Source organism: Pongo abelii, chromosome 19 (assembly GCF_028885655.2).
Source record: "Pongo abelii isolate AG06213 chromosome 19, NHGRI_mPonAbe1-v2.0_pri, whole genome shotgun sequence".
Lineage (NCBI taxonomy): Eukaryota > Metazoa > Chordata > Mammalia > Primates > Hominidae > Pongo > Pongo abelii.
In genome coordinates this window covers 50,522,039-50,582,986 of record NC_072004.2, presented here as the reverse complement: position 1 = coordinate 50,582,986, position 60,948 = coordinate 50,522,039, and the positions used below count along the sequence as shown (strand labels likewise).

The 60,948-nt window shown below is 46.2% G+C and overlaps 1 protein-coding gene and 2 long non-coding RNA genes across 6 annotated transcripts; all 3 read right to left on the bottom strand.

The window, feature by feature from the left end:
• Positions 1–370: 370 nt before the first annotated feature.
• Positions 371–12,125, bottom strand: LOC129051357 (TBC1 domain family member 3G-like). 3 transcript variants are annotated; one of them, XM_054536732.2, is made up of 15 exons: positions 11,232–12,125; positions 9,729–9,801; positions 9,485–9,567; positions 8,160–8,199; positions 7,600–7,677; positions 7,040–7,147; positions 6,600–6,709; positions 5,291–5,339; positions 4,645–4,765; positions 3,837–3,931; positions 3,374–3,439; positions 2,811–2,910; positions 2,289–2,441; positions 866–1,307; positions 450–822 (listed from the first exon to the last, which is right to left on the bottom strand). In XM_054536732.2, exons 2-15 carry the CDS (start codon positions 9,798–9,800, stop codon positions 690–692), a joined length of 1,650 nt encoding a protein of 549 aa, XP_054392707.2. In that variant the 5' UTR covers position 9,801; positions 11,232–12,125; the 3' UTR covers positions 450–689. The 3 variants fall into 3 exon arrangements, with proteins under 3 accessions (XP_054392705.2, XP_054392706.2, XP_054392707.2); XM_054536730.2 differs by having other exon boundaries at positions 371–1,307; XM_054536731.2 differs by lacking the exon at positions 11,232–12,125 and having other exon boundaries at positions 371–1,307; positions 9,729–9,892.
• A 2,611-nt stretch (positions 12,126–14,736) lies between these two features.
• Positions 14,737–21,115, bottom strand: LOC134760557 (uncharacterized). The gene is made up of 3 exons (XR_010138253.1): positions 20,299–21,115; positions 16,480–16,949; positions 14,737–16,220 (listed from the first exon to the last, which is right to left on the bottom strand). It is a non-coding gene; the product is annotated as an uncharacterized LOC134760557 (long non-coding RNA).
• A 166-nt stretch (positions 21,116–21,281) lies between these two features.
• Positions 21,282–33,358, bottom strand: LOC134760556 (uncharacterized). 2 transcript variants are annotated; one of them, XR_010138252.1, is made up of 5 exons: positions 28,429–33,358; positions 28,005–28,317; positions 27,287–27,482; positions 26,273–26,413; positions 21,282–22,342 (listed from the first exon to the last, which is right to left on the bottom strand). It is a non-coding gene; the product is annotated as an uncharacterized LOC134760556 (long non-coding RNA). The 2 variants fall into 2 exon arrangements; XR_010138251.1 differs by having other exon boundaries at positions 21,283–22,342; positions 28,005–32,780.
• Between the last annotated feature and the right edge of the window lie 27,590 nt (positions 33,359–60,948).

The following is a 60,948-nucleotide window of genomic DNA, read 5'->3' as shown; positions in this document are numbered from 1 at the left end:
GCTGGAGTGCAGTGGTGCAATCATGGCTCACTGCTTCCTGGAACTCACGGGCTCCAGCAATCCTCCTGCCTCAGCCTCCTGACTAGGTGGGACTATAGGCACACACCACCATGCCTGGCTAATTTCTTTGACTTTTCTCTAGAGACAGGGTCCGCCTATGCTTCCCAGGCTGGTCTCAGACTTGTAGACTCAAGTGAACCTGAACCTCCCACCTCGACCTCTCAAATTGCCGGGATTACAGGTGTGAGCCACCACACCCGGCCTAAATTTCTTATGTGCCATGGGACTGCAAAACGTCATTATTAGGGGCAGCCGGATGGAAGGTGTAAGAGGACACTGTAGTGCCTTTTGAATATTTCTGTCTAAAATCTAAAATCATTCAACAGGAAACATTTATTTTAAAACGTGAAGGTGGTTATCCTTCCATGAGTTTAAAGTACAAAGGCAGGCTCACGGTGTCATCAGAATTCAGAACGCTGGTCGTGGGGCTGGGGGTACTGGGAGGGGCTGGGCATGGTTGGCTTTGTGATCTTGGGGCTGGTGTGTTCCATCTCTGAATGTCTCTCGAGCTGCACACTTTCTTAATAAATTTTCATAAGTTTAACAAAAAATAAAACGAGGATGGGAAGGTTGCTTGGGTTGTTAAGCCTTGGGAAATTATCCAGCCATGAGCCCTGGCCCAGATGCTTCTAGAAACCTGGAGGGAACTGAGAACTTTCCAAGTGGAGGCAGCAGAGGCAAGGCCCTGAGGTGGGAGTGCACTGCTGCTCGTCCCTAGCTCTGAAGGGGGTGCCCTGGTTGGATTCAGTGCTGGGTGCACTGCAGGGCCGGGAAGTCCATGCCCACGTTGTGACTCAGTGCAGTGAAAGCCAATCTCACCCCGTCCGCAGGGTGTGAGCTGTGGTCACTGTGAGCTGTGGCCAGCTGGTCCTCCTGGGATATGGCACGGACCCAGCAGCTCTGTTCGAAATCATAATGGGGGAACCAAGGGCCCCCTACATCCAGGTCCGTTGGGAGGCGGGGCATGGAGTTCCACTGCAGGAATCTCCAGGAACCCTGAGGTCCTCCCTGAGCAAGGGCCGGGCTGGGTACACCCCGAGTGCCCACAGGGTAGTTGTCTTCGCGGACAGCCTCAGCAGGACAGGGTGTGGAAGAACGAGGTGCCCATGGCGGGGAAGCTGACCAAATGGGCCGCTGGAACCAGGCTGGTGGGCCTAGAGGGGCCTGCCTGTCCCCCTTGCAGAGGGTCTTCCCGCCACGTGAAGCCGGCACAGGCCTGGATGCCGAGGACCCTTGCTTGGGTTTGGCTGAAAGGAAAACAGACGCGGTCAGCGTCTCCAGTGAGCCCATGCAAGCCTTTCTGGGCTGGGCCCTACCTGCCTGCATCTCTGTAGTCCTCAGGGTCTCTGTGTGGCCCTCGTGGCCTGACACTGAGGACACGCCTGTAGTCTGCTGATCCCAGAGGGAGGGGTGTGTGCTGCCTGGCGTGGGGAAGCTGTCGTGGCATGGGGGGTGGCTCCTGAGACTGCCCCCAGGATTCAGACTGGCTGGGGGCTTCCTGCCACACACCTTCGACCCAGGGCTGTTGGGCCTGGGATATGGCCCCCAGTCAGAACTCAGGTGGGAGGGGCCTTGGATGTCACCCAGCCCCTTGCCACCTCACATGGGGACCCGTCTCTGCAGTGGGTTTTTGGGCCCGGATGTGGGACACCCTCTGCCCTCCTGGGCTGCCCAGTCCATGCCAGGACTGACCGTTCCCACATCTGGCTGAACTCTTGGCTCTGGCTCTGGGCCCGGGGTCCCACCTGTGCCCTCTCTCTGAATGCTGTGGGGGTCAGGGACACCGATTCCCTTGTCTCCCTGGCTCAAGGCTTGTTGTCCTGGCAACCTTGGAGGAGCCTGCACGAGTGAGGGGCCTCTGCTGCTCTCTGAGGCTGTGGGTGCTTGCAGGGAGGGACGGGGTCTCCCCCAAATGGGTCTGGGCTCATCTAGTTACTTTGAGGGCCCTGTGAGGGGGAGAGCGAGACACCGTGGAAAGTGGGAGGGGGCTTGTTGGAGGGTCTTGCCCACATCCCCCTCCTGCGTGCACAGCACGTCCAGTATACAGGCACTGAGCGCCTGACCTGAGGACCGGTGGGCCTCCTGTACCTTCTTAGAGTGCAGGAGGAAGAGGAGGAAGAAAAGGTGAAGAGGAAGGCCCAGGTAGTAGGGTTGCGGGTCCCGGGCACTCCCCTACTATTGACTACCCCAGAGGGTGACATGGGAGGGGACATGGCACTGGGGCCCACCTGGGGGTGGCAGGTCCTCCTGCTTTCTCGTTAGTTTCTTCATAGAGGCCCTAAGATGCTTGAGCACAGTGTCATCATCCCTGGCCCAGGTGTAAATGAACAGGTTCCGAAAACGTGCCCACAGGCCACACCTGGATGTCTTCATGAGGCGCTCTAGGGACAGGGTGGATATCAGGCCAGGAGAGTTACCTGGGAATGGTCACAGCTCATACCCCGTGGCCACTTCAGTCTCCCACTGGGCGGTGCCGGATCCTTTTGTGGCCACCCCAGGCATCCAGATATACACAGGAGACTGTGGCTGGGGGCGACCTGGGCAGGGAAGTGCGCACCACACTCTGGACTTTCATCTGGGTCATGTGGGGGATGGACTCGGTGTCACAGTGTCCTGCCCAGCCCCCCTGGCCAGACCTCCCTCTGGGCCAGAACTGAGGATCATGAGGACAGGGTGAGGAAGCTGCCCTCGGGCCAGTCGGGGTCTGACCCCAGGGCTCCCCAGGCCCCACTGGGCACACGTAGACTTACTCTGCTGAACCTTAAAGGCAATGCTTGTCATCGGCATCAACACCTGTTCTCCTTCCAGCAAATAGACGTCCCACAGGCGCAGGGTGAGCCCGAGAGAGATCTGTGGGGACAGCAGGTGTGAAAGAACCTGGTCCTTCCAGGCTGGGGCTGGTGGCTCGAGCTGCGCACACTGGGGCTTCAGTCTCCAGAGTCAGTGACCTTCCCCATGAGGGTCGCCTGAGCCCTCCAGGACGCTCGGTCAGACAAGGTCTTGCAGCTCCTCATGGGGGGCACTCATTTGAGTGGGGATGTGGCTCCTGGAGAGAGGGGCTTGCCCAGGGCCTGAGGCTTCCCTGAGCCCTCTCAAGTCGGGTCCTGGCCCAGTCTGCCCATGAGGCTGGGCCTGAGCCCCAGCCATTTCACTGGGTTGACCCCTCTTGGGCAGAGGGTTTTCCTTGTGTGTCCTTTGGGGACCCGCCTGAGCCTCCTGTGGGCTGGGAGTGAGCCATACCCCCGGGCTGGGGAAGCAGGGCACTGCAGGGTAAGGAGGGTCCCTGAGCCAGGGTCTCCCTATGCCTCCTTACCCCGTCAATCAATATCCGGATAAGGCAGCCTAACGAGGAACACTGCCCACATAGATCTTCCTTGTCCTGATGGAAGCAACACAGGTGCTCAGGCCACTGGGCTGCCCTAAGAAACTCCCTCTTCCAGGGCCTCTGAAGACCCTTCCCCTAGTGCAGAAAACTGGGCAGTGTCCAGAGCTCCCCACAACACTGTCACCTTCCCACGCTCCCGGTGGACACACTGCCCTTTGCCCTGCTCTGCAGGAGCTGGGCCCCCATTCCTGTGCCTCTGTCTCCTCCAGGAGGAGGAGGAGGAGGAGGAAAGGAAACCAACTCCCAGCCCATGGAGAACCCGACGTCCCAGGTCAGGCCCTGGCTGGGACTCAGCCAGTCACCAGCCCCACGAGGGGCTCCAGCTCCCCTGCTCCTACAGCCCCACAGGAGGCAGGGCCTCTGGGAAGAGCCGAGGGGACCACAAACTCACCTGATGCCACATGGTCTTGGGTTGTGACGTGGGTACCACATGCTCCTGTAGGTCTTGGAGCCCCTGGACTATCCCGCCATTTGGGCTGTGAAATCCTTAGAATCCCCCAGCCCATCATGAAATCAGAGCGTTCCCCCAAGATGTGGAGCCATCAGCTGCAAGAGCTGGGCAGCTGGAGAGGCCCCCAAACCCCAAGGCCTCCCACCCTCCCATCTGGTGACCCCACCATGCGGCCTTTACCCTGGGGAGGTGGGGTGGGAACATTCCCTGGAGCCTGGCTGGAGGTTCTCCTGGAGGCCTCCTGGGCCAGGGTGCAAAAAGGGCAAGCCTGACTTTGAGGCCACGACAGGGCGGCCAGAACTGGGTGGGTGCTGGGCTTCCTGGTCATCTCCTGGAAGTGGGGTCAGGCCAGGGAACAGGGGATGGGGAGATGCTGCCACCTGGGCTTGGTCGGCCCATTCGTGGGCACCAACAGCAGCAGGAGCCCGGGCAGCTGGAAGGCAGGAGGACTCTCAGGGAGGGGAGAGTCAGCTGCACAGAATCAGAGCCGGAGGGTGTGGCTCCAGGACACAGAGGGTGGCCACGGGGAGGATGAGATGCCCTCTGCTGATGGGGATGAAAGGCATCTGATTTGGGCTTTGGGGGTCAGCCGTGGACTCCTGTGGGACCCTCAGCAGAGACATCCTAAAGTCTCCCAACAAGCTGGTGACAAAAGGAGGGTGCCTTGGCTGAAAGCTGTGATCACCTGGCCAGGGTAGCCATCCCCATGTCTGGCTGCAGGAGGTCCCCGGGGCAGCTGTTCACTTACCCTGCAGAGAGTGCCTCTCACTGGCCAGCAGCTGCACCAGTGCCCAGAATGCATCCTCCTCAGGCAGGTAAAGGAGGAACAAGGCAGCGATGTGGCTGAGGTCCCTGCAGTAGCCCACCTCCTGCAAGAGCCAGAGTTACCATGGAAGGACATCACCTGGGAGGGCTGAGGTCACCTGGGAGGACTCATGTCATTGGAGAGGGCAGAGGTGACTGGAGAGGCTTCCTCTGAAGAAGAGGCTTCCTCAGGATGCAAATTCATTTCATGACAAGAGCCAAGTCCATCAGGCACTTCAGCACCTTGTCCAAAATGTCTGCCGATAGCACCATCCTGTGTGCGATGCTGCCAAGCTCCTGGGCTACGGGGCAGCCCCAGGAGGAGGGCGTCATTTCTTGTTCTGAGAAGTGGTGGTCAGGCCCAAGTGACAGCAGGAGTCAAGGCCCTGACTCCTTTGTGTCTCAGCTTGACCCCTTGAGACCACTCCCTTGCTTGGAGGTTTATGCCAGTGGTGAGCTGGAATCCTACCTCCTATATCCTGGTGGGTCACAAATACTAACTTTAAAAGAAGCAACGACACCCCCACCAGACACCCACTCCTGTGAATATGGAAATACGGCCCAGGAACCTCACTGCCGGGAATACTCACCGGGTTATACTGCGAATATGCCAGGAGGATGTAGAATAGTTCCCGCTGCCTAGGAAACAGGGAAAAGGGGCTATGGTTTGGTTTGTGCAGATGCTGTTAGTTTCACTTTGTCTACACAGCCTAACAGCAAATCCTATTTCAGGTTCAGATGATTCACCAGATAAGCAGTGAGCTCTTCAGGGCCTGAGACTGTTGAAGAAATGTTTCAGTAAAATCCCCATCTGTGACATGCAAATAGCCCAGTTGTACAGTGACTTGCCTGATCCTTTTCACTCTGAATGATTTTTTTTTTTTTTTCAGTTTGCACACACGCCAGTTCAGTCTGTGGGTGTACAGTTCCTCCACGGTTCCAAACCAATGTGCAGAGTCTCCCGGCCACCACCGCAGCCCCTCCTGGAGCGACTCCTTCATCCTCCAAGTCTCCAGGGTGGCCCCTATGCACCCACCCTCTCCCCGATCCGTCAGCCCCTGGCCACCCAGACTGCTTCTCAGTCCCTATGGTTTGGCCTTTTCCAGAATGGCCTAGGAATGGGAATCCTACTGTGGTAGCTTATTGGGTCTGGCTTCTTTCCCTTAGCAAAATGCATCTAGGATCCACCCACATTCGTGCGGGCATCACTGGCTCCTTCCCTTTTCTCACTGGGTCTTCCGTTTGAAGGGAGGACCAGCCTTGCTCTCCCCATTCCCGTGTTCAAGGCCGTCCCCGAAGGCTCCCTGTGTGAGTGACGAGCAATCAAGCAGTGAACCTGGCATGCAGGTTTCATGTGGATGTCAGTTTTCAAATCAGTGGGTTCAATATCTGTGACACTTTGGGGATGCGTGGTTCAAGTAAACTGAGCTTTGTGAGCCACTGCCCAACTGGCTGCCAATGTGGCTGTGCCATGTCATGTTCCCAGCAGACCTGGATGAGAGTTTCCAGGACCCCTAATTCTCCTAGCATTTGGTTGCTGTCATTGTTGCCTGGGGGGGTGGAGGGCTCATGGGCCCTCTATCCTGCCACCCTCCTGTGGGTCCTACCATGGGTCCCCATGGGTCAGGGAGAGCACCTTTCACCATTGTTTATGATTTTCTTTACTGTCTTCCATCTCCTCAGGATCCTCCTGGGTTCTGGCCCCACATGTTCCAGTCTGACCCAGGGCTTGGAACCAGGGAGGTGCTCGGTTCATGGTGCCGGCTGCTCCCTGGGCCAGGAGAGCTCTTGGCAGCTCTGTCATCCCTCCTGGGTGACCCTGGCTTCTGCTCCAGGGAAGCCCCCATCCCTCTTGTTCACTCCATCTCCCCTGGGGCCCTGTGGCTCCCGTAGGCTTACTTGGCTCCATATCGATCCCTGAAGAAGATATGCTTCCTTAAGGTCCCGCTTACGTCCAGGTCGATCTGGTGGATGTGTTCAGATGACCTCTTGCCCTTCTCTTTCATGATCTGTAGGGCAGGGCCAAGAGGAGGAAGCAGCCTCAGAACAGATGGAAGACTCCCTGCCCCCAGTGGCAGTCAGCCCACAGTCAGCACTTCGGGAAGAAAGGACAGAAGGAAGGTTTCCTTCTGCAGAAAGCTGCATTTTGGCTTGTTACTGAAGCCAGGGAGGGTCACCACAGCTGAGTTTGTCTGTGGTGACTGTGTAACCATATGTGCCCAGGGTGTTCATCTGACCTTTGCCCCCAGCCCCCCAGGGTGGTCTTGACGTTCCCTCCAGCTGGAGACCTGGGCCCCTGACACGGCCTGTCATGTTTGTTGTGCTCTGGCTGAGCGTACCTTGTATTTTCTCGGGTTTTTCAACTTGATTTCCTGAATGTTCAGGAGGACTGACCACACCGGGCCCCGGATGTTCATGGGAATTCCCTTGTACACTCGATCTATGAGCTGTGGGCAGAAAACAATCTGGTGTCCCAGGCCACAGGGTGACCCCAGTGGGGACCAGAGCCCGGGGATTCTGGAAATTGTCGGTTTTGGCCCCATGATTCCTCAGTAGAGGTGAAATCAAGTTGGGACAGGGTCTCCCTTCCCAGGACTGAAAGAGTGGATGGACACTCAGAGTCGAAACTCTGATCTGAACCTTTTCCTTCCTTCGGGTCACCAGAGCATCCCTAGCCTTGAGCTCTGGGTGGTCCCAGCCCTAGATTCAGATTCCCTCCCAGCAAGGTGACGCTTGCACGAACAGGCAGGAAATCTGGCGACCAGGCCTGCAGTCCTCCGGGTGAGGACAGTGTGCCACCCGCCCTCTGAGAGGCTGACGGTGCCAGGCCACAGCCATGGGTGCCTGTCCCCTGTCTCTGCAAAGAGTGCTTCCAGGGGCCTCTCCCCCCACACATTACTTTTGTACTGTGCTTATATGTCTCCCATTCTCCCAGCATTTTCCTCCACTTGCTCGTCCGTCTCATCTCCCGCCGATTCTGTCAAATGAGGCATGTTGGAGTTAGCGGAGCTGCCAGGCTTCCCAGAGCCATCCGCGGATGCTGGATCTTGGGCTCTGGAGCCCTGGTGGGACCCAGCTGGAAGGAGCTAGGGAAGGGCAGACCTCAAGGGCTGAGAGCCTTTGAGCAAATGAGCACCAGTGGGCTGACTTGGGACCTCGGGATGTACCATCCTCAGGGCACAGACACACCAGTCTTAGGTCCCAGCCTCTAGGTGGGGTCCTGACACAAGCATGCAGCCACCCCCAAGCCAGGACTGTGGTTCTCCTTTTGAAAATTTTATCAAACTGCCAAAGTTAACAGCAACCTGGGGTCAGGTCCAGCAGGGACTGCTGCCCCTCCCAGTGACAGCGTGTTGCCCTCACCCACCACCGCCCAGGCCGGCTGCTTCCTCTGCCTCACCGACCACACGCCCAGTCCCTACATCCCTGGACCAGCCCCTCCATGCATCAGGCTCTTACCTTCACCTCCTGTGCAGCCAGAGGAGGCAGCTCCGTCTCACTGTAAGGCAACCCAGGCAGAGCTGAGGACCTGCACGGGGCCTGGAGCCGCCCCAGCCCGGGAGCAGACCCCTAGAAAGCACTGGCTCTGTCCCTATCCAGCTCAGGGCTCAGCCCAGGAGAAGGCACAGGGAAGGGAGGACAAGGGCCTTCCTGTGGGTCTGACTCCCAGGAGGGGCAGGACCTGGGAGAAGAAGGAGTGCAGGGACAGCCTGGCCGGGGTTACTGGGGCCCCTGGCATGGGAGGCGGTCAGGCTGCCCAGTGGGGCTGCCCGCCCTGGACTCCAGGTGGTGCTTTCTGCTGGAGCTGAGAAAGGTTAGCCCTGAGATGGGATGGGGGTCGCCCACAGTGGGCAACCGGGCCCTGACAGGAGTCCCTCAGGGAGTGACCACATCACCCCACCAGGGTCAAGGGACCCTGCCCTGAGACCTGCCCGGTGTACTCTGGGTGTACCAGGGGCCCATCCCACTTGACAGCCCCAAGGCCCTTGCAGGTTCTGACCTCCCAGCATCCACCTGCCTCTCCCTGCACCCGAGCCACACACCTGTGTTTCAGAAGTGGCACGGCTCATCAGCTCCCTCCCACCCTACCTCCGCAGGGATCCTCTGTCTCTCCATCTTATGATCCCTGAGGGATGAGCTCCTGGCTGGGCTCCTCTTACCTGGCCCCAGATCCCTTCCCAGCACCAGACCCAGGGTCTTTAGCCACAAGCCCTGCTGCCTCCCTGGCCTCACCGTGAGATGCCCAGAATGGGGCCCTGCCCATCTTCTCCCCCATTCTCCTAGGGCTACAGCCTCCATTGTCACCATGCCTTTTCCCCTCACGGGACAGTGAGGGCTGTAGCTCTAGGGGAATGGGGGAGAACAGGGGCAGGTGGGCCCTCAGAGACCTGCTGGACAACAGCCTCGAGGCTGGGCCAGGCATCCCCTCACCCTGTGGCCACAACCCTCGGATCTCACTGGGGTTGTCTCCAAGTAGACAGGGCAGACCCTCAGGCTGCCCCACTCCTCTTGTGCTCACTTGCCGACAGAACTGCTGAGAGCCCAGGTGCCTGACCTAGCCCAGTCTCCATTCCCACCGGCTCCCTAGATGGGCCCCGCACCTCTGGCCTAACAACAACCTCGGGCTGGACCTGCAGGAGAGCCAGCGAGGAGTTCTGTCCCTGGAAAGGAGGTTGACCCGACCTGGCGAGACATGTCCTGCGTCAGAAAGGCCTTTCTAAAAGCAAACCCATCCCTGAGCTGAGACAGGTGCTTTAGGGGTGAGGGGAGTGCAGAGGACTCACTGCAGAATTCCAAAGTGATCAATGTTGCCGTAGGTTCCAACAGGCACAGGCCCCTTGTCCTCTGGCAGCCGAGCTCCGTGTCCCTGTAGCCCAGAGGGAGCTTGCTGAGGGGTCCAAGGTAAAGGGTGCAAGGGCCTCGGGGCATTGGCCACCCGTCCCTGCCCTGTGCTCCTAGGGAGCCCAGGACCCTTTGACCAGGGCGCACTGGAAGAGGCCTCCCTCCAAGAAGCAGACCGACTTGTACCTTTTCATATTTCATAATGATGTCCTCTCGCTCTTGTGCCCACCAACTGTCCGCGTCCTCTACCGTGTCCATCCTGTGAGACAAAATTGTCTAAAGGTTACACTGTACCTGACAGCTTCGGAGAACACCTGAACCACTCCTGCCGGGCTCCCAGATGCTGGCTGGCTGCGTAAATCCCATTCTACTGCCACCCCCAGGTAAAAAGGGGCCAGACCCAGTGGCCCACAGCTGCTCGAGTCTCTGGAGTCCCAAGTCCCAAGCAGGGGTGGGCATCTTCCCAAGGACTTGAGTACAGTGGGGCCTGGACAGAGAATCCTGTTGTCCCCAAATGCCATGAAATGGGGGCACACCTGCCCCAGCAACTTGAATGGTTTCCACCTGCCAAGGGTGAAGGGCCCATGATGGGCTGTTCCAGGGATGTGGAGGCAGACTGGGGTCAGTGACCAGAGGTCTCTGTACACTCGGCCTCCTGGGATGCTCAGGGCCACAGAGATGCCCCGTTTCCTACAGGGAACAAGATCTCTCCTGACTACTCGGTTCTACTCCGCTCATCACTTTGGCTACCATGGCCCTTCAGTCTGAACAGTGAATCCACTTTAGGAATAATGCCTGTTGAGCAGGAGGGTGTTCGGTTTGGGGATGAAAAAGATCTATTGTACTCATGGAAACCACGTCTCTCGCAGAGAGACTGTGGAGTCCACCATTCTGAGCTGTCCCTAGAGGAGGAGGCTTCATTTTCCTGGGTCACTGAGGAAGAACAGTGGGTCCTTGGTCCTGGAGAACACCTGGATGGACCGTCCCTCCTGGGAATACTCGGGGCAAAAGGAGGGCGGGGCCTTGAGAGGACCACACGGAGCAAGAAATACCTGGGGAGAACCCTAGTGCCTGGACCCCTTTGAACAGAAGGGAAGATAGTCTCCCCTCAGCCAGCCCTCCAGGGCTCCTTCATTTTCCACAGCTGCCCAAGGGCAGCAGGCTCCCCCAGACAAGGGACCATGTGTGTTCAGTGGGGCCCACAGCGACCATCAGGACCCAGCTTAGGGCACAGAGGTGTTCTGAGGACCGTCCTATTCACCCCACCCACAGTGGATCTATACCAGTGGCTCTGCCAGGACCAGGCTCTGCCCCATCGGGATCGGAAACCTGGGCAGATTTGGGATCTAGGGCAGGGAGGTCACAGGGTTCAGGCCTGAATTCCAGCACAGCACACGGCAGGGCTGAGAGCAAAACTCAGGGTCACGTCTGGATTCCCAGGCCGGTTACTGCCTCTCTGACCCCAGACGTCTCATCTGTCGAATGGGTACATTTGGGAACAGCACCCACTCTACGAAGCCACCATGAGGACGAAAGAGCCAATCGTCTACACGGGCAGTGTAGTACGGGCGCCTGGTGAGTGCTCAGGGATGACCCTCCTCGGTAGCTGCCCCACAGACGCTAACACCGCCCACACCGTAACCACTGTCCCCAAGTCAACCTGGAGGGAAGAGAGCAGGTCACACTCACCTGATTCTGATGAATCAGCTGGCCTGGGTTATGCCTCTCAGGGAGAAAACCTTTGAGTCCACAGAGCTGCTCACAGATACCACCGCCTGTGTGTAACTGCTGTAGAACACTGAGGCAGGCCAGAGAGCGGATAGGTGCTAAGCACCAGTGACATTCTGAGGTCATGGCACGCATCACAATGGGGCCTTGCCCGGGTCAGCAGGGCCCATAGTCAGGGTCCTCCATGGCCTGAGGCGTCAACATGCCTGCCTGCGATGTGTTTGTGCACGTGCGTGTACACGTGTATGTGGGTAAACACGTCTGTACACGTGTGTGTTGCTTCTCTGGCGAGGCCTGGCTGCCCCACTCATGTGTGCACCCAGTTCCTCATCACTGTCTCCCCCGAGGCCCAGGGCCAGCATCAGAGCATCCATGGGTGCTCCCTAACTTCAGCCCTCCCTGCCCAGGGTGGTCCTGGGATACACATAGGGGTGGAGGGAAGTGACTGCTGCTGTTGGATCTCAGAATACAAAAGCTAATACTATTACCTAATGGTCTTTTTAGTGTCTCTAATGGTATCACTTCTTCATTTCTGATATTTTAACTGGGTATTTCTCTCCATGACCCTTGGATACTCTAGCTAGAGGATCCTGTGGGGAAAGTGCAGGGCACACACTAGGGGCTCACTCTTCTAGACATGTTATCTAAAACCTGGTTCAGCTGTCCTTCCATGCAGGGCCTAGGGGATTCCAAATTCCAGGGTCCAGAAAGAGCTTGGGATAAAATGAAACTTCAAGGGGGCAACTTTGACCTGGGCTGAGTCTGCCTGTGCCATCCAACTGGAGTCTCAAGTCCTGAGGCAGGACGTCCAGATGCCCCAGTGCAGGGTCCTCCTGATCAACACCTGCTCCCCTGTACTCATCAGCAACGTCACCCACCCTACTCTCAAAGCACACTTGGCTCTCGTATCCAGGAGCTCTGCATCTGTAGATTCAGCAACAGCAGATCCAGAAAGCGTATCAGGCAGGTTTGGGGAGAGGAAAGGAGCACGGCCTCTCCAGCAGCCACACAGGCCTGCAGTAGGATGGGGCTGGGGCTGGGGCTGGGGCTGCAGCTGGCCCTGTTTATCACTTGGGCCTCATGAGGGGAAAAGAAAGAACAGGCAGCAGAGGAGGAGCATGGGGGCAGCTGGTTGCCTAAGGAGAAGGCGCCTCAGGGAAGGGTTATTAGTTTGTTTTCACACTGCTATAAAGAAATACTTGAGACTGGGTAATTTATAAAGGAAAGAGGTTTAATTGACTCCCAGTTCAGGGAACCTACAGTCATGGCAGAAGGCGAAGGGGAAGCAGGCACCTTCTCCACAAGGCGGCAGGAGGGAGTGAGTGGAGAACCAGGAAGTGCCACACTTTCAAACCATTAGCTCTCCTGAGAACTCCCTTACTATCAGGGGAGCAGCAGGGGGGAAACTGTCCCCAGATCCAATCCCCTCCCACCAGGTTCCTCCCTTGACACAGGAGGATTACAATTCCAGATGAGATTTGGGTGGGGACACAGAGCCCAACCTGTGAGGGTCTCAGTCTATCTTGCAGCTCCCCTGGGGCTGAGGCTGAGTACAAATCTGCTGGCCCTGCTCTACAGCACTCAGGGACTCCGCCTGTGTGCCCCAATCTGCTCTTCCTGGGGGTGGTGGTTGCTTCCTCAAGAGGAGGGTGGATCTGCTCTCCTACCCACCCCTCTCCAAGGCCTTGTGGAGCCCTGGCCACGTCCTCCCAGGGTAAGAGCAGGAAACCGGGCTCCTTGCCCTTCTTGCTGCTTGGGTGACAATCCTGGGGTCATCCATAGGCCCCATCACTTTTCCCGCTTCTAAATGGAGAGTATTTTGGCACATCTTCCTGGCGGAGTCCGGGGCCTCATCCCTGTTATTTATTCTAGCTTGGTAAAGCCAGGTTAAGACATCTGGGCAAGGAGATAGTAGAGTGGCCCCCAGGAAGGGTGGGTGGAGGGCGCTGGCCTTTGGGCTTGCCTGGAGCTGGGTGGGAGGGGGCAAGGTTACCAGGAAGCAGGGCTGTCAGGGCCAAAATCAGGAGGTGGTAATAATGCTGGTGCGGGGACAGGGCTGTGTGGTTGGCTTGGGGTGGGGCATGAGAGCCAAGGTTTGTCAGCACGCAGAGGGGTGGCTGACCCATGGACTAGGGGCTGTGGAACCCAGTGGTTGCCCTTAGTTCCTGGATCCTGGGAGACTTCTGGAGCCTGGGTGTGGGACAGCCTAGGGGTGGAGGTGGGGCAGACAGGGGTAGGGGTGGGAGAGGAGGCCTTGCATGGCAGGGTGCAGGGTAGGAAACCAGCCAGGGGCCAGTTTGCATTGGCGGCTCCCATCCCCATCCCCACCCCCAAGCCCACCCCTACCCCCACCCTGCTGCAGAGTCGGGCCTGGGCTGCTGTCCTCTGCTTTGGCCTCAGCAGATCACACGATGGAAGCTGGCAGCCCCGTGGGCACCACTCGAGCCAGCTGTGACCTGCGGTTTCTATTTCCTGGAGTGTGGGGTGCCCACCCAGGAGAGCACAGGCACACCCCACACCCCTCATTTTGAGGATGCTGGGAGGTGGGGACCAAGGTCCTGCAGCCCTCTGCTTGCGCTGTGAAAGGTAGCCTAGGGGTCCTGTGTCCGCCCATCCACGTGGGGCCACAGGATCCTGAACAGTGGCAGGCAGAGAGATGAGGAGGGAGAGAGAAGTGGAAAAGAAGGAGAGAGAAAGAGAGATGGGGAGAAGGAGTTAGAGAGAGAGAGGAAGAGAGATAAGGAGAGAGACAGAGGAGGCTGAGAGGAAAAGGAGCAAGAGATAGGGAGAGAGACACAAAAGGCAAAGAGAGAGACAGGGAGAGACGAGCATGAGTAGGAGGTCGGGTCACTCTTGATCCCAGTCCCCAGTGAAAACCATAGGTTGCCATCACCTAACTACGCATGCAATAAAGTCTTCTGCCTGCTGCTTACAGCCCAAGAACCCCCTCTCCGACAGAATAAAACCTTTGACCATTGCCCTTTCTCACTGGAGTTTACTTGTGTCTTCTGATGAAGTGTGATGTCTCATCTATTGCCTTCCTGGGCTCAAGGATCCATGAAAAGCCGACGCCTCTTTTGGGGAGGCTCTGCAGTGCCTTCATCTCACTAGGCTCCCCAGGAAGCTTGCGAACTTGGCTTGAGCCCTAAGCAGCCAAGTATGTGCTGGGCCTCTGCTTCTCTCTTTCAGTAAGAGGGAGAACCAAGAAAGAGACTCAAGCATGGTCTGCAGAGAAGGCACTTGTGCAAACACCAGGAGAATGAGGGGCCTCAGTTGTCTTCATTTCTCCTAAAAACACGCATTTCCTTCCAGGCCACCCTAGTGAGGGCATGAAGCACAGCGTGTGTGTGTCTGTGTGTGTGTGCATCTATATGCATGTGTATGTATGTATGTGTGTGTGTGTGTGCAGGAATATACATTTGAATGTATTTATGTATGTGCATCTGTGTGCATGTGTGTGTGCAAGTATATGCATGTGTGTGTGTGTGTGTGTGTGTGTGTGTGTGTGTGTGTGTTGCAGGGCTTTACAGTGGACAGGATGTGGGAGGGCAGCTGCAGCTCCAATCTGCAAGTCTTTCTGATAGAATGGTTAAGATTCCCTGGACCACAGAAAGAGTGTTTTCATTTGCACCTATTTTTATTAGCATTTAAACCTGTATTCTTCATAGCATGTAAAGTTTATGTTGTTTAACTATTAGAAACATTTACACCAGCGGTCCCCAAACTTTTTGGCACCAGAGAGCAGTTTTCTTGAAGACAGCTCTTCCACGGACCTGGGAGAAGGGGAAGGGATGATTCAGAGATGATTCAAGCCCATTACATTTATTGTGTGCTTTATTTCTATGATTATTTCACTGTAATATATAATGAAATAATTACACAACTCACCATAATATAGAATTAGTGGGAGCCCTGAGCTTGTTTTCCTGCAACTACATGGTCCCATCAGGAGGTGATGGGAGATAGTCACAGATCATCAGGCATTGGGTTCTCATAAGGAGCACGCAATCTAGATCCTTGGCATGCTCAGTTCACAGTTGGATTCTATGAGAATGTAACGGCACCACTCATGTGACAGGTGGCAGAGCTCATGTAGTAATGTGAGGGATGGGGAGCGGCTGTTTCTACAGATGAAGCTTTGCTTGCTGGCTGGCTGCTCACCTCCTGCTGTGCAGCCTGGTTCCTAACAGGTGAGGACCCCTGATTTACCCAGTAAGATAAACACATTTTTATGTCAATTGAAATTTTTCACCCTGCACCACCCAAAATTACCTTGCATACCTCACCCACCCAAGGGTCCCGTAGCGCACTTTGGGAGCTGTAGACAGTAAGCCTGGAGCTCCACTGAGCATTCCATCTCTCCACCATCTGTGGGCTAACAGGCTGTGTTAGTTTCCTAGGGCTGTTTTACAGTACCACAGACTGGGCACCTTTAACAACAGAATGTTACTGTCTCACAGTACTGGAGGCCATGGGTCCAAGATCAAGGTGGCATCAGGGTGAGTCCCTTCTGAGGCTGTGCAGGAAGGCTCTGTTCCAGGCCTGTCTCTTGAAGTGTGGGTGGCTGTCTTCTCCCTGTGACTCTTGGTTAAGGGTGATTCTGGCGAGGGCTGAGAAGAGGAGAGCTGGACAGAATGTTGGTAGCATATGGAGGGTGTCGGGCATGGTGTCTCATGCCTGGAATCTTAGCACTTTGGGAGGCCAAGACGGGAGGATTGTTTGAGGATGAGAGTTCAAGACCATCCTGGCCAACAGTGGGAGACCCAGTCTCTTTAAAAAATAAAAATACAGAAGGGAAAACTCATTCAGATGAAGCCTCAGATGGCAATGAAGAACACGTTATCGGACATTGGAGGAAAGGTGACGCTTGTCATAATGTGACAGAGAACTTGGCTGAATTGTGCTCATGTCCTAGTGTTTTCTGGAAGGCAGAACTTGCCAGCGATGAACCTGAAATTTGGCAGAAGAAATATCTAAGCAAAGTATTGAAGGAGCAGCTTCATTCTCTTGAATGTTTCTAGGAAAATGAAAGAAAAGAGGAATGACTTAGAGACAGAACTTATAATCAAAAGGGAAGCAGAACTCAAAAATGTGGGAAATTTTTAGCCTTCTCAGCCTGCCCATATTGAAGAGATAAGAAAGTGTGTTTGGGAGAGAACACGAGGGTGTGGGTCAGGAGGCCTGCATGGATCAGGGCTGTGCTCCTCACCAGGACGATGGAAGAACGACCCTGAAGGCATTGTGTAGATCGCTCAGGCTGCACTCTCATCACAGGCCCATGGGTCCAGGGCACTGACAGCAGTACGGTTTCCAAGGAAGGCCCTGGGGCACCCTGAGGACCTTGGGGCTTGCTGCCAAGCACTCCCTGAAGTCACTGGTCCCCACATTCTGGTGTGGCACTGCCTGACTGTGCCAAGTGTTGCTTAATGGGCTCCTGTCCAGGGGGGATGTGATGTCACCGCTCCAGAGGACACAGGCAGAAAACCCTTTGGCAGCATCCATGTGGTGCTAATTCTGCAGGTGTACAGATTTTGCTTTTCCCTTATAGAAATGGTGGAGTCAATGAAGAAATTAGCAGGGATGGATGTGGAGCTGACAGCTGAAGAAAGAAACCTCCCATCTGTTACATATAAGCACGTGATTGGAGCTACAAGAGCCTCCTGGAGAATAATCAGCAGCCTTGAACAGAAAGAAGGAAACAAGGGAGGATAAGACAAGGGAAAAATATTCGGAAATACCGGCAAATGGTGAGACTGTTGTACCATAGTCCCCCCTTATCCACAGTTTGAGTTACCAGTGTGGTACAGTACAATAAGACATTTTGAGAGAAAAAGAGACTATGTTCTTGTAACTTCTATTAGAGTATAATTGTTCTGGTATTAATCTTTTACTGTGCCTAGTTTATAAATTAAACTTTACCATGAGTTTGTATGTATAGAACAAAATATAGTATATATAAGGTTTGGTATTATCCATGGTTTCAGTGTATCCACTGGGGCATCTCAGAATGGATCCCTCTCAGATAAAAGGGAACTACTGTATTTTCAAGAAAAATGATGAATGCTTTGGGTTAAATTTGTCCCATTCTCCTTTTTATTGAAAGACTCAGGTTTTTTTATCCAATGTCATAGTTTTTAATCTTTGGATTTATACAACAGAAATTATCTGGGAGAAGGAGTTTGTTGTTAACTGAATATGTCCTAATTTTTGCCTTTTATCTTTATGGTTTTAGAAAATGTCTCTGAAAAGGGAGGCTTGTTTCTTTTGAGTGTCTGGCTTAGTTCTCAGGGTATGTCTGTCAGTAATTTGGCCATAGTCATTGGCATTTGAGGTCACAGACTAGTGCTCACTTGACTGTATATGTAGTACACATTTTATATCTTGGTAGATTTTTTGTCTTTTGCTCACGTGGATTAGGCTACAGAATATTCCAGGGCAGAGGTGAATAACTTTTTCTCCTGGAAGCTGCAGCAGTGGGCAAAAAAAGTGAGACCCTGTCCCTAAAAATAAAGTTGTAAGCTGGGGTTGATGTTATCATTACCATGAAATATGTTGGGTCAAAGAATTTTGATGACCAATAGACAAGTTTTGTGTCCCAGAGGAATGAGGAAGTAACTGATACATTGGGAGAAGATGTGAAAAGTTCGAGTCTGGATGTCTTAGATGAGGTACAGGCATAAAAAAGGAAAGAAGAAAAGAGAGAGAGAGAAAGAGAAAGAAAAGAAAGAAGAAAGAGAAAGAAAGAAAGAAAGAAAGAAGGAAAGAAAGAAAGAAAGAAAAAGAAAGAAAGAAGGAAGGAAAGAAAGAAAGGGAGAGAGAAAGAGTGTAGATGTCTTGTTGAGTCCCTAAGTATAAACAAGAAGAGAAAAGAAACTAAAAGAGGAAGCCATGGCCAAGAGTGGAGCATTACAGTGTATGACTTCTAGTATGGAGCAGCACAGTTAGGGGTATGGACATGTGCAAGTCTTCGAGTAGAAAGCAAAGAACTCTGTTGAGTGGAACGTGGCCACACCATACCTTGGTGTGATCTCAGGTATTGGATAGGTTGGCTGTAGATAGTCAGTGAATGTGGGATAAGGACCTAGAGATCTATTGATGACAGAAACTGAGAAATGGAATGTAGAATATCGGCTTGTGAGGAGGAAAGATTTGGAGTAACAGGAGAGCAGTCATTGAGTATGTGAGGAGCTAGGAGAACATGGAAACCTTTCATCTCCTACAGCAGTCTCTATTTGAAAAGTCATCAGGAAGATAGTTGATTCAGAAAATTGTTTTGCTTAGCTAAGATAAGGATGCTATTATGGAAGAAAGAGCGAGAGAATGTTTTACAGTGGAAAGGAGGTTCCAGGGGCATGAGAGAAACCTAGAAAGGTTCAACAGTAGTGCCATGAGTTCATAGAAAATAGGAAGCAAGTGGCTGGGCACAGTGGCTCACACCTGTAATCCCAGCACTTTGGGAGGCCGAGGTGGGTGGATCACAAGGTCAGGAGATTGAGGCCATCTTGGCTAACACGGCAAAACCCCGTCTCTACTAAACATACAAAAAAAAAAAAATTAGCCTGGCATGGTGGTAGTGCCTGTAGTCCCAGCAACTTGGGAGGCTGAGGCAGAGAATGGTGTGAACCCGGGAGGTGGATGTTGCAGTGAGCTGAGATTGTGCCATTGCACTCCAGCCTGAGGGACAAAGCAAAACTCTGTCTCAAAAAAAGAAAAAAAAAAAAAAGGAAGCAAGTTGGGTATGTGCGTTTAGAGGTGCTGTACATTTTCAGCATTATAAATGAATAGAGATGAGTAGCAATAGTTTTTTTGGTCCATAGATTTTTGGTATCTTAACTAGTTTTGGATCTCTTCCACTAAAGGGATTGCCGGTTGTACATTGTTAGGAGTGTAAGTACTGAAGGCAAACTGCCTGGGTTTGAATTTTGTTCTGTCCCTTGCACCCTGCCTGGCTTCAAATCCTAGCTCTGCTTATTAAGTTCTTTTAAGAGGATGATCTTTGAGCAAATGTCTTAGCTTGTTTTCCCAAGTAAATGGACACAATAGTTGCTATCTTGTGAAATAGTCATGTAATTGACCAGCATTTACCAAGTTGCATCAGTGTTTAGTTTTAGTCATTGGTGATTCTGCAATTGGACTGTGATGGGGTGTTGGGGTAGGGGGTGGTGTGTTTGTGTAGCACTTAATTGCGTGCAAAAAGGAAAAGATACTTTTGCTAACCGAGAGGCAGCTTTTCTCTGCCTCTGTGTCAAAAGTGAAGAAGTGAGTTTGGAGAGGGATACGAATTCTCTGTATTACTAAGTTCTCTTCCACAAAACCAGAGGTAGATAGAAATGTGTAATAATTTACAGAATTTCTAGACTGAAACAATATGATTTTTTAAAATTTATTTTTATTTTTTTCAGGTTGAGACTGAGCTAAAGTTAATCTGTGGCAACATGCTGGATGCACTGGACAAACACCTCATTCCAGCAGCTAACACTGGCAAGTCAAAGGTTTTCTGTTATGAAATGTAGGGTCTATACTAGAAAGGAAAAGGTAAGATTAAAAGTTGGCCATTTTAGAATCATGACTTTCTTCTATGTAGGTTTCCAACTTTTATTTAAAAATAATTGTTTAATGTTAGAAGGATAGTCAATGTTGGAATAAAAAGATGGTCAGGCTATTATAAAAATGCATTAGCTTTTGCTTTACTTATTTATATTCTTTTGCTTTCATGGGACCTATCTCATTCCCCTCCCCCAAATGGCCACACATTTCACAGTTGTGGCTGAATGTTTCATGGAGAAATTTTATTTTATGATTAATACACTTGTGCCATTTCTTGGAACCACTTGCTTGTTTAATTCTAGTCTATCAAATGATAATTTTGTTGATATTTAGAGGCTCCTCAGTTAATTTCTGTGGGATTTTTGGTTATATTTAATAAGGAAAATAATAGGAAATGTCTAAGAAAAAAAGAAAGCCAATTATTCCTGAGAGTGTTTAAAATTATTGAAGTACACTTGTTAGTTGTTAGTATAGAACCTACATTTCATAATAGAAAACCTTGGACTTGCCAGTGTTAGCTGCTGGAATGAGGTGTTTGTCCAGTACATCCAGAACGTCGCCAGAGATTAACTTCAGCTCAGTCTCAACATGAAAAAATAAAAATAAATTTAAAAAAATGGATGGTTTCAGTCTAGACATTCTGTAAATTATTACACATTCTATGTACCTCTGATTTTGAGGAAGAGAGCTTAGTATTGAACAGAATTCGTTTCCCTGTCCAAACTCCCTTCTTCCATTTTGATGCAAAAGCAAAGAAAAGCTGCCTCTCAGTTATCAAAAGTATCTTTTCCTTTCTGTATGAAATTAAGTGCTACACACACACACCACCCCCCACCCTAAAACCTCCTCACAGTCTGACTACAGAATCACCAATGACTGAAACTCAACACTGACGCAACTTAGTAAATGCTGGTCAATTACATGACTATTTCACAAGGTAGCAACTACTGTGTCCATTTACTTGGGAAAATAGAAGCTAAGACATTTGCTCAAAGATCATCCCCTTAAAAGAACTTAATAAGCAAAGCTAGGATTTGAAGCCAGGCAGGGTGCAAGGGACAGAACAAAATTCAAACCCAGGCAGTTTGCCTTCAGTACTTAACATTCCTAACAACGTTCAACAGGCAATCCCTTTAGTGGAAGAAATCCAAAACTAAGATACCAAAAATCTGTCCACCAAACTAACTATTGCTAGTCATCTCTATTCATTTATAATGCTGAAAACGTACAACATCTCTAAAAGCACATACCCAGTTTGCTTCCTTTTTTGTTGTTGCTTTTTTGAGATGGAGTCTCACTCTGTCGCTCAGGCTGGAGTGCAGTGGCAGGACCTCGGCTCACTATGAGCTCCGCCTCCCGGGTGCACACCATTCTCCTGCCTCAGCCTCCCAAGCAGCTGGGGCCATAGGCGCCTGCCACCATGCCTGGCTAATTTTTTTGTATTTTTAGTAGAGGCAGGGTTTCACTGTGTCAGCCAGGATGGTCTCAATCTCCTGACGTTGTGATCTACCCATCTCAGCCTCCCAAAGTGCTGGGATTACAGGCGTGAGCCACTGTGCCAGCTACATTTTATGTATTTGGCACACATTGGTTAGCCATTGAACTTGTGATGGATAGTGGGAATGACCAGGGCCCCTCCAGGCAAGGCTTGGAGCAGAGGGCCCTCCTTTATGGGCTAGACTCACCAATGTGGCTGCTTACCTGTGACTAACCACCAAGGCTCAAGGTGATGCTAAGGTGCTGATTTGCTGGAACTCTGAGCTGTGCCTGTGCCTCCTTGGGCTCTGGGAGATTTTTTTCTTTTAGCAGTATTTTATGGAGATATTGTCTAGGTAGAATAAAATGTAGATCCTCGTTTTCTGTTTGAGTTTTGTTTTGTTTTGTTTTGTTTGGAGACAGGTTCTTGCTCTGTCACCGAACCTGGAGTGCAGTGGCGCGATCACAGCTCTCACTGTGGCCTCAACCTCCCAGGCTGAAGCAGTCTTCCTGCCTCAGCCTCCCTGTAGCTTGGACTACAGGCATGCACCACCATGCCCCACTGATTTTTTTGATTTTTAGTAGAGACCAGGTTTTGCTATGCTGCCCAGGCTGGTCTCGAACTCCTGGGCTCAAGCAATCCTCCTGCCTCAGCCTACAAAAGTGCTGAATTACAGGCGTCAGCCGCTGCACCCAGCCTCAGCCTGTTTTTAATGGAGGCAAACACCTGTGCAACCACCACCCAGAACCAGATCCAGAACATTTCCAGCCTCTGGAGGACTCCTTTGTGCCTCTCCCAGTCAGTGACCCCCAAGGGTGACGCCATTATGGCCTGTTGTTCAACTTGACTCGAATGGAATTCTCACAGCATGTGTCTGTTTGGATCTGGCTTCTTCCACTCAGTTGGGAGGCCCATTGATGTTTCCTGTGACTTAGCTCCTTATTATTGCTGAAGGCCACTCTGTTGTATGAAAACCACAATTCATTTCTCCTTTCTCCTGTTGGTGACCATTTGCATTGTTTCCAGCCTGGGGCTATGATGAGTAAAGCTGTTAAAAACAGACAAATATATTTTCCTTTCTCTTGGGTAATTTTTTAGTAGAAAAGCCAGAACATGGATGTAGATATATGACTGTATTACAACTCACCAAGCAGTTTTTCTTTCTATTTTTTAATTTTTTGAGACAGAGTCTTGCTCTATTGCCCAGGCTGGAGTGCAGTGGCATGAGGACACTTCACTGCAGCCTTGGCCTCCTGGGGTTAAGTGAGCCTCCCACCTCAGCCTCCCACGAAGCTGGGACCACAGGTGTGCACCATCACAATCGGCTCACTTGTTTTTTAAATTATATGTAGAGACAGGGTCTTCCTATCTTGCCCAGGCTGGTCTCAAGGCTCCTGGACTCAAGTGATCCTCCCACCTCAGCCTCTCAAAGTGCTGGGATTACAGGTGTGAGCCACCACACCCTGCCTGTTTTTCTAAATTGGATTATTTTACACTCCAGTCTGCTATGAATGAGAGTTCCAGTTGTTCCATATCCCAATCAATTGGCGATTGCCTACAAATGATGTGGCATGATGAAATTGTTCCTGGTGTCCATGGTGTCTGAGAAGACTGCAAAGAATTTCCCTTCCATTCTCTCCTTTCTGTTCCCCCTGTACTGTCTACTCCTTAAATTGGTCAAATTCTACTTGATCCAGGAACATAATGGAGCTGGAGAGTGCAGATGACACACATGGCCTCAGTCCATGGGAGCATCTCAAAGGAATTCATCTGCAAATTGCAGTGCATCTAGACAGAGCACAAGAAGGAAGAGAAGTGCAGACTCATGTATGGCCCAGGGGCACCTTCCATCCCCTCATGCCTGTATGACCTTTACCCACCCATCCCCTATCATGTCCCTGCTCTGGAGGGTGGATCACGAGGTCAGGAGTTCACCACCAGCCTGGGCAACACCGTGAAAGCCTGTCTCTACTAAAATACAAAAAATTAGCTGGGGGTGGTGGTGTGCGCTTGTAGTCCCAGCTACCTGGGAGGCTGAGGCAGGAGAATTGCTTGAACCCAGGAGGCGGAAGTTGCAGTGAGCCGAGATCATGCCACTGCATTCTAGCCTGGGTGACAAAGCGAGACTCCGTCTCAAAAAAAGAAAAAAAAAGAAAAGAAAAAAGAAAACAGGTTCTGGCTTAAATGGGGATTTTGTAACTTGCTGTCTCAGAGGCAGATTCCTGATGACTAATGGGGTGATTTTTTTTTTTTTTTTGAGACGGAGTTTTGCTCTTGCTGCCCAGGCTAGAGTGCAATGGCGTGATCTTGGCTCACTGCAACCTCTGCCTCCTGGGTTCAAGCGAGATGGGGTTTCTGCATGTTGGTCAGGCTGGTCTTGAGCTCCTGACCTCAGGTGACCCACCCGCCTTGGCCTCCCAAATGGCTTGAACATGGGAGGCAGAGGTTGCAGTGAACTGAGATCGTGCCACTGCACTCCAGCCTGGGCGACAAGAGCAAGACTCAGTCTCAAAAAAAAGAAAAAAGAAAAAGAAATAAAAAATAAAACATCATTGTTATTTTATCAATCTTCAGCAGCTTTTCATTGCCTACAGAATGGAGTCTCAGTTCCTCAGGTTGGCATTCCACAATCTGATCCCAAAATGTGAATCTACACTTAAACCACTCACTACTCAAACTTCATTCTAACCATTGTTCCTGAATGTTCTGTGTGTTATGCCTATCTTGACATCAATACTCCAACCTTTACCTATCTACATTCTGTTCGCTTCATTTCTCTGAGTTCCATCTGTCTTTCAGAGTAGTGTGCTAGCTCTGTGTGTCACACAGAAATGAATTTTACAATGTAGAAATCCTGTACTCATTTGCAGTACAATTTGACAATACATGTCAATAACCATAGGAATGTTCAAATCCTTGGGCTCAGAAATCCCACTCCTGAGAATTTATTCTTTAATAAATGGAAATAGAGGAAAATTTAAGTCCATTATGATACATGTACTTAATAAAATAGGATACAGCTATTTAAAATTATAACTAGAAGCACTATATAGCTTATGAGAAATTAAAGAAAAACAGAGAATAAAATTGTGATTAAATCTGGAAACCTGGAAAGGGAACTAGAGAAACAGTTGATTTGTGAGGTGGTGAGAGGTTATGTGATCCTTTTTCTTTTATTTGGATTCCCTTGATGTCATCCTTTTTTTTTTTTTTTTTTTTGATACGCAGTCTCCCTCTGTTGCCCAGGCTGGAGGGGCAGTGGCGCAATCTCAGCTCATGGCAACCTCCACCTCCACTTCCTGGTTTCAAGTGATTCTCTGGCCTCAGACTCCCAAAATGCTGGGATTGCAGGCATGAGCCACTGCGCCCGGCCCCTTGTTCCCTTGTTGCCATCTTAACACTGTTCTTATGATATATAATTGTGATCTATAATTGCTGTTCTTTGGCACGGTGGCTCACACCTGTAATCCCAACACTTTGGGAGGCCAAGGTGGGCAGATCACCTGAGGTCAGGAGTTTGAGACCAGCCTGACCAACATGGTGAAACCCCTTCTCTACTGAAAATACAAAAATTATTTGGGCGTTGTGGCGTGTGCCTGTAGTCTTAGCTACTCGGGAGGCTGAAGCAAAAGAATTGCCTGAACCAGGGAGGTGGAGGTTGCAGAGAGCTGAGATCATGCCACTGCACTCCAGCCTGAGCGACACAGCAGACTCAGTCTCATAAATAAATAAATAAATAAATAATTAAAAATTGCTTTAAAGAATAATGTAGATTTCTTATTTAAAATATCTGATCAGACCCATGAATTGAATCTTTCTCCTCATAAGAGTTCTTAGCATTGGCTGGGCGTGGTGGCTCAGGCCTGTAATCCCGGGACTTTGGGAGGCCAAGGCAGGCAGATCACCTGAGGTCAGGAGTTTGAAGCCAGCCTGGCCAACATGGTGAAACCCTATCTCTACTAAAAACACAAAAATTAGCCAGGCATGGTGGCGTGTGCCTGTAATCCCAGGTACTTGGGAGGCTGAGGCAGGAGAATCACTTGAACCCAGGAGGTGGAGGTTGCAGTGAGCCAAGATCATACCACTGCATTCCAGCCCAGGCAGGAGAGTGAGACTCTGTCTCAAAAAAAAAAAAAAAAAAAGAGTTCTTAGAGTTTAGCAAGGTTGCAAGATACAAGGTCAATATAAAAAAATTAATTCTATTCCTATGTACTTGCAATGAAATTTTATTAACTGAAAAATTAATTGAAATTTTATAAAGTACCATGTACAATACCACCCCAAATTAAAATAGGGATAAATATAACAAAAATGGGCAATATTTTTTGCAAAAAACTATAAAACACTGATCACAGAAATTAACAAGACCAAAATCAATGGAAAGATATGCCATGTTCAAAGACTGGAAGATTCAATATTCACATTTGAATTGATCTATAGATTCAGTGCAATTCCAATTAAAATCTTAGTGGGCTTTTTTGGTAGAAATTGATAAGCTGATTTAAAAATTTATATGGAAAAGCAAAGTACCTGGAATAGCTAAAACAATTTTGATTAAAAAAGAACAAAGTTGAAGGACTCACACTACTTGATCACAAGACTTACTATAAAGCTGGACAGTGATCAAGACAGTGTGGTATTGATATAAGGGTAGATATAGATCCATGGAACAGAATTGGGAATCCAGGAATAGACCCACACATCTATGGTCCTTTTTTTTTTTTTTTTTTTTTTTTTTTTCTGAGAGAGGGTCTTGCTGTGTTACCCATGGTGGAGTGCAGTGGTGTGATCTTGGTTCACTGCAACCTCCGCCTCCTCGGTTCAAGTGATTCTCCTGCCTCAGACTCCTGAGTGGCTGGGATTACAGGCACCCACAACCACGCCTGACTAATTTTTGTTTTTTTTTTTCAGTAGAAACGGGATTTCACCATGTTGGCCAGGCTGGTCTCCAACTCCTGACCTTAAGTAATCTGCCCACCTTGGGCTCCGAAGTGCTGGGATTACAGGCTTGAGCCACCATGCCCCGCCTGGTCTATTGCTTTTTAACAAAGTGCCAAAATAATTCAATAGGAAAAAGATAGTCTCTTCAACAAATGGTTCTGGGATATTCAACATCTACCTGCAAAAACAAACAAACAAACAAAAACTGATTCTTTTCCACATTTTAAAAATTAGCCCCAAATTTACGATTTTTAGGGAATAGATTATAGGCCGAAATGTAAACTCTAAAACATCTAGTAGACAGTCTTGTGACCTTGGGGTAGGGAAAGATTTTATAGATAGGCTGTAAAAAGTATAAATCAGGAATTTTTTTTTTTTTTGAGACGGAATCTCAAAATTAACAAAATTTCTAACATTGTTAGAAAATAAAAAGACAAGCCAAAAAATAACAGAGCAAACTGGGAGAAAAAACTTGCAAAGCTATAGCTGATCAAGGATATATAAACAACACTTTACCCATATATTTACCCATAATATACAAATAATGTTTTCTTTTTTTTGAGACAGAGTCTCACTCTGTTCCCCAGGCTGGAGTGTAGTGGCGTGATCTCAGCTTACTGCAACCTCTGCCTCCAGGGTTCAAGCAATTCTCTGCCTCAGCCTCCCGAGTAGCTGAGATTACAGGCTCCTGCCACCATGCCTGGTTAATTTTTGCATTTTTTCATAGAGACAGAGCTTCACCGTCTTGGCTAGGCTGGTCTTGAATTCCTGACCTCGTGATCCACCTGCCTCAGCCTCTCAAAGTGCTGGGATTACAGGCAGGAGCCACCTCACCTGGCCAACATTTTCAATTCAATAGATTAAAAGAAGGCAACCCCCACCCCACTCAATGGACAAAAGAGTTGAAAGGACACTTTGAAAAATAAGAGAAACAAGTGTTTAACAAATATATAAGAAGCTGCCTTTCACCATAATTTACTAGGTAAAGGCAAATTTAAGCCACACTATAGTGACACACCTACTAGAATGGCTAAAATGTTTTGAAACTTACAATACCAAGTCCTGGGGAGGATGTAGAGCAACTGGAACTCTTAGACATTGCTGATGGGAAAGCAAATAGTATATTCTCTTTGGAAGACAGTGTGGCATCTCCTTCGGAAGTTGGGCATACATTTTCCATACAACTCAGCAATCCTACTCCAAGGTGTTTTCCCAAAATAAATGAAAGCGTATTTCCATACAAAGAACTGTTAACAAATGTATACCACATTTATTTATAACCACCACAAACTGGAAACAATCCAAATGTCTATCAACTAAGGATGGATAAACAAATTGTAACACATCCATGCAATGAAATGCTACATGGTGATAAAAAGGAATGAACTACCAATACATTCAATGACATACATAAATCTCAAAACATCATGGTAAGTGATTGAAGTCACACTCAAAAGGCTATATGTAATATTATTTCATTTATTTGACATTCTGGAAAATCAAAACCAAAGGGACAGAAACAAGATTAATGATTGCCAGAAAATGGAAGTGAGGATACGGGATTGGGTACAAAGGAGCCTGAGAGAACTTTTGGGGGTGATGGATATGTTCCATATCTTGATTGTGGTGGTGGCTATGTGACGCTGTACATTTTTGAAAACTCATTAAAACATACTCTGAAAAAGAGTACACTTTAACTCCATGTAAATTATGTCCCCATAAATCTGATTCCAAAATTGAATTCTGCATACTGACAGCATTGGCATTACCTGCGATGTTGTAAGAAATGCTGAACCACAAACTCCATCTGCATGCAGACCTTGTGTTGTAGGTCAGCTTCCTCAGGAAACAGGCCCTGAGATTCAGAAATCTGCATACAAGAGGTTTATTAAGGGGAGATCTTAGAGGGAACAGAAGTAGGATTGAGTCGATCTGCAGTGCAATTCGACAGAAGCCTCAGCTGAGCCTTACAGGGACCTCTGGAGCTGGAATTAGCTTCAGGGTGGGCCCTCTCATCAAGCAGTCATTGGATGTGACTGCCCCCAAGGTGTGACCTTGGTTGGGCAAGGTGGTTCTCTTTAGCTGAAAGAAATTTCCAGAGAATGACTCAGCTGAGAACCGTCAGCTGCCAACACTCCCGGCAGCTGGGTAAATGAGGGCCTCCATCCTGAAAAGAGAATCTGGGCAACTCACCACAGCACCCACTACAGTGCACTCCTTGCACCTTTTGAGTCCACTTGTTTCATAGAATAAGTTCACTCCATCTTGGAAGAGCTCCTTCAGTGTTCTTATTGGTCTCTTTTCCTAAGGAAACTTGTAAAGACAGTGGGATGAACCACATCCTTGCCCCCACCAATACCACAGCTGGTGTCAAGGTCACAATCAATACTCATCATCTTCCTTCTCTACTGCCCATTCCAGATTACCTCCACCCTCAACCAGCACCTCTTCTGGTCTAACTGGCCTATCTGAGAGATGGACCCTGATCCTTTTCCATGAGCAGTAGGAGTCCCTGATTATTATATCTTTCTTTCTCCAACTGTGATGCTGCATTTGTCCGTTACTGTCAAGATTGAGCAGGGGATGCCAGGTGCAGTGGCTCACACCTGTAATCCCAGCACTTTGGGAGGCCAAGGTGGGTGGATCACTTGAGATCGGGATTTCAAGACTAACCTGGCCAACATGGTGAAACTCCGTCTCTACAAAAAATACAAAAATTAGCCAGGTGTGGTGGCAGATGCCTGTAATCCCAGCTACTTGAGAGGCTGAGGCAGGAGAATTGCTTGAACCTGGCGGGTGGAGGTTGCAGTGGGCCGAGATCATGCCACCGCACTCCAGCCTGGATGACAGAGTGAGACTCTGTCTCAAAAAAAAGATTGACAGGGGAATATCAAGAGAAACCCCAGTGGATTACTTGGGTGCCAGACTTACTCTTCCCTGCCTCCATCATGTGACAGCAGTCCTATCTCCTCCTGATGAGGGCAATTCCTCCTGACAGGATGATGACTCATTTCCTTGCCTGCTGGTATCCTGGTATAAAGTACCTAATGTGACTGACAGTTTACTAGAACTCTTGTGTCCCCTGGTGGAAATATTTTCCCTCTGGGAATGAAGACTTCTAGAGCCACAGAACCTAGAAGCACAAATTCCCTAAATGAGCTGTTGGGAGGGATGATAAACAGCCACTCCTACTTCTACCCTTTGGTTCCCAGACTCACATATTCTACCGTTTTAGGGACACAGCACTATATAACGGGCACTGATTTAGGGTATATACTGCATTCTGTAGGATGCCATCTATTAACTCTAAGCTGGTGTCTCAGCTGGCTTTCAAAGGCCATCCCATTACTGTCAGGCCAGATGTCTCCGGGTAGCATGGAATACAATAGGACCTATAGATCCCATGGTAAAGTGTCCTACTGACATACCTCCTTTACTGTTAAGTGGATCCCTTGAGCCAATACAATGTTTTACGGGTTCCCATCATGGTGGGCAAAGCACTATAAACCCTTGGACAGTGGTGCTGGATGAGGCAACAGAAGTAAGAAAGGAAAATCTAGCCAGGTGAGGTGGCTCACGCCTGTAATCTCAGCACTTTGGGAGACCAAGGTGGGTGGATCACCTGAGGTCAGAAGTTCGAGACCACCCTGACCAAAATGGTGAAACTCCATCTTTACTAAAAATACAAAAAAAAAAAAAAAAATTAGCCAGGCGTGGTGGCATGCACCTGTAGTCCCAGCAACTTGGGAGGCTGAGACAGGAGAATTTCTTGAACCCAGGAGGCGGAGGTTGCAATGAGCCGAGACTGTGCCACTGCACTCCAGCCTGGGCAACAGAGAGGACCCCATCTCAAAAAAAAAGAAAAAACAAAAAGAAAGAAAGGAAAATCAATATCCAAGATATATGTTGATTGCCAAGAAGACAAGTCATTGCCCCTTTTAGGATAGTAGGGGCAATCAATAATGTGGTTGCTTGGTCTCCTTAAGGCATAATGTGATATCAAGGGCTTACTGTTGGTCTCTGTTGCTTGCAGACCGAACATTCAGCACTAGCATAATTTACAGCAGCCTTTATAAATGACGTTGGGCCCTTGAGTAGCTTCTATCCTTTCCAATGTGGATACTCACTACTATGGACTAAATGTTTATTTTCCCCCAAAATGTGTATGTAGGAGCCCTAGCCCCCAGTATGGCTGTATTTGGAGATGGGGCCTCTAAGGAAGTAATTAAGATTAAGTGAACTCATAATGGTGGGGCCCTGATCCAAAAGGATTAGTGCCCTTATAAGAGACATGGAGAGCACTTTTCTTGAATGTGCCCGCCCTCCCTTCCACCTCCCATGCACTGAAGAAAGGGCATGTGCCTACACAGGATGAAGGCAGCCATCTGCAACCAGACACCAACCCTGCTGGCAGTGTGATTTTTGGACTTTCTCCAGAACTGTGAGAAAACAAATTTCTGTTGTTTAAGCCACATTTTTTGTGGTATTTTGCTGTAGCCTAAGTGGATTAATAAACTCCATTTATGAGCACACTGTGCCAGCCCTGTGGTGACTGGTAGCAGCTGGCTGGGTCATTCTGCCTAGTGCACTCCTGTTGTTCAGTGCCTCTCCCACAGTGGCTGCTAGGAGCAGGCATTAGCATGTGATGCAAAGATCTTCACATTTCATGCCCGTTCCTGTAGATCTGTGGATCTATATCACCCCATACCCCCAGGCCTCCCATATTCTAATATTTCTCCTCCCAGGCCTCTGAGCAACCAATGAAGCCATTCACTACTGCCATGAGCTCATATATACTTTTGCCTTGAGCCATGTGTCTCTCTCTACACAAAGCAGATGATCAGCACACTCCCCAAATCTCTAAACATTGGGAGGATTTCCTGTCACTCCTTGTTTCAGGGCTAGTCCTGAGAGGGACTGTAGTTAGCAGAGTTTGTTTTCAGCTTGTAACCACATTAGAATATAACTTGAACCATCCATGAACCAGTCTCAGTATTGTTCCTCCTCGGCCAGCAGGGTAGCTCGTGTCTGTAATCCCAACACTGAGGGAGGCTGACGTGGGCAGATCACCTGAGGTCAAGACCAGCCTGGCCAATATGGCAAAGCCCGGTCCCCAAAAAAATACAAAAATTAGCCAGGTGTGGTGGTGCATGCCTGTTATTGGGGCTGGCATAAACCTCACATGACGCATTTTTTTTTTTTTTTTTTTTTGAGACTGAGTCTCATTCTGTTACCCAGGTTGGAGTGCAGTGGTGCAATCTTGGCTCACTGCAAGCTCCGCCTCCTGGGTTCACAGCGTTCTCCTGCCTCAGCCTCCCGAGCAGCTGGGATTAGTCACCCAGCACCATGCCCGGCTAATTTTTTTGTATTTTTAGTAGAGGCGGGCTTTCACCATGTTAGCCAGGATGGTCTCAATCTCCTGACCTCGTGATCCACCTGCCTCAGCCTCCCAAAGTGTTGAGATTACAGGTGTGAGCCACCACGCCTGGCCAATGCATTTTCTTTTTTTTTTTTTTGAGACAGAGTCTTGCTCTGTCACCCAGGCTGGGGTGCAGTGACACCATCTCTGCTCACTGCAACCTCTGCCTCCGGGGTTCAAACCATTCTGTCTCAGCCTCCCAAGTAGCTGAGAATACAGGTGTGTGCCACCACACCCAAGTAATTTTTGTGTTTTCAGTAGAGATGAGGTTTTGCTATGTTGGCCAGGCTGATCTCGCCTCTAAAACCATATGATATAATGGGTCACATGGCCCAAGAAGCAGGACTGCTCGTACTGTAACCTGAAACCACTATGGAGCCCTTTCCTGCCCTAGGCCTCACACAATGCTGGTAGATTTCTATGTCACTTGGTAAGGTTTAAAGCAGTGTTCCTAAGTAGGTAATATGCGCCACCAGAGCCCAAAGAGGCCTGGTAGGCATTATGCTTGCTTCTTAGTGGTGGGAAGTGCAAGATGGAATAACTTGACCTTTACTTTGGAAGGAGATATCCTAGTATGCCTGAAGCCACTAAAACTTCACTACTGTGGCAGGCCCCTGAATCTTTATAGAACCCTCTGGAACACATGTCTTATCCAGGCCTCCAACAAGTATTTGTATTTCTTGCTCATCTGGTCCAAATAACATCATGTCATTGATATAGTGGGCCAATGTAATATTCTGGGGTGTTCAGATGGTCAAGGTCCTTTCAGAATTTATTTCTACAGAATGCAAGAGAGTTAACACAACCCCAGGGCAAGACTGTAATCTACACTGTTGTCCATCCCACATGAATGTGAACTTCTTCCAGTTAGAAATGGATAAGAATGTGGCCGGGTGAGGTGGCTCATGCCTGTAATCCTAGCACTTTGCGAGGCTGAGGTGGGTGGATCGCCTGAGGTCAGGAGTTCAAGACCAGCCTGGCCAACATGACAAAACCCCATCTCTAGTAAAAATACAAAAATTAGTGGGGCATGGTAGCAGGCACTACAATCCTACTTACTCAGGAGGCTGAGGCAGGAGAATCACTTGAACCTGAGGGGTGGAGGTTGCAGTCAGCCGAGATCACACCACTTCACTCCAGCCTGGGCAAAAGAGCAAGAGCAAGACTCCATCTCAAAAAAAAAAAAAAAAAAAGAATGCATTGGCCAGATTAATGGCTAATACCACACACCTAAAGCCATGTTAATCTGCTCTAACAAAAATACCATTTGTAACCCAGCAAGCACAACTGGGGATACTCCTTGGGTGAGTTTGTCACATCCTTCAGGAACTGAAGTTCCTACATTTCTAGCATTTCTACTTCACTTACAATGGACCATTGCATTCTGGTTAAGGTCAGAATTAAGTGGAGAAAACATTACTCCTGCATTCATGAAGTCTTCAAAGGTGGTTTTAATCTCTGCTGTTCCCTGGACTGTAATATTGTTTTTTATTTACTCTCTTGCATGGAACAGGAGGGAGTAGTTTCAGAGGTTTCTACTTGGCCTTCTCCACTATGATAGCCCTAACTTTACAGTCTAAAAAAGAACTTTTGGGAGAAGCAATCTGATCTGGATTCTGAGTATCCCTGAACATTCCTGCTAATATGCTGGGAAGACAAGATCTTGACTTCTCTCTACTTAGCAGATTTCTCAGGGTTGAACACACAGCAATGAACCTTGAGAGATGAGCTAACATCTCCTTCTAGGACAAAGAGTAGACTTGCATACTGCTTATAAAAATAGTGGATTCCTGGCCAGGCACGGTAGCTCACGCCTGTAATCTCAGCACTTTGGGAGGCCGAGGCAGGCAGATCACGAGGTTAGGAGTTTGAGACCAGCCTGACCAACATGGTGAAACTCCGTCTCTACTAAAAATACAAAAATTAGCTGGGCGTGGTGGTGGGTGCCTGTAATCCCAGCTACTCAGGAGGCTGAGGCAGGAGAATTGCTTGAACCTGGGAGGCGGAGGTTGCAGTGAGCCAAGACTGAGCCACTGCACTCCAGCCTGGGTGACAGAGGGAGACTCTGTCTCAAAAAAAAAAAAAAAAAGTGGATTCCCATAAAAAGGAATGCGATCATTTCCTTTGCAGGAACATGGATGGAGCTGGAAACCGTTATCTCAGCAAACTAACGCGGGAACAGAAAACCAAACATCGCATGCTCTCATTTCTAAGTGGGAGCTGAATAATGAGAACACATGGAAACATGGTGGGGAACAACACACACTGGGGCCTGTTGGAGGGGGTTTCAGGGAGGGAGAGCATCAGGAAAAACAGCTAATTAATGCTGGGCTTAATACCTGGGTGATAGGTTGATCTGGGCAACAAACCACCATGGCACACGTTTCCCTTTGTAACAAACCTGCACATCCTGTGCATGTACCCTGGAACTTAAAACAAAAGTTGGAGGAAAAAAATGGTGGATTCCCTAAACTCAGTGATTGTTCTCCTGTAACACAACCCACTTTATGTATAGGCATCAATCTGGATCCTCTGCATCACCTCTATGGGAACTGGGGGCAAGAGGAACGGATGCAGACATGATGCTGATACTGCTTGCTGTGGTCTGATAAAGTCCTTTGTCTCTGACCCAAGAGTCTCATATTCAACCAGCAAACATGAAACAATAACAGGCTAATGGCTTATATGGAGGGTAAAATCCTAGTCCCTGACAGCAATGATGGGGAGCAGAGGTGGTTCTTCCAACTCCCAAGTATTTCCATGTCATATTACATTGGCATTATACATCTGGAGACAGAAAATCAGGTGGGTCTTTGGACCCACTGTGAACTAGACCTGGGGCAAAGGCTCCATTTATTACCTAGCCCCAATATACTCCCACTTTAACAGGGAGACCACAGTAAAGCTTTGGGTCTCCAGGCATCAGTGTTAACTCAGGCCTTATATCCAACAGCCCTCAACATGGTTGGGAATTACCATTTCCTAAGGAAATGTTCATTGGTTTCCTTGGAGAAGGATTGGGGGAATCACGATCATATACATTTGCTGTGGCACTTCTTCCTGGAAACCTGCTCTCTCCTTCAGTCAAGTTCTGGGTTATGGGTTATTGGGGTGACTGCCCTCAAACTCCTACTTACCCATCTTTGATTTCTTCTGGTTGTACATATTAAACAATTGGCTTTTTGGCTGCTCCATCTATCTAGCCCCTGGGAATATAATGTTCTTTTTTGTTTCCATCTGGCACTTTTATTGTTTCACTTTTTCTGTTTGATTCATTTGAGTGATTTGGGGGTGTGATATGAACCATGGCTCCAGTTTATTCCTGATGGCTTTCCAATTGCTCCACCATCACCTGATTCCATCACTGGATTTATTCTTTTATTGAATAGTACATCCTTTCCCCACTGATTTGAAATGGCATTTTGGTTAAATGCTAAAATTATTTTTTTTTTTGAGATGGAGTCTCACTCTATCACCAGGCTGGAGTGCAGTGACGTGATCTTGACTCACTGCAGCCTCTGCCTCCCGGGTTCAAGTGATTCTCCTACCTCAGCCTCCTGAGTAGCTGGGATTACAGGCATGTGCCACCACACCCAGCTAATTTTTGTATTTTTAATAGAGACAGGGTTTCACCACATTGGCCAGGATGGTCTTGATCTCTTGACCTCATGATCTGCCTGCCTTGGCCTCCCAAAGTGTTGGGATTACAGGTGTGAGCCACCACATCCGGCCAAAACTTCATATTCTTATTAATTTTCTCCATAGCTCTCCTTGGATCAGGTCCTCCCTGGTGTCACTCATTATGCTAATTGTGCCCAGCTTGCATCTGAGGGTTAAATGCTATCTCCTGGGATCCTACCCGTTACTCTCAGGGATCCCAGTTCTGTGGCAGCATTTGCTACCATGAACACCGACCCATATGTAACAGCCACAGTGAGTTTCCCAACATGCCAGTGCCCCTCAGTCAGCGCATTCCTTATTGCTTTGTAAATACAGTGCCCTTAGACCCTCACATGGTCCATGATAGTTCTAGCATTTCTACTTCACTTACAATGGACCATTGATTTTTCCAAACTTTGAGAGGCAACCAAGCAGCTTAATAGCACCATCTCCTGGGATCTTCAATAGTTGTTAAATCTTGTATCATGGGATATTGGCCCCACATCGATAGACTCTGTTATCCAACTTTATTCAGTGCTCCTTGATCCACCACCCTCAAGATATAGTGCCGGATGTACTTTCCTGGCTCTTGCTGAAATCTATGATCTAGGTCTTGCAGTTCCTTTGGCATACACTGGAGCTGAACGTGATAGAGAACCCAACCTTCTTTGGAACTTTGCTGCTCTTATAATGAAGGCCCGCTCCTGTTCCTCAGCCTTTTCTGCTCTCCCATTGCAGGTGATGAGTCTCTATATGCTGCCAAGGAGGGCCTCTGGTTTTCACACTTCAACTTACAGGCGATTAATGACCCTCAGCCTTTCATGTCTTTCTCCAATGCAGCAAGAGCCAGAAGAAACAGCCATCCAATTCTCAAGTCCTTATATTAATATAATTACTATTGCCCTTGAAACTCTCAAATTCCTCTCCGGTCTGTTCTCTTCCATCAGTTTCCCATTCCAGTTCCCTGCTGTTGGAGGTTTTTTGTTGTTGTTTTGGTTTGGTTTGGTTTTCTTGTCTCTTTGAGAGAGTCTTGTTCTGTTGTCCAGGCTGGAGTACAGTGGCAGCGTCTCAGCTCAATGTAACCTCTGCTTCCCAAGCTCAAGTGATCCACCTCAGCCTCCCGAGTAGCTGGGATTACAGGTACCCACCGCCATGCCGGGCTAATTTTTTGTGTTTTTACTAGAGACAGGGTTTCGCCATGTTGCCCAGGCTGGTCTCAAACTCCTGACCTTAGGCAATCCACTTGCCTCGGCCTCCCAAAGTGCTGGGATTACAGGCATGATCCACCATGCCCGGCTAACTTTTTGTGTTAAAAACACAAAAACTAGTAAAAGTAGAGACGGGGTTTCACCATGTTGGCCAGGCTGGTCTCTAACTCCTGACCTCAAATGAACCACCCGCCTTGGCCTCCCAAAGTGCTAGCATTACAGGCGTGAGCCACCACGCCTGGCCCACAATCTCTATTCTTGAGGGGTGATGGGAAAGACAGTAGGAAATACAGACGAATGTAACAAATGCCATGTTACAGAAGCACAAGGAAAGTTCTGTGGAAGGGTAGAGTTTTTGGTGGGGGGCCAGCTGGGAAGATTTCATAAGGAAGTGGTCTTTGAGTTCAGTCTTGCAGGATACATGGAATTTCGATAGGAGGAAAGGGCATTTTTCAGACTACTGAAATCTAGAGCCTGAAAATGCTCGGCACATTTGGTAAGTGGCCAAAAGTCTTCAGGAAGCAAACTCCTGCTACCATAGCATCTGCTTCCTGTACCTCCAATTCAATGCTAACATTATGCTGCCTTGATTTGCTCATTATATTTATTTTCCCATGTATAAGTCTTCATTCTCCATTCTTGAGAACAGGCATATTACACTTCTTTTTTATCTCTAATAGTTCCCAGATCATAGAAAATACTTAAAATTGTATCTAACTAAAGTATGTGGCTGAGGTGAACTTGCCTGTCCACAGTCCTGTCTTCTGATATAACTTTTCTTTGCACACTGCTGTTCTTCTGGATAAGTCTGTGTAGTTTAAGTCTACTTGAGCCCTATCATGGGATCAGGAGTGGGCACATGATACAGCTTTATCCAGTCGCTCTTAGAAATAGGGGCAGGCTCTGCTATATAGTCTAGGCTCCTTCTGTGGCAAACAGTAGCAACCAATTCACACAGACTTAAGAAATAAAGGGGATTACTGCACAAAGAAATCAGAAATGACACAAACAAATGGAAAAACACTCCATGCTTATGGATAAGAATAATCAATTTCGTGAAAATGGCCATACTGCCTAAAGCAATTTATAGATTCAATGCTATTCCCATTAAACTACCATTGATGTTCCTCACAGAATTAGAAAAAACTATTTTAAAATTCATATGGGGCCGGGCACGGTGGCTCACGCCTGTAATCCCAGCACTTCGGGAGGCCGAGGCAGGTGGATCATGAGGTTAGGAGATCGAGACCATCCTGGCTAACACGGTGAAACCCTGTCTCTACGAAAAATACAAAAAAATTAGTCTGGCGTGGTGGAGGGCACCTGTAGTCCCAGCTACTCGGGAGGCTGAGGCAGGAGAATGGTGTGAGCCCAGGAGGTGGAGCTTGCAGTGAGCCGAGATTGCGCCAGTGCACTCCAGCCTGGGCGACAGAGTGAGACTCCGTTTCAAAAAATAAAATAAAATAAAATGAAATAAAATAAAATAAAATAAAATTCATATGGAACCAAAACAGAGCCTGAATAGCCAAGACAATCCTAAGCAAAAAGAACAAAGCTGGAGGCATTACACTATCTGAGTTCAAATTATATTACAAGGCCACAGTAACCAAAACAGCCTGCTACTGGTACAAGAACAGACACATAGACTAATGGACTAGAACAGAGAACCCAGAAATAAGACCACATACCTACAATCATCTGATCTTTTTTTTTTTTTTTTTTTTTTGAGATGGAGTGTCAGTCACCTGGGCTGGAGTGCAGTGGCGCGATCTTGGCTCACTGCAACCTCTGCATCCCGGGTTCAAGTTATTCTCCTGTCTCAGCCTCCCAAATACCTGAGACTACAGGCACGTGCCACTATGCAGGGCTAATTTTTTGTATTTTTAGTAGAGATGGGCTTTCACCATGTTAGCTGGGAGGGTCTCTATCTCCTGATCTCGTGATCCACCCGCCTTGGCCTCCCAAAGTGCTGGGATTACAGGCATGAGCCACCATGCCTGGCCAACCATCTGATTTTTGACAAACCTGACCAAAACAAGCAATGAGGAAAGGATTCTCTATTTAATAAGTGGTGCTGGGAGAACTGGCTAGCCATATACAGAAAATTGAAACTGGAACCCTTCCTTACACCATATACAAAAATCAACTCAAGATATATTAGGTGGGGCATGGTGGCTGTAATCCCAGAAATTTGGGAGGCTGAGGCAGGTGGATCATTTGAGGTCAGGAGTTCGAGACCAGCCTGGCCAACATGGTAAAACCCTGTCTCTACTGAGAATATAGAAATTAGCTGGGTGTGGTGGCAGGTACCTGTAATCTCAGCTACTCAGGAGGCTAAGGCCGGAGAATCGCTTGAGCCTGTGAGGTAGAGGTTGTGGTAAACAGAGATTGCGCCACTGCACTCCAATCTGGGTGACAGAGTAAGACCCTGTCTCAAAAAAAAAAAAAAATATATATATATATATATATATAGAGAGAGAGAGAGAGAGAGAGAGAGAGAGAGATTAAAGACTTAAATGTTAAACCCCAAACTATAAATACCCTACAAAAGGGCTGGGCACGATGGCTCACACCTGTAATCTCAGAAGCGGGCAGATCACCTGAGGTTGGGACTTCTAGACCACCCTGGCCAACATGGTGAAACCCCATCCCTACTAAAAATACAAAATGAGCTGGGCATAGTGGCGTGTGCCTGTAATCTCAGCTACTCAGGGGGCTGAGGCAGGAAAATTGCTTGAAACCGGGACGTGGAGGTTGCAGTAAGCCAAGATGGCACCATTGCACTCAAGGCTGGGTGACAAGAGTGAAACTCCGTCTCAAAAACAAACAGAAAAACCCTAGAAGAAAATCTAGACAATACTGCTCAGGACATAGGCACAAGCAAAGATTTCATGATGAAGACACCAAAGGCAATTGCAACAAAAGCAAAAATTAACAGATGGGCTCTAATTAAAGAACTTCTGCACAGCAAAAGAAACTATCATCAGAGTGAACAGACAACCTACAGAACGGGAGAAGATTTTTGCAATCTATCCTTCTGACAAAGGTCTAACATCAAGCATCTATAAGGTACTTACACAAATTTACAAGATAAAAACAAACAACCCCATTAAAAAGTGGGCAAAGGACATGAACAGACACTTCTTGAAAGAAGACATACATGTGGCCAACAAACATGAGAAAAAGCTCAACATCACTGATCATTAGAGAAATGCAAATCAAAACCACGATGAGATACCATCTCACACCAGTCAGAATGGCTATTATTTGTTCGGTTGCATGCTCACTTTTTTGAGACAGAGTTTCACTGTTATTGTCCAGGCTGGAGTGCAATGGTGTGATCTTGGCTCACCACAACCTCCGCCTCCTGGATTGAAGTGATTCTCCTGCCTCAGCCTCCTAAGTAGCTGGGATTACAGGCATGCACCACCACGCCCAGCTAATTTTGTATTTCTAGTAGAGACGGGGTTTCTCCATGTTGGTCAGGCTAGTCTCGAACTCCCAACCTCAGGTGGTCTGCCTGCCTCAGCTTCCCAAAGTGCTGGGATTACAGACGTGAGCCACCACACCCAGCCGCAGAATGGCTATTATTAAAAAGTCAAAAAATAATGGATGCTGGGGAGGTTGTGGAAAAAGAGGATCACTTGTACGATGTTGCTGGGAGTATAAATTAGTTCAAACATTGTGGAAGACAGTGTGGTAATTCCCCAAAACCCTAGAGGCAGAAATACCACTTGACCCAGTAATTTCATTCCTGGGTATATATCCAAAGGAATATAAATCATTCTATTTCAAAGACACATGCACGTGTATGTTTGTTGCAGCACTATTCACAATAGCAAAGACATGGAATCAACCCAAATGCCCATCAATGATAGACTGGATAAAGAAAATATGGTGGCCAGACACGGTGGCTCATGCCTGTAATCCCAACACTTTGGGAGGCTGAGGCGGGCGGATCACCTGAGGTCACGAGTTCGAGACCAGCCTGACCAACATGGAGAAACCCCGTCTCTACTAAAAATACAAAATTAGCCGGGTGTGGTGGCACTTGTCTGTAATCCCAGCTACTGGGGAGGCTGAGGCAGGGGAATCGCTTGAACCCAGGAGGTGGAGGTTGTGGTGAGCCAAGGTCATGTCATTGCATTCCAGCCTTGGCAACAAGAGTGAAACTCCGTCTCAAAAAAGAAAAAAAAGGTTATATACACACCATGGAATATTATGCACCATAAAAAGGAATGAGATCATGTCCTTTGCAGGGACGTGGATGGAACTGGAGACCATTATCCTCAGCAAAATAATGCAGGGACAGAAACCCAGACACCACATGTTCTCACTTATAAGTGGGAGCTGAACAATGAGAACACATGGACCCATGGGGGGGAACAAGACACACTGGGACCTGTTGGAGGGTGGAGGGTGGGAGGAGGGAGAGCATCAGGAAGAATAGCTAATGGATGCTGGGCTTAACGCCTAGGCGATGGGATGATCTGCAGTAAACCAACATGGCACACATTTACCTGTGTAACAAACCTGCATATCCTGCACATGTACCCCTGAACTTAAAAGCTGGAAAAAAAGAAAGAGGATTTATGGGCTCATCCAATGGCGGAGGATGCACAAAATTGTTGGGCTCATTCACACACACACACACACACACACACACACACACACGCACACACAGTGAGGCATCTCTAGGCTAATATATGTCAGTTTCCAACACAGAAAAAAGACAGAATTTCTCTTTCCTCACTGCTATAAATGTAGATCCTAGGGAAAGACTCTGATTGGCCTGCATTGGTCATATGTCCCTGCCTCTCACCAATCATTGAGGCCAAAGTGGTAGGGCATTATATTTGGCGATGCTGGAAATATGTCACCCTTTGTCCACTGTGATGGGAGTCCTGTGATTGCTGTCCACCCCAGAATCACATGGCTGGAGTGGAGAGGAAAAGAGGTGGAAGTAGATACTGGAGATAGTGGAAAGGGATGCCAGGCAGACAAAACAAATGTCTGTTACAAGTGCCAGGGAAGGGACTTAAGGAGTTTAGAGCAGAGAGAGAGAGAGTTCACTCTGAGGGTGCTCTGTGAGCAATTACTGGAAGAGGGACTTTGGACCTGAACATTACAAGATACGATTTTAGGACACTGGGTGCAGTGGCTCATGTCTTCTAGTGCTTTGGGAGGCCAAGGCAGGAGGATTACTTGAGCTCAGGAGCTCAAGACTACATAGTGAGACCCGGTCTCTACAGAAAAAAAAAAAAATTAGTCAGGCATGGTGGCATATGCCTGTATGCTACTACTAGCTACTAAGGAGGCTGAAGTGGGAGGATCACTTGAGCCCAGGAGGCTGAGGCTGCAGTGAGTCGAGATTGCACCACTGCACTCCTGTCTGGGCAATAGAGCAAGACCCTGTCTCAATAAACAAATAAATAAAAGCATGATGAGTATATACTAGACAATTTCGCTTATATAAAATCCTAGAAAGGGATTTTTTTTAAATGAGCAGTGTGATTGCCTCTGAAAAGTGAGAACAGTGATTAAAAGGGGCATGAACAGATTTACTGTGTGATAGTAACGTTCCACATCTTGAGAGAGATTTGGGTTACACATGTGTAAACATTTGTTAAATCTCAAAGGATACACTTATAATTTGTGCGTTACTGATGTCAATTTAACCTTAACACCTCACACATACAGAACTACAAGCAAATATTGAACTCTACTTAAGGGCAAAGTATAGCAAACATCTGCATCTTACTTTAAAAAATACCAAAAATAAGATTGAAGAATAGATATATACATAGGTATTTGATGAAAGACATAAGGCAAAATGTTGACAATTGCAGAATCCAGATACTGGGTATATGAGTATTTACAGTTCTTTCAATTGTTCTGTATGTTTTAAAATCTCATTTAAAAAGGCTTTGGGAAGAGGCAAGTCAGGAGAAGGGGTGCAGGCCTGGTCAAGAATGGAAAAAAAAAAAACAACTCAGAATAGCATTGATGTGAGGGCAGAAAGGGGTGGTCAGGATTTCCCAGGGGGAATGATGGCTCTTAGGGTTCTATTGCCCTTATGTGTAAGGAAGTCAGTCAGTATGTGTCCCAGAAGTTCTCCAGCCAACAATCACCCCCAGCCAGCTTGATCACCCCTATCGAATTGGACATCTAGGAAAGAATGGTTCTATCACATCTGCATCTCCTGATGGGGAGTGCCTCCTCCATCAGACCAGAGGTTCCTCCAGGGCAGGGACTTAGTCCCCCACATCACACTAGGAGTTTACTTTAAGCAGGACTGAGGTCTCCCCCATTACACTAGAAGCACCCTTAGGATAAAGACTATGTCTTTCCCGTCAACTTCGGAGCTTCCTCAGGACAGGACTAATTCCATCATCAGAAGGCTCCTCTGGATGTATCTGCCATCTGGTAGGGGCTTCTCAGAGGGCTGGCAATAGTTTATCTGTGAGTCCCCCATGACTCCCACATGGACTCTGCAGGCTGAATGCACTTAGAGAGAGTGAGGGAAAAGGGATTGACAGTACCCAAACAGGAGCACTCTATCTTCAATCATCCCAGGAGCTGACACTTATATGGGTTTCACATTTAGCCAGGAAAAAGCAGCATTAATTCACTGTGGTGACTGAGATTTTACACATCCTAACATGAAGAAATTCTAACATGAGGTTCTCCCAGCAACTGTAGCTGGGCAACATAACCCCCAGGCACTTGCAGGAGGTCGCAGCATTCAACAGCTCACTGGGCAGGGGAGAGCACAGCTGCCTTCACACACCTGGGTCCACTGGAAGTGAGGATGGGTGGCACCCAGAGATCAGGGAATGGGAGACAGTGCTGAGGACCCAGGAGAATATGCCTACCATCCCGGTTTTCCAGGTTTCTGTGTGAGGGATGGTTCAAGCAAAATAAAGTGAATCGTATGGAGACGTGTAAGCAGGAGATGAGAGAAGAAGAGCCAAAAGTGTGTTCTCTACTTTCCCACTTTAGAGCACACCATAGGATAAATAGTGCCTCTCTCCCATATCTTTCTTTCTCTCCCATCTCTCTCTCTCTCTCTCTTTCTCTCTCTCATATGCATACACAGATGCACAGCTTAAAGTATGACTCATGTTCACAAGAGTAAGTTCCTTAGCAACTGATGACACATTTCCAAGATTTTGGATGATTAAACACCTAGAGTTGACACCTGGCTGAGAAATGGAACAAACTTGGTTATTATATGGGATATGAGATATATTTATCTCCCACCCTTCAAGCCAGTTTCCCATGGGCCCCCCTTCTCACCAGACCCTTATAAGTTTGACTAACTTCCAGATTCTCTTTAAGACTCAAGTCCTATCATGATAACACAGCTTGTTTTTATTATTCTGGGTAAGGTGGAGAGGGGGCCATCAAGCCAGGCCATGAGGATTAATCACTCATCTTTTCTGTCAGATTTTTTCAAAGGGTCATTGTATGTTCCTTCCAATGACTGTAGACTAGATAACTTAAAGGCTTTTTTTTTTACCTAAAAACATCCAACTTCTGCTAAAAGAAACTTAAATACATCTCTTGGCTCAACCCAAGTAAGAGAAATATATAGTAATCCCACCTATCTCTCAAAATGTATTAAAACTAGGATGCGGAATAGTGGGCAGGAAGGCAATTCAACATGCAGGTGTTGGAGCAAGACAAGAACACCTACTTTCACCACTACTATTCATCATTGTACTACTAGAGCAATGAGACAAGAAAAATAGTCACCCAATTGGAAAGCATGAAGTAAAACAATCTCTATTCATAGAAGATATAATCCTATATATAAAAATCCCAAAGACTCTACAAGAGCATTATGAGAGCTAATAAAAGAATTAAAAATGTTGAAGGTATAAGATCAATATGCAAAAATCAGTTGTGTTTCTATACATCTGCAATGAAGACAGGGAAATTAAGAAGGCAATACCATTCACAATAGCATCTAAAACAATAACACTTCTAGGCATAAATTTAACCAAGGAGGTGAAAGACATCCACAGTGAACTCCAGAAAACATTGTTAAAAGAAATTAAAGAAGACCTAAATAAATAAATGGAAAAGCAACCCATGCTTATGGTTAGGAAGACAATATTGTGAAATGGCCTACACTACTTGAAATGATCTTCAGATTCAATATACCATCCCTATCAAAAACATCCAACAGACATCTTTTCTTTATTACTATTTTTTGCAGAAATGAAAAAGCCAATCCTCAAATTCACATGGAATTACAAGGGACCTTGAATAGATAAAATAATATTGATGGAAAACAAAATAGGAAGGGTTGCACTTTCCAATCTCAAAACTTACTGCAAAGCTACAGTAATCAAAGGAATGTGGTACTGGTATAAGGATTGTCATATAGGCCCACGGAATAGAACTGAAAGTCCAGAAAATAAACTCATATTTCTATGGCCAATTGATTTTTTTACAGGGTGCCAAGTCTTTTCAATAAAGAAAAAAGAGTCTCTTTAACAAGTGGTGCTAGAACAACTGGATTTCCACATGCAAAAGAAAAGTTGGACCCCTATCTCATAGAACATACAAAAATTAACTCTAAGTAGATCAAGAACTTAAATACAATAAAAATATAAAATTCTTGGAAGAAAACATAAGGAAAAACCTTGGACTTGGCAATGGATTCACGGGTATGATACCAAAAGCATAAGCAATGGAAGAAAAAAAAATACATTGGACTTCATCAAAGTTAAAAATAGTTGTGCATTAAAAGACATTATCAAGAAAGTGAAGACAATCTACTAAATGTAAGAAAATATTTGCATATCATTTGATAAAGTCTTGCTATCCAGAATACATAAAGAATTCCTACACTCAATAATAAAAAGCCAAATGATCCAATTTAAAAACGGACAAAATATTTGAAGAGACTTTTCTCTAGAGAGCATATACAAATAACCAATAAGGACATGAAAATATGCTCAGTATCACTAGTCATCAGGCAAATGCAAATTGAAACCACAGTAATGTACCACTGTACAAATATCACGATGGCAATAATAAAAAATAGTAGTGGAAAATAGCAAGTGTGGTTGAAAGTGTGGAGCAATTGGAACCCTCATGCATTGCTGGAAAGAATGTAAAGTGGTGCAAACTTTGCAGCAAACACTATATTGGTTCCTCAGAAAAGCTAAACACAAAATAACCATACAATCCAACAACTTCACTACTAGGTATACACCCAAAAGATGGAAACAACCTAAGTCTATCAACAGATAAATAGATAAGCAAAATGTGGTATAAACAGGTAATGTTAATATGACTCATCCATAAAAGGAAATGAAGTTCTGGTATATACTACAACAAGGATCAACCGTGGAAAAATTACTCTAAGTGAAATAAGCCAGACACAAAAGAATAAATACTATATGGTTCCATTAATTTGAAATATCTATAATGGGTAAATTTGCAGGACAAAAAGTAGATCAGAGGTTGCCAAGGGCTGAGTGAAGGAGAAAATGAGAAGTCATTGCCTAATGGTAGAGAGTTTCTGTTGGGATGTTGGTTATAGATAGTGATACTTGCACAACACTGTGAATGTAATTGATGCCACTAAATCATACACTTAAAATGGTTAAAGTCACAAATTTTAAATTTTTGCCACAGTTACTATATGTTGCCACACACAAAAAAATGTAGTGACAAGCATTCCCTATGGATAGTTGCTGATATCAGTGCTTCCACTGATAGGAATATTAAACCCAAGAGTGGTGGTAAGGTAAAGAAACTGAGCCAGGGCTCCCACCTTAATCTGGGTTCTCAAAAAGGTTAAATTGGTTCCAGAACAATAACATTCCCCTGGTTCCCGAAGAAGCAAATAAGTCTTCTCTGGAAAAAAGCATCTATAAGTTAGGTTCCTCACATTCCCACACATCACGTGCACCAAAACATGAATTCACAATCTAAGATTACAACTGTATAGGGAAATAAACCACTATGAGTGAGAATCAGCAGAGGCAACCAACAATAAATTCAGGCTCTCAAGGGCTTCAAGTATTGGAGTTAATTATAGAATACAAGCTTCATAACAGCACACATTTTTATGTTTTGTTTACTGCTGATTATCAATCTCTATAACAGTAATTGGTATATAATAGGCACTAAACAAACATTTGATGAATAGTCAGACATAAAAATCAAATATGTATAAAATATTTAAAGAAATTTGAAAATCAGAATAATGAGCAAACAGTAATGGACCATAAAGATTACTGGAAATATTTATAAGAAGAACCAAATAGGAGCAAGGCATGGTGGCTTACACCTGTAATCCCAACACTCTGGGGGACAAAGGTGGGAAGATCTCTTGAGGCCAGCAGTTCAAGACCAGCCTGGGCAACAGAGCAAGACCCTGTCTCTAAAAAAGAACTAAATAGTACTTTTAGAAATGAAGGGGATATAATAAATTAGACACAGCTGAAGAGATAATTTAGTAGACTGGGCAATTAGTCTGAGGAAATTATTCAGAGAGATAAGATGCTGTAAAATAATGAAAGAGAGATTAAGAGATATGGAAGACAGAATCAAAAGAGATCTAGCATGCATTTATAGAGACCCAGATGGAAAGAATAGAGTATCAAAGAAAAGGCCCGGATGGAGAGAATAGAAAGAATCAAAGAAAGAAAATATATGAACAAAAATGACTGAAATTTTTCCACAAGTGATAGAAGAAATGTATCCAAAGTATAGGAAGCACCATACATATCATGTAGAATTTTTTTAAAAATTTGTATTTACACACATCATTGCAAAATTACAGGATACCAGAATGGTGTCCAGAGAGAAAAGAAATCAGATTCAAGAGCCAGAGAAAAAAGACAGATCATATATAACAGAGCTAGAGTTAGGCTGACAGTGGACTTCTCATAAACAACAGAAACCAGATGACAGTGGAGTGTCTTTAAAATGTCAAAAGAAAAAATCATCAATATAGAAATGTGTATCCTGCAGAACTGTCTTTCAAAAGCAAACGTGCAATAAATATATCTGTAGATAAACAAAATCTGAGATAATTTACCACCAACAGAACTTCACCAAATGGACTTCTCAAAGATCTACTTCCGGAAAAAAGAAAATGATTCCAGAAGGAAAACCTCAAATGCATAGTAGAAAGGGGAGCAAAGAAATTGGCAAAGATAAACATTAGTAAATAAATCGGTAAATTAAAACATTGTCTGTTAGGAGTAATTACTATTATAATGTCCAATGTTGAGATTAAAACAAAAGACAGACCAAAAGGACTGAAAAAAATAGCAATTCTCTTCCGTTGGCTGTCTGAAGTGAAGAAGGTCAAAAACATTGCTGTGTATGTAGCTGAAACTTCAGAAGTTGAGAAAAACATCAGTTTGAGTGACTAACTCTGAGCCTGTTTCTCTGTGAGGGAGCCCATAATGGACATTACATTCATATCTCTTCACTGGACTGTGGTGAAGTTCGCCTTTAAAAATTTCAGCTTCTAGATGGGCCTCTTGCTCCACTCAAAATTCCTGACTTAAGACATCATCTGAATATGTTTAATAATAAATCTAATTGTGTATATTGGCCCTCTATACTGACCACTTTTGCATTGTGCTTTTTATTGATACATGTGTGTTTTACTTCCAAACCTTCCTTTTTGAAAATTAACAAAAATTTAACCTTTTAAAGTACTTTAAAAATAATAAAAGTATATCTACTTCTATGAGGTGATATACATGCTATGTACTCCTAACCAAAGTGTGGTCTACTCACCACCCACATCACATTCACCTGGGTCACTTATTTAAAACACCACTACATCCTGATAAATCAGAATCTCTGCAGTTGGGAACCAGCAACAAGCATGTTAAAAAAAAAAACAAAAAAAAACCTCCTTCAATTATGCTTCCAGCTAAAAAATTTGAGACCCATAACCATAGGTGATAAAGGAGAGAATACCATTAGGAGTAGAGAAGAGACAGTAAAGAGGTGAAATTAGTCCTTGAGAGGCAGCTTTGGGTACACATCTGTCACCACCAGAGCTGTTAAAGACTTGGTGGAGATCTCACTACGAAATGAGCTCACCTGTTCTTAGTGCCACTTCTCTCCCTACCCATCTCAAACCCCTTTCCCCAACACACACACACACACACAAATGTATAATTTATTCTGCAATGTTAAGAGAAGACCAAAACTATAAGAAAGCAAACAACTATTCATAGACAGCACCTGCAAAATGAATAACAACAATAGGCACATTGGGGGAAGGGGTGTAGATTGTGTAAGTCCTTGGATTTTATTCTGAAGTAAGATAAAAGTTATTGGTTAGTTTTGAAGAGGTAAAATGTGAACCATCTTATGTATTTATAGAACCACTTTGGGGACAAGGAGAGAAGCAGAAATCAGTTAGGAGGCTAATGAAATCACCAGGTGAGAGGTGATGGTAGATGCACCCAGGATGCAGCAGTGGAAGTGGTAAGAAGTAGGCAGATTCCGAACATGTTTTGTAAATAAAGACAATACAATTTTTTAACAGAATAAAACTAGTGTGTGTGAGAAGGAGAGGAGTTGAGGATGACATCAAGAATTTTAGCCTGAGCAAAGGATGGATGGAATTGACACAGAGATGGGAAAGACTGTGGGAGAAGCGTGGTTAGAAGAGGGAATATCAAGAGTTTCTTTAGGGATGTGTTAAGTTCGATTTAAGATGTCTAAGAGGAGATGCTGGGTAGGCAGCATCTGGTATACAAGAGTAGGCAGCTGGGGATATGAGTGAGTCTGGAGTCAGGTATGTGTCAGAGATTATAGATAAAGGAATGTTAAGATACTTGTCCAAGGTCACACAGTGAGAAAGTGGCAGAACCCAGAACTCAGTCCTGCAGCATCTGACATCAAGGCCTGGGTTCTTAACCTCTATGTTATGCTGCTTCTCCAGGAACCCAAGGTGAACCAAGACCTTGTTTCTGAGAGAAGAGAACAGAGTTGAAGTTTTCAAACTGCAGACCTATGGCCTCGGTGACTATAATTCTTCCTGTCCCAACCTGAGAAGTTTCTAGGTTACGACTTTGTCTTTACTCCCTTTCAGCGTGTACTTGCCTTTTGAAGAAATCATTTCCCAGGAAATGGGCACCCCATGTATTTCTGTGCATGTGGATAGAGTGGGAGGAAGGGAGAATTGTTGACTTGTTGAGGGCTTTTTTCCCCTTTCTTTCTCTTCTCCTTTTTTTTTTTTTTTGGAAGCTGTCCAGGGGCTGTGTTGTTGCTGCTGGTGGTGGCACAGCAACTGCCACAATCACAGCTTTTTTGAACCAAAGAACTAATTTACTGCATGAATGATTTAGCTCAAAAGAAGAAATAAGGATGATCAGGAGTCCTAAGGGAAACGAATAATAGGGTAATTTACACGGGGAGATGAGGGAGGTGGGAGGATCACACAGGGTAATTCTTTTGCTAATCTTTATTTTATATTTTTACCTTTCCTCCCTCTGCCTCTCTAGGGGCAGATCCTCAGCTCTGAGATGCTTCTGGCCATCCCCAGGATTGATACCTGAAAAGGATGAAAGGGCAAGGGAGATGGGGCTGCTTAGAACAGAGAAGAAAAGGTCAAAAGGCAGTTTCATGTCCATTTTCTAAAGCCAGCTTCTACCAGGGAGATGGTCTGTGAGAGGCCACCATTAAGCCTTGGGACAGGTGAGGGATTGCAAAGGACAGTATCATGTGCTCAACTGAGTGCCATATACACCTGTACCACCAGGTTGGGATGGCCCCAAACTAAGAGTTCACTATTACCCCCTTTCTTAATTTCCCAGCACAGAGAGAATCGAGAATAGCAGGACTCTTGGAGAGAATTTAGTCCAAGGCCTATATATTCCATGGCAAGGACACCCCAAAGGCCTGGATTCTAGATCTTACTCCAGCACATACTAGCTATTTGACCTTGGTCAGACCCTGAAACCCAGAGTTTCCTCATATATACAATCAAAATTGTCATTTTCTTCACTGAGTAATGAGGATCAAAAGGCCAGGCACTATGGCTCACGCCTGTAATCCCAGCACTTTCAGAGGCTGAAGCAGGTGAATTACTTGAGGTCAGGAGTTTGAGACCAGCCTGGCCAACATGGTGAAACCCTGTCTCTACTGAAAATACAAAAATTAGCTGGGCTTGGTGGTGGGCACCTGTAATCCCAGTTACTCAGGAGGCTGAGGCAGGAGAATCACTTGAACCCAGGAAGCGGAGGTTGCAGTGAGCTGAGATTGTGCCAGGACACCCCAGCCTGAGTGACAGAGTAAGACTCTGCCTCAAAACAAACAAAGAAAACAACAACAACAACAACAAAAAAATGTCTGACAAAGCACTTTGTAAACTGCAAAGCACCCGGTAAAGGTGAGTTATTGTCATTGGTACTTGTCAATGAAGGAAACTGAGTCCCAGAGGCATTATGTGACTCATCCAAAGTCACATTGCAAATAAATGCAGAATAAAGACTTGAACCTAAGCCTCCAGTGTTCCTTCCACAGGAGAAGTAGTGTGACATTATGGTTAAGGGTATAGCCCTTAGAGCTGTGAAAGAAGAAATTAGTCATAACTGTTGTCATGAATCAAGGCAGGCTTGATTTGAGGCTATTGTAATTGGTATAGGGACGACTGCCATGGAGTTTTGCAGTAGAGGAGTGAGATAGGGCTCAACTTCCAATACAACATGAAAAAGTGGGAATTTATAGCCAAAGAGTGGGATGGAGAGGGGGTGATTGATGGGTGAAAAATCACTAAGAGACATTTCAAGGGGAAAGAGGGATTTCTGGCTAAACCAACCTAACCAGATTTTTGCTTGAGGCAGGCCAGAATGACCAGATATCACCTGGGAAATGGTAGAGGATGAGGAATTTGCTCAGATATTGAAGGTGGAGGATCTTGCTAAACCAACTTAGCAGGATTCTTGCTAAAATCAGGCAATGCAAAGACAAAACCAAAGTCCAAAAGTCAAGGCCTGGTTGGGAAGAGGACACAGGGGAGCCTGACTTAAGTTTGTTCAAGGAGGGGATCTTCATCAGAGCCAGGCTACCTGGTTCACCGTTTGCCAACCATGGGACTTTGGGTAAGTTGGTTAACAAAGCTGTCTTCAATCTACTTCATAGAGTTGTTGTGTGAGTTATATGCATACATGTAAAGTATACATGGCTACATATATACACAACTATAAGTATATATGCTCAGCATTTAGAATAATGCCTGCAAATGATGTCTAATAAATGCTAGATGTTGCTATTATTCAGGAAAATGGACTAAACCCAGGGAGCTTCAAAGCATGTGGAGATTCTCCCCTTATGGATTCTCTCAAAGACCAAGAAAAGAAATGAGAGTCAGATGCCACAGTAGGAGTTGAGGTTCAGCTGACATGGAGCTTCACGTACGGTAAAGCCAAAGTATCTTGCCTTGTAGTCAGGAGTCCTAAGTTCTTGTCCCAGCTCTGCCACCTAAGGCAGACCCTGGACAAGAGTGTGTCTAAGGCTCAGGTGCCTTGTCTATAAAATCAATCTAACAATCATTTCTCAACCTGTCCATACTACAGGGCTTTGGTTAGATCCAAGTCAAAAACTCATGAACTGTAAGGTTCTGTGAACATTTTAATATTATTTTTGGCAGTACAGCTCTCTGAAACACATTTTACAGGTGTGTGCATTGGGGATCAGGGGGTGACTAGGAAAAGTACAGCATTTTCTGCCTCTGGAAAGCATGAACAATAGCCAGCCTCCGGAGTGTGTCGGGTTGCCATTCCTTCTGACAGTGAAAGATGCTCAGGGTCTTTTGTGCACAATCCTAGCCAGGTACCACCCAAGAATAGACATGAGGGGGGTGGAACAGGACAAATTAGTTGCATACTTTACACCATCCCCTAGGCCCTACAGTGCTCCTACAGGTGAGACTAGGCTAATTGCATATATTTACATCTTTCAAAGCCCTCTGTCAGACACTCCCTTCAGAAAAACTGCCTAGAGTTTTCCAGCTGATGATCCTCTTATCCTTCCCAGGATGCTTTTGTTCCCTGCATAAATGGTTAACTCTCAATTAAATGGAGCAATGGAACATAGAGGAGTGGAGGGAAGCCACAGATAGCCCTGAGTCACAAATAAAACAAGACTGCAGTAACCTTTCATTATATGTTATCAGATTACTGTGGGGAAGAAGAGCTCTAGACCTGGGAGTGCTCACTTCTCAGAAGGAGTTTGGAAATTGGGCCAGGGATGATGGGCATAATTACAGAAAGGAATTAACCTTGGGGTCAGGAAGCTAGGGGTGGAGATAGAAAAGGGGAGAGAAGTTGTTCCAGTTGTGAAGCAAGTAGGAGTGTATCCGACCCTGTGACATGGAATCAAAGACATTTGCTCTTCACAAAGCAGGTTTCAATATACACTAATCACCTCTGCTAAGCCTCTTTGGGGGAGGTGAGCACATCTCAGCCTCTAAAATATTTTAGCCACAGGTAATGCGTTCATTAACCCTCATATAATGATAATACCAATGGTTTTGTTACTACATGTAGCACACTATATTGCAATTTGTTACCCTTACAGGTCCTGCACCAGATTAGAAACTCTTTGAGGGAAGGGATTGTGTCAAATTCACTTTACACCCCTTGTGTCCAGAGCCTCACATACCATAGCTGCTTACCAAAACTGTGTGGGGCAAATATTTGTTGAATTTAGAGAGTTGAATGTGTCATTAGAATGCAGCTTATTGCCTTTTCCAGAAGTAGGGAGTAGCAGGAGGTTTACCCCATAAATCAGTCTCTGTCTTATGTGCTGAATGGATCAGGGGAGACCCTAGAAGCCATCAGCAGATTGGAAGGAAGGAGCCTAAACTTCAAGACTGGACTCAGAGCTGAGTTCTGAATGCTAACAGTGACCATGACTTACTGAATCAAGATTTTTTGGGGGGATAGGAAAGGAAAACCCAAGGAATACTTCAAAACCACATGCTTCCTAAATCCCCATGTAAGCACCACCATCTGACTTGGATACTGGCACCATCATTCTTGGAGGCAGAAGCATGGACAAACTGACTTACTTCCTTGATCATGAAATTCAGCCTTGGCCACAGTTTTATGTACACTGACCTTCTCTGTCCCAGACCTCTTTGTTCATCCACCATAATTAAGCAGCCACAAATGCTGCATAAAGAGCCAGTTACTACCACAAACACAAGATCAGAAGTTATTCTCTGTTACCTGTACATAAATGTTCCTACTTAATGTGTAACAGTACCTATTCCATGATTGAATGGGCTATAGGTTTATGGCTGTAGCTGTTGCGTGCTGTAGCCTGTGGTTTTATGGCCCTAATTCCATAATAAGCCTTAGTTTTAATTTTTCTCCTTCTACCCTGTAGCCAGAGTCTCCTGGGTGTGGGGGAAGGGAGAGGACAATGGTTCTCTCTGCCCAATGGCTCTAGGCAACCTGCCACAGAAAAAAATCTTCACTAGAGCCAAATCAACCCACCTGCTCCTCCATCAAAGAAGAAGGTCACCTACCCCGTGGGGAGGAGGCCAGAACAGCCCAGATGCCCTCCACATTGGAGGTCTGAGCTTTGAAAGTGGCAAGTTTGTCCTGTAAATGTGCCAGGGCAGTGCCAGCTGTTCACAGCCCCAAGAAATGTCCTAGCTGGGGCAAAGGGAAGGAAGGGGTCAGGCAAACAGGCCAGGATTAGGAGGTCTGCCAGTTGGAGGACCTGACCCTAACCATAGGGCACAGCATCATTAAGCAGGAGCCAAGGGAAGGGGGTGTGTGACAAGCTCCATCGCTGTCCGTGGTGCTGACTCATGCTTGCAAACTAGGTCCTGATTGTTTCTCCGAACCCTAGGATTCTGGAGAATCTTGTCCAACCTTCTTTTGATTATATTTCCTTTTCTGATGACAGTTTAGCATTTTTACACTGCTGCAGAATAAACAGAATCATGACATGTGTTTTGCAATTGATGCAATGGGTTTCAAGTAATGTTTACAATTCTATCACATTTCCAACATTTACAAGAAAGTATTTTCCCTTGGGCATTTTAGGTGATCCTCTCCCTAAAACACCATTGCTATTCACATAATCTCAGCACACAGTGTAGAGGTGACAAGTGGAAAGAGGACAGCACCAGCAGGAGCTACTAGGTGAGTAAAGTTGGTCCCAGCAGGACGCCTCCCCACCTGCAGATTTACTATTCTAGGGAGCCACCAAACAACCTTTGTGGAGCAGAACATGTTGTTTGAACCTTTCTAATTTTGTAAAGTCACTTAGCATGACAAATACTCTCCCAAGAGACGTATTTAAGAAGTAGGTGGCAAGAATAAAAAGGGAGAAACTCCATCCCAGCTCCACTCTCCAGAGAAGAAAGAGTAATGGACATACTCTCAGACGAAATCTGGTATTTTACCTGCTATAACAAAGACATGGGCTGCAGATGAGGAAAGACAGGAAATTTGGAAGAACTCAATATGAGATTATTTTAGGCCCATTTTCTTCCTACTCCTTGACCTGTATGCATTTTGGAGTGGGAGAAGTACAGGTCACTTGCTACCTGGTGAGTTTGGGCCAAGCAGTTAATCTCTCTGTATCTCTGCTTCCGTATCTATCAAGCTGATAACAACAATAATCCTTTACTATGGTTTGAATGTTTTTGTTCCCTTCCAAAATTCGTGTGTTGGAAACTCAATCCCCAATGCAATAGTGTTGGGAGATGAAGCGTGTTGGGAGATGTTTAGGTTATGAGAGCTTCTGCCCTCATGAATGGATTAATGCCCTTAGAAAAGGGTTGACAAAGGAAATTATCTCACTCTCTTTTTCCCTCCAACCTTCTGTTATGTGGGCACACAGTATTCCTCCCCTCCAGATGATGCAGCATTCAAGATACCTTCTTGGAAGCAGAGAGCAGATACTCACTAAACAGTGAACCTGCCAATGCCTTGTTCTTGGACTTCCCAGCCTCCGGAACTGTAAGAAATATATTTATGTTCCATATAGATCACCCAATCCATGGTATTTTATTATGGCAGCACAAAGAAATTAAGACATCTTTCTTCACAGGGATCTTAGGAGGACTAAATGAAATAATAAATGTAAAACACCCAAAGCATGGTGAAGACTCAATAGATGATAGATTCTCCCCTATCTTATTTTTCTCAAATATTCAATGAGACGTTGAACACCACCTCAGAAATCCAAGAAGGCAAAAGCCACTTGAACTTCAGGTTACCGAAGCTCAACCCCCTTGCCTGCTTTAAATCCAGGAATAGAGGGGAAAGGGAGGACTTTTCAAGTCAATTCTCTTGTTAAGATATCTGGCCAGATATGGTGGCACATGCCTGTAATCCCAGAATTCTGGGAGGCTGAGGTGGGTGTATCACTCAAGCCCAGAAGTTAAAGGCCAGCCTGGGCAACATAGTGAACCTCTGTCTCTATGACAAATACAAAAAAATAGCCAGGTGTGGTGGCGTACGCCTGTGGTCCCAGATAAGGAGTCTGAGGTAGGAGTATCACCTAAGCCAGGGAAGTCAAGGCTGCAGTGAACTATGATTGCACCACTGCACTCCAGCCTGAGTGACAGAGTAAGACTCTGTATTTTTTAAAAAAAAGATATCTGAGGGAAACCTTGAGGTCATGGAAATCAGCTAGTGATAAGAGGGCCATTGCCAGCCCCATGGAATCACACTCACACTCATCCCATAAAGAAGAAAGAGGAGCATATGACTAAATAATTTTCTCCCTGTCTTTTCCAGTTCCCCACAATTCCTCTTCATGAACCCTCTGCCACAGACACAGGAAATTTTGGGAAAACAGGCATCAATGGCAGTCCTGTTCAGTGCAACCAGGGGGTAAATATCACAATAAAGTGATAGGGCTGGACTAAATGTCCACTAATCTCCTTTACTCATGATCCTACTATATGTATATTCTGACTTGCACAAGCTGCTTGGAGGCAGAGTTTGCATCTTAGATTTTGGCCATGTCACCCACAGCTCTGATTATAGGCTTACCACATGAATGCACAAAACTTCAAAACATCATGTGGTTTACCATAAATATATGCAAATTTTACTTGTCAATTTAAAAATAAATAAAGTTTGGCACAAGACAGGGATGCTTTCTCTCACCACTCCTATTCAACATAGTGTTGGAAGTTCTGGCCAGGGCAATTAGGCAGGAGAAGGAAATAAAGGGTATTCAGTTAGGAAAAGAGGAAGTCAAATTGTCCCTGTTTGCAGACGACATGATTGTATATCTAGAAAACCCCATCGTCTCAGCCCAAAATCTCCTTAAGCTGATAAGCAACTTCAGCAAAGTCTCAGGATACAAAATCAATGTACAAAAATCAAAAGCATTCTTATACACCAACAACAGACAAACAGAGAGCCAAATCATGAGTGAACTCCCATTCACAATTGCTTCAAAGAGAATAAAATACCTAGGAATCCAACTTACAAGGGATGTGAAGGACCTCTTCAAGGAGAACTACAAACCACTGCTCAAGGAAATAAAAGAGGATACAAACAAATGGAAGAACATTCCATGCTCATGAGTAGGAAGAATCAATATCGTGAAAATGGCCATACTGCCCAAGGTAATTTACAGATTCAATGCCATCCCCATCAAGCTACCAATGACTTTCTTCACAGAATTGGAAAAAACTACTTCAAAGTTCATATGGAACCAAAAAAGAGCCCGCATTGCCAAGTCAATCCTAAGCCAAAAGAACAAAGCTGGAGGCATCACACTACCTGACTTCAAACTATACTACAAGGCTACAGTAACCAAAACAGCATGGTACTGGTACCAAAACAGAGATATAGATCAATGGAACAGAACAGAGCCGTCAGAAATAATGCCACATATCTACAACTATCTGATCTTTGACAAACCTGACAAAAACAAGAAATGAGGAAAGGATTCCCTATTTAATAAATGGTGCTGGGAAAACTGGCTAGCCATATGTAGAAAGCTGAAACTGGATCCCTTCCTTACACCGTATACAAAAATCAATTCAAGATGGATTAAAGACTTAAATGTTAGACCTAAAACCATAAAAACCCTAGAAGAAAACCTAGGCATTACCATTCAGGACATAGGCATGGGCAAGGACTTCATGTCTAAAACACCAAAAGCAATGGCAACAAAAGCCAAAATTGACAAATGGGATCTAATTAAACTCAAGAGCTTCTGCACAGCAAAAGAAACTACCATCAGAGTGAACAGGCAACCTACAAAATGGGAGAAAATTTTCGCAACCTACTCATCTGACAAAGGGCTAATATCCAGAATCTACAATGAACTCCAACAAATTTACAAGAAAAAAACAAACAACCCCATCAAAAAGTGGGCGAAGGACATGAACAGACACTTCTCAAAAGAAGACATTTATGCAGCCAAAAAACACATGAAAAAATGCTCACCATCACTGGCCATCAGAGAAATGCAAATCAAAACCACAATGAGATACCATCTCACACCAGTTAGAATGGCAATCATTAAAAAGTCAGGAAACAACAGGTGCTGGAGAGGATGTGGAGAAATAGGAACAATTTTACAATGTCGGTGGGACTGTAAACTAGTCCAACCCTTGTGGAAGTCAGTGTGGCGATTCCTCAGGGATCTAGAACTAGAAATTCCATTCGACCCAGCCATCCCATTACTGGGTATATACCCAAAGGACTATAAATCATGCTGCTATAAAGACACATGCACACGTATGTTTATTGTGGCATTATTCACAATAGCCAAGACTTGGAACCAACCCAAATGTCCAAAAATGATAGACTGGATTAAGAAAATGTGGCACATATACACCATGGAATACTATGCAGCCATAAAAAATGATGAGTTCACGTCCTTTGTAGGGACATGGATGAAACTGGAAATCATCATTCTCAGTAAACTATCGCAAGAACAAAAAACCAAACACCGCATATTCTCACTCATAGGTGGGAATTGAACAATGAGAACACATGGACACAGGAAGGGGAACATCACACTTCAGGGACTGTTGTAGGGTGGGGGGAGGGGGGAGGGATAGCATTGGGAGATATACCTAATGCTAGATGACGAGTTGGTGGGTGCAGCACACCAGCATGGCACATGTATACATATGTAACTTACCTGCACACTGCGCACATGTACCATAAAACGTAAAGTATAATAATAATAATAATAATAAAAAAAGTTGAAAAAATAAATAAATAAAAAATAAAAAAATAAAAAAATAAAAAGTCAGGAAACAACAGGTGCTGGAGAGGATGTGGAGAAATAGGAACACTTTTACACTGTTGGTGGGACTGTAAACTAGTTCAACCCTTGTGGAAGTCAGTGTGGCGATTCCTCAGGGATCTAGAACTAGAAATTCCATTTGACCCAGCCATCCCATTACTGGGTATATACCCAAAGGACTATAAATCATGCTGCTGTAAAGACACATGCACACGTATGTTTATTGTGGCATTATTCACAATAGCCAAGACTTGGAACCAACCCAAATGTCCAACAATGATAGACTGGATTAAGAAAATGTGGCACATATACACCACGGAATACTATGCAGCCATAAAAAATGATGAGTTCATGTCCTTTGTAGGGACATGGATGAAATTGGAAATCATCATTGTCAGTAAACTATCACAAGAACAAAAAACCAAACACCGCATATTCTCACTCATAGGTGGGAATTGAACAATGAGAACACATGGACGCAGGAAGGGGAACATCATACTCTGGGGACTGTTGTGGGGTAGGGGGAGGGGGGAGGGATAGCATTGGGAGATATACCTAATGCTGGATGATGAGTTAGTGGGTGCAGCACACCAGCATGGCACATGTATACATATGTAACTAACCTGCACATTGTGCACATGTACCCTAAAACCTAAAGTATAATAATAATAAATTAATTATTTAATTAAAAAAAACCATACAAAAATAAATAAATAAATAAAGTTAAAACTTTAAAAACCACGACAACTGACAAATGGGGGAAAAAAAAGTGTAGCCGTAATTGGGCCAGATCTAATATGGTTGATTCTCTCTGGGCCCAAGCTCTTCAGAACCGTGGACAGCTCCTGACAGCCGGGAGAAGGGGGAAGTGGTTGAGCGGAATGGTAGAAAAACAAAAACTGGAATGTCAGAAAATGGAAAAGACCTGAGAGGTTCTCTAAATCCAATCATTTATTCTGAAGATAGAAAACTGGGGTTCAGAGAAGGGGAAAGAATTATTCTGGAGTCATGCAGTGACCAGGTGGGTTCACTCATTTTCTCATAACTCAAGAAAGTGCAAAAACAACTTCAACTCTGTAGAGTGAGACATAATATTTATATGTTTGTTCCCAATTTGAGCGTTTCTGTCCCAAATGACAAAGAACAGAACAAGAGAATCTTTTTCTCAAGGTTTCCTTGTTACATTCTCTGTTGAACAAATTTAGAATAAGAGCTCCTTTCCTAGGCATGGAATCACACACACACACAGACACACACACACACAGACACATACAGGCGCACACACACACACACACACACACATACACACCACACTTTTCCCAACTATGATCTTATTTATTACTGTGCTCCTGGAGAGTGAGGGGCTTGACTCACCTCTCTCCAAGACAAAGGCCACCTGAGTTTAGGGACCACCCTCTTCCCTCTAGGATCCAGTTGAATACTCTTTTTAGTCATCTTTCTGCATCTGAACTTTATGTTCAGCTCCCCTAACTCCTTTGGACCAGTACCCCACCAACAGAAACCAGGATAATATCTGCCCTACCAGCCCAAGAATTCCATAAGGGAGATGGCCACAATATCTTGCCAGGTTGGTGCTCCCTCTTACTGGGAGTCATACTTCCCTCATCAGGTTCACACTTCCCATAAGATGAGAATGCGGTCTCCTCCAGCAGGCAGAGCCCTGTCTTCCTCTCACTCCACAATGCTTGGGATGATAGCTCAGAAAAATGGAGCAATTATTAGAAAATTATACTGAGGCCAGGAGTCCTTTCAGCAACCAGACACCTTCCTTAAAGTGTGAAGAAAGTGCAGCATCTAGGAATCTGAAATCTCTCTCACTACATTTTTACAAGTTCACATCCTACCTCCCACCCTCCTCATCTCAGCTCCAGAAATATCTCCATTATTCAGTGTCTCCAAAAGCAGGAACATGTCTGAGAACTTTGGTGCTAAGCTGCTAATTGGAGTCTGTGGTTTGAAGGGAGGGGGCAAGGAAACAGAAGTTATTGTGTCCCAGAGACACAATTATTCAGATTTCCTTGCTTGCTGGAATCCTGAGGCTGGACTGTCCCTTTACTCCCCTCCTGAAGGCAGTCACTTGTCTGCAGAGCCAGAACTAATAGCCAAAGTATGCAAGGTTCCTGGAGGTGGCAATGGCACAGCCTTGAGAGGCAGAAAGTC

Excerpts from the sequence above, each read along its gene's own strand:
- LOC129051357 (XM_054536732.2), bottom strand. The coding sequence starts at position 9,800 with ATGGACACGGTAGAGGACGCGGACAGTTGGTGGGCACAAGAGCGAGAG. Across the intron at positions 8,200-9,484 it reads GATCACTTTGGAATTCTGCA|TGAGACGGAGCTGCCTCCTC; the intron begins GTGAGTCCTCTG and ends GTTGCCTTACAG. Across the intron at positions 6,710-7,039 it reads AAAACCCGAGAAAATACAAG|ATCATGAAAGAGAAGGGCAA; the intron begins GTACGCTCAGCC and ends CCTGCCCTACAG.